Here is a 72089-nt window from a genome sequence, read left to right as displayed (position 1 = left end):
AGGGCTCTGTAGTCCTTCTTAATGTTCTCCAGGCTACTGCTATCTATATCTCTAGCACCCACATGGACCACTAGAAGGGGGTAATAGTCAGCAGGACTTACTAGAGCAGGCAGCCTCTCAGCAACATCCCTGACTTGAGCCCCTGGCAGGCAACACACCTCCATCGAGACTGGATCAGGCCGGCAGATGGGTGCCTCTGTGCCTTTCAAAGTAGAGTCCCCTACTACTATGACCCACCGCTTTTTCCTGGAGGCACCAGTAGTGATCCTCTTTACTGGTGCATCAGCAGGATGCTCATTAGGTGTGGTGGGTGCTTTCTCATTAGCCCCCTGCAGAACTGTGAAGCGGTTCTGGGTGGGGACATCAGATTTAGGAGGAAGTCCCTTGTCATTAATTGTCCTCTTCCTCCTTTTTTTGTTAGTTTTTCTAATTTTTTGTTAGTTTAACTAATTCCCAGCTTCCTGGGTTGCTGCCCTCCTTTCCTATCTGAGCAATGCCAGACGTTTGCGGCCCCTGTACAGTTTGGGCCTGGAGCAAGCAGCCCAGCTTCCTCTCGGCTTCCCTGGCATCTTTTAGCTCACCAAAAGCCTCCCGCAGCTCAGCCACCTGCTGCAGGAGGACCTCCACTAGGGCGCACCGAGTGCAGCCCTGTCCATTGTGCACCCTCGCCTCAAAGAGACCAGTCGAGGCACTTTCTACACTCCGAGGTCTGCGCCGCAGCCTTCCCTCTCATCGGCTCTTTCTGGGTGCCTACGCTGGCCACCGCCGGGGCAGAGCTCCCAGAGCGGGCCCTGGTCCTGAGGCGAGTGCTCACCATCCCGTTCGCTGCCTGCGCGAACTGCCGCGCCGCGCCACGCCCTGCTCGCCGCGCTCCCTGGGGTGGGTTTTTACCCACTGAGGGCTGGTGCCGTCACCCGTGGCGCCGCTCCCTGTGAGTCAGCTGCTCGCGTCAGCTGAGCTGCCGGCTCCTGGGCAAGTCCTCTCGAGGACTTGAGGCTCCCTCGGTGGCTATTGCCGCTCCGAACTGAGGCTCCTGGACGCTGTGCTTCCCCCCGCTCCGGTGTTAAAGGCGTCCTCTCTGGAGATAATCACCTCGGCAATCGACCGTTAGTGGGCGATGATGACCCTTTTGAATCTGCTTGAAATATAGTGACCCACTGCACTGAAAAGTTTTCTAGAAATAGCATATAAACTGTTGCTGCTTGCAGGAACACTTCCATAGACATTAGTTTTTCCTGAGAATATTTCTGTAGATACCCAAAAGCAGGTTTTCCTCTTAGCATAAGTGGAAGTACAAGACAGAAAATATTTCCCCTTTTTTTTTCTAGTTTCTTTTTAGGCAGAATATTCCATGATTGGCTGAAATTATATCAAAACCTTAGTCAGATTGCAGGAGACATCTCTACCAAAGATAATATTTCCCTCAGAGTATAATATCAGAGTGCCTCAGGCAATGCTGTGTAATCCCCTGAAGCTTCTTACCAGGCTGTATATTATGCAGGCTTACATTTTCATAGTTCAGTTAACAAGTCAGAGACACTGATACCTTGCATCTAGTTTTGCGCTTCATTAGGGTAGCTTTAAGTGTTTCATTTTAGACCTTAAGCTCTCTGAATCCAATAGTATTTGCAAGTATTTGGCCCCTAGATTTCTCCTTGAATCTGTCCTCCACCGTCTTTTTCTGCTCTTGTTCCCAGTGACATTTTCTACACCATAGCTCCCAGCTATCCCTCAACCGCAAAGGTAGTTGAAGCAGCTTCCGAAAATACCAGCTCCCAGGAGCAGCCCTTCTGTGCTTAGAGTATAAAATGGGTCTCCACTCTGCGTAATAAATGAATTCATGATTCTCAGTTCCCAGCTGACATTAACAGCAGCAAGGAGCAAGAAGCGAGTTAATGTTAATTTCTGCAGGTAATGCGTGAAAGCAGATAGGGAAAGCTTGAAAGGTCAACATCTGCTGTCATGCAGGAAAGTTGCAAAATTTGATTGGCCAGTAAATGTCAACACCATGTTCTAAAATCTACATGCTATCTTTTCAATTTAATCTTAGCTTGCAGCCCAGCTAGAGATCATGCAGGATGTTTCAAAAACCATCGAGTTTGAAAACGGGGTTGTATGATTGCCTTCCCATGGCAATAAGGCACTTGTGTAAATTACAAACTTGTCATTTAATCAGCATAGTAGGTAGTACAACTCCTGTGACTTTTTATATCAATTTTCAGGGAAAGCTGAAGAATCCATAATGATTATATACCATAAAGAAGTGCAGCTCCAACTGTTGCCATGGTATTATGTGCTCCTCTTTTTTAAAAGCAGTGACTAGAATGTAAAACAGATAATGAATCTAATTGATTGTCCCCTGTACCTCACAGAGATGTTTTATTTTTGTCTCTTTTGTTCTCTATTTTGTCTCACAATAAATGAGATGCAGAACTACATTGTTTAGTGCATTGATGGCATTAATTTAGAAGAGAGCGGATGCACTTTCTAAAGTAGAAATATGATGACCAGCTCTAAGCAAATGAGAATGAAAATTGTATCTTCTTTGTCTAAATGGCAAGTAGCAGTGGCTGTTGGAAAACATATCCTCAGTTTATGTTTATGTAAAATTTTCTGTAAAGCTTACGGCAATATTGAACCAGAGAAAGCTAGAGTGTAGAGCGTGTGTGTCGACGTCCAGATAGCATAGATTATTATATATATTTTCAGCAGTAAAATGTGACTGAAAGCTTGTGGTTCTAAATGCACCTTAAATCAGCATGCTAGGTGTCATACTGCATTAATTGTAAAGCTGGACAATAATGATTCTGAATTTTTGGGTGCAGGAAGTTTCACGTCATCTGAAAAATGTTGTGCCTTCTTACACCCAGCCTTTCTGCGCTTTGCTCTGTATCACCTAGCCCTGATGTGAGCCAGTGAGGAGGAGGGAGTAGAAAAGAGAGAGGACTGGCAAATCTCACATGCACTCACATGAGAGTTTGGTGGTGCCATTTCTGCCAAATGGTGGAAACGTCTTCATGGGGGGACCTACACATTTGCAGATTTACCAGCAAGTTTCAATAAGCTAGGGAACAGAATGTACTGAAGTAAGAGAATCACAAACCAGCTTCCAGAAATTTCAGAGAACTCTCATTAATTTTGTCAAAATAGCCTCCATAATTGGCTATTGAAGTACTTGGTGTGACACTGCAAAGCCCTTTTAGTTTTTTGTATCATCAGTTTTGGGACAGATCACCAGTAGATGCTGGGCAAGAGTCATTCTAGATTGTGTATTTACAGCATATAGCACTGTTCTGGGTTCAGCTGTAACAGTTATTTTTCTCCTTCTACTATGTTTTCGACTTTAGTCTGAGAACAATGCTGATAACACACCAATGTTTTCAGTTGTGGTTAAGTATTCTTTACTCCAATCAAGGACTTTCTCAGTCTCATGCTCTGCCAGTGAGGAGGGGCACAGGAAGCTGGGAGGAAGCAGAGACAGGACACCTGACCCAAACTAGCCAAAGGGGTATTCAATACCACAGCACATCATGCCCAGTATATAAACTGGGGGGAGTCACCCAGAAGGCCTAGATCACTGCTCAGGTCAGGCTGGGTATCGGTCAGCAGGTGGTGTGCAATTGTATTGTGCATCACATGTGTTTATTGTTTTCTTTTCCACTTTTAGTTTCATATTCTTTCCCCTTGTTATTTCCATTATCATACCACCAAAATAAGTGCACTTTCTGCTAGGGGATCAATAACTAAGAAAGGAACTGTGTCCTGGTTTTCTGTATATATTCATAGTGACTTTCAGACTGTGTGGCAAAAAACAGAGATGCAGTTGAGGATGAAACCATGGTACTAGTATTATCAGTGCAAAGGCTTGTATAGAATAAAGTGAAAATATTTTCAGAGCTGGAGATAATATCAGTGGTTTAAAGTGATTTTTAAAGGAAACCTATTAAAAATTGTATTTTTCTGACCAACAGCATAGGCAAACTTGAAAAGAAAATCACAGAAATAACATTTGGGAGTTCCAGAAAGCAGGAGTATCACTCAACTGGTTGTACATTTTTTTTACTCATTTATTGCCCACTGCTACTCCATGTGGGATGTGATAATCTGTAAAAAGACATGAAAAGTCAAACAAGTTATCAAGGTCTTTAGAATTTTAGTGCTAATACAGATGATTCCCCAAGTTTCCTACTCCGTTTTAAATAAAAGCTTAACAAATGACAACTATTCCAACATTAGACAGTATTATCTATTGTGAAAGTAAATCATGAAGGTAAAGTGGAAATTACATCTACATTTTTGTGGTCACATTCTTGGGAGAAAAAAGTAGTTTTCCACCCACCCCTGGTACCCTTTTCTGAGGTCATCTTGAGGCAAAATATTCCCCTTTAGTCATAGCTCTTTGCATATCTTGTCATCAATATGACATCATGGCTGAAAAAAACATCTAGCTCCCATAAGATCGTTCTTCACAGAGAGTGCCCACCTATGGCAACACCAGTAATATTCTTGAAAAGATTACAGAAGTTACCCTGCTCCTGTCACTGAATACATTACTTAATAGGTAAAAAGGATTTCCTGCTGTCTTTTAGACCCATCTATTTATTTTATTTCTTCCTGTACTTTATTGACACTGCATTTCATGTGCCTCTAGTGAAATGAAAAAGAGCAGGACTGAGGCTTTGGCACAAGCTCCTCTTTTATACTGCCACTTACTTTGTCTCTCATTGATCTAGTAATACGTGCCAAGTCAATTGTGCATGGTTACTCTAATAGCTCTTCTCGTCACTTGTCCACCTTATCTCAACCACAATCACTGAAGCAAAGAACCTTAATCTACCTTTTACATATAATTAGATGAGTAATTCCTGTACAGATCTGCTCATTATTGATTTTCTTTAAAACTACCTCTCCCCCAAAGTTATGTGTAGTAGAAATGGTACATCTGCTCACTCATACATTTAGATTGTTAATGATTCTTTTGAACATTTGTTATACTGCTACTGAACAGTTGTGGTTTCTTTAAGAAGGCACAAGGGACTGGACCTGCGTCACCTCAATATCTTGGCTATTTTGGGGGGAAAACCACCTCTGGGAGCCATTTGTATATGTGGTGCCATATTGAAATAAACTTATGGCTCACCATTTCATCACTTCTTTACCCATGATGTTATTGATCAGTCTGTGAAGTTAGTCACTACTGGAACACTAACAACCAATCAGATGTGCTGACTATCAAAATGCCACAACTATAAAGCCCCTTAGTCAAATAGGGTATGTATGTGGCTGAAGAGCAGCTAGGATGAGAACCTCACATCAGAAAATTCATCTGGGCTAGGAGGCACTGGTAATAATTTACATGACAATGTATCAGAAACAACAAAAAATAAACAACCATATTTCTGTGTGGGAGGAGAAAAATGCTAACATCATGCATTTGCAAGCAAAAGGATTTGTGAAAATACTAATGAAACAAAAGAGTTTAAACTGAATTTAATCAGGCCAGCAGCTACTGTACTGTAAGAAATATGGGGTCTGTTAATCCAAACTGGAAAGTGTGACAAGGCAAAACACTCCAGAATTTAATTTCTTAATTCTCAAATTAATTCTCTGTAAGATATTTTGAGCAATAGTGAATAGCTCCTAAACTGATTGTGTATTTGTTTTCCTGCTGGTTGTACCATGTAAGCAAACAATGCAGTGATTTATATACAAGAATCAACATAGGCAGAATTGCTGTTGATATCTAGGATAGATTTCTATAGGCAATAGTTGACCATTAGCATAATTTTCACCACGTGTGCCACTGAAGCTACTGTTCAACATTGGTAAAAATAGAAAGAATATACATAAGGGACAATAACCCTTGTTGTGTGTTATACCCAGCCTAACAGCACTCTGATGTGATAAAAGAGTTAAACAAAACCTAGCCAACTGCAAATTCATCTGTCAGATACAGATATTTTAGATTCGGAAGCCTCTATTCTTATGCTTGAACAGGGGAAGGAAAGAGCTTTAGTAGCCTTGATAAATGATGATAGGCAAACATGCATTCTTATCTTTCATAGACTTTCTACAACATTTACTCTCTCAACACTAAAATCACTTTTTTTTTTCCACATGACAGAAATGCCAGGAGTCAAGGGAATCACTTAATATGGTTCAGGGCTTTCCCAAGGAATGTACCCAAAAAGTATGCCCAGAAACTTGCAGCTCCAGATCTTTCATTTTACAGAATTCCATGGGGATTGGTTCTCTCTGCTACTTGACATTTCTCTAAAACTTTTAAAAGAACTGTTGAGGTAAAATACTGAAAGATATAAATGCTGGTAAAATGCAGATAAAACACAACTCCATATACTTTTCATTATGCATGACTGTATGACTACTACCAGTATGACTTCATGCACAACTAAAATGAGTTATAGTTGATTAAAGCTTATCTCTCAAAAGGCAAAAGCGATACAGGTTAAAAAGTTAGTAGAGCTGAATTTTCTTGCTAATTTACTGATAGTGATCATTAAAGAAGATGCATCCTATTATGATAGAATATTTCTTGACCCAAAACATCTCTTTCTACTTTAGTACAGTGTTGCAGGTTTTAATAAATTTAAAAGCAGACTTAAAGAAAACTGTTCCTAAAGCAATAAAGCTACCAAAGCTGTACAGCCAATCTTCTCTCTGCTGTCTGTTGCAGCTTTGGATCAATGGACATTGGTATAAGACCAGCAGTAGGTAGATTATTATGAGGGACAATGCTATGGAGCTTTCAGATCCATCAGATTCATATTTGAGTCTTGCCAAGTCTGAACTTCACAGATGATTACTAACACGGAGCAAACAGGGAAAATTTTAATAGCTTGGAAAGCTGTTCAAATTAAGCAGATTTTAAAGGGACAATATAATTGCACAGCATATGTGTAACTTTATTCATTCTCTTGAGTATTCTTTGTATGTGTAGTTTTACTCGTATTTGATTCTGTTGTCAGTTCTTAACAGAAATATATAAAGACTACTGAAATAAGTCTATAGCTGAGGTGAAATGGTTAAAGCTAGCCACAGCTAAAGCTTCATGCAACTCCTGTTTCATGACCTCATATAAATTACCACTCACAGAGGACTTAACTGTACATTTCTACTTCACATTACTACATGCGGTCCTTCAAAACTAACAGTATGCAGTGAAATATCATGGAACAAAATCATAAAAACAGCATAAAAATCTCAAGCCAAAATCAAAAGAAACGCAAAGAATAATGCTAAGTGATACAATAATCTTACTAAATCTCAGTTAATGTAAGGAAACAGAAACTGCTAAAACGAGATAGGTTTGGACGTATGACACTCAGGTGCCTCGATTTACTGAAAGTCACTGAGAATTTTTATCCTAACCCTGGGATTCTTTGATTATGTCACTTTGGGCTTTTTAAAATATCGTAAGCAGATAGGCAAGAAGAGATGATTGTGATGATTTAACCAAAGTCTTGAACACAAATGACAGGATTACATCTAATTATTCAAGACCACATGTATGGTTTATAATTGAACTGAAGCAAAACTTTTATTTACAGACTTCAAATACCAGGAAATTTACCACATTATAAATTGCCTTTTTTATACCATAAAAATCAAAATGTGTTTCTAGTTTAAAACTACCTAGCTTCAGTTTCCAAGCAATGGACCTTTTAGTTTTGTCCACTAACTTAGAGATATTTGGACTACATGGACATTAATAAACTCATAGTTGTGCATTAGTGGACTAATGTAGATACACTTTATATGTCTCTTTCCTGTCTTTCATCAGTATTTATTGGAAAGGCAAGAATCTCACACTTTAGTTATATATCTGAAGCTGTCTGTTGGTATCTCTCTGACCTAAACTCCAAGTTAATTATCAGGAGTTGAGGAACATTGCAATATCCAACCACCATTGCATTTATGAGAATGATTCCTGTTGTGAGACATTTAATGGCATTATAACACTTGTGAGGATTTCTACAAGTGGAACTAGATGATAGACTTTGCTTCATGTGAGAAAAGAAATAACATTGTAGCTATTTTCTCTTGCAAATGAATTGGAGAAAAGCCTGATCAGAGAGAAACAGTGACTAAGCAGCTGCTATGTATTTGTTTCCCATTCTACCAGCATGTTTTCAGCTTTCAGAAAACTGTTTCGGTCCATGTTTAACAACAATCTTAGTGGCCAAGCCATCTTCTGTTCCAAAAGGAATTACATAAATCCTGCCTGAATACAGTAATTTCTTCAAGAGAAAGAATATAGCAAGAAATTGATTAAATTTGCCCGTATCCTCCCTACAGAATTTTAAATTAGAATCCGTCTGAAGCAGTTTCTGTATCAAATTTCTTTCTGTACCCGGTAGTTTTTACCATGTGTCCATATGAAACAGCAGTATGCCTCAAGCCATTGTATGCATGTAAATAGCTTATATTTGCATGACACCTTTCAGCTGCGAAAGCAGAACTGCAGCCTCTGGTGGATGAATGAGTTATGAAACTGACAGTATGCTATATAGAATTATAAATGAAAGCATGCATTATGTCTCTGTAAAAATAATAAGTACATTAAAAATTCTTAATTAATCATTATGAATTGCCATGGATATCACTCCTGGTGGGAAAAAGGAATCTAAGTTATGGGGGGGTTTTATTATTTCCATAAGCATCTAGTTATTTTTCCAATTTGTGAAGAAAACGTTGGCCAATATTTTTATTACAAAACCAACTAAGTTCCTATTTTGCAATGTCCTCAATAGATGTTGGCTAATTTAGTCATAGAAAAAGCATCTTAGAAAGTCTCATCATATAAGGAACTTTTCTGTGGTTTGTTAACTAAATTAAATGGCAGACATCCTAGTTACTGCCTTTTCCAGCTGTACATAATGTAATTATAAGAATTGGCATAATTAAATAGTTTACTTCCAATAAGTTGCTAAGTAAACACAGTATTCAATTATTAGCTGAATAGGGAGATTGTGTGAATACAGATGTGTTTTAAGGTGAAAGACAAGAGAGAAAACTTAGCTCCCTTCTCCACTACTTTACTTTTTTTTTTTTTGCTAACCATTCTCACTATCTAGAAGGTGGTTGGGTTGTCTTGAGGGTGTGAGGGGTTGCTTTTATTAAGCTTAAAACAAAGCCATTATTACAATTCCAAAATAAAACATGCTTTCTCTTTTATTGTGCTACAGTAGTTACAACTCAGACACTGTACTACAAATGTTTAAAATCAAATCTGACCTTAACTAAAATGGGACTGACTTATTAAATTTTCATTGCTTGAAATAAGAGGAGACCTACATAAAAAGGAACAAGGAAATTGTGTTTTCATACTTCTGTTATTTTGAATAGATGAATTAGCTATTAGTGGCAAAGTAAGAAAGAAATGTGCTTTTTTACAATGCAAAATTGATTTAACAGTGTCTCTTACAGCAACAGTTAAACTTGACACTATTCTTGAAATTAGCTATGGAGGCCAAATGATAAGTCTTCTAGCTGCATAGCATAAAATAGAACAAAACTTGGAATGTTTACAACTGATGTGATAATATTTTTTTATATTTATAAAGGACTCATAAGTTCATTGAAAAGTTCAGTGATGAATAAGAGAAACAAAAGTACTTTCTTAAAATCATAAAATGTTTGTATGTACCAGATTTCAGCAAAATTTTCTCCTCATGCAGACTGATCTAGTGCTATGATATCCCATACCATCTGTGAAGCTGCACTGAATTCAGCCTGGTGTTTAAAGCTAAAGTAGAACAAATCTCCTTTCTCAACCCTGCATTTTGTAGATAATAATGATCCAAATATTTTATATGTTGACCTGGGTTCAGCTGTAGCAGCCATTTTTCTCCTTCTTAGTAGCTGGTGCAGTGCTGTGTTTTCGACTTTAGCCTGAGAACAATGCTGATAACACAGCAATGTTTTTAGTTGTTGCTAAGTAATGTTTACTCCGATCAAGAACTTTTCAGTCTCATGCTCTGCCAGTGAGGAGGGGCACAGGAAGCTGGGAGGAAGCAGAGACAGGACACCTGACCCAAACTAGCCAAAGAGGTATTCCATACCACAGCACGTCATGCCCAGTATATAAACTGGGGGGAGTTACCCAGAAGGCCCAGATCACTGCTCAGGTCAGGATGGGTATCAGTCAGCAGGTGGTGAGTAATTGTATTGTGCATCACTTGCGTTTATTGGGTTGTTTTTTTTTTTCACTTTTAGTTTTATATTCTCTCCCCTTGTTATTTCTCTTATCATTATTACTGTTGGTGGTAGTAGTAGTAGTTTTGTATTATACCTTATTTACTGGACTGTTCTTATCTCAACCTGTGGGATTTACATTCTTTCCATTCTCCAAAAAAAGCCTACAGCACCCAGGATTCCCAGGCAGTCTCCCACAGCACTGCACCAGCTACTAAGAAGGAGAAAAATGACTGCTACACCTGAACCCAGGACAGATGTTCATGTTTATTCAGTCAAAGTCTTGGTTTCAGGGAGAAAGACCTACAAAAACTGCAAACACCTTTTATTTTGAGTTTTTTTTTTTCTTATATACTTAGAACTGCATAAATATTTCTATTCAACATAATACTTCACTAACAGGTAAAAGGAAATTAAGGTTTCTATTTTTGGTGAAACAGAACAGATTGTATAAATCCGCTTAGGTAATCCTACAATATCATTAGGAGGCTACAATGGCTTCCATTATTCTCTCACATTGTTGCTGTGTAGAATTTAGTTAAAATATAATAGAAATTGGTAAGAAAAAAAGAAAAAAAAAAGCCTTTATTAGTGAACAACCTACTTCACACAAAGAATGCTATTTAAATGAAATAACAAGGAAAAAATAGTAACAGAGAAGGATAAAAGGCAAAATCTTACCCATTAATAAAGCACCAGAGGCTGTCAGTGATTACAAGCAATCAGGACTGTATAAAATAAGAAACAAGGCAGTGTAATCATCTGCTTGATACACTTGGCAAAGCAGATTGGTGAAAGGTCTCTCACCTTTGTGTACTGTCTTGCCATGGAGCAGTAGGAGGAGAAATACAACTATCTCTGCAGTAGCATCCTTATCTTCTTGTTCTCCTGTGGTCTTCAAAACCAATTAACAGAAGTCTTTGTAATATATTTCTAAGTTGAGGGACAAACTCAGAACATATTATACCTTGCATGAAAGAAGCAGTTCTTTTCCATTGGAAAAGCAGTATCCTTCTTCTCCATTGAGTTTTTCCATGAGAATAACTGTAGGGAAATTTTATATCTGCTCCCAGTCACTGTCAGTAGAAATGTGGTAGCTCTGCAACAGTACAATAACTTATTTTTTGTAGTACTGTTTTAAAAGAAAATATGCTGAGAACATTCTGATTTTCTTTAAGATGGTTTCCCATCATGGAAAAATATGGTTTGGGGTTTTGTTTTTTTTTTTTTTTTTTAAGAAAAATTCTGAAAATAATTATGCCAATTTTTAAGTTAGTCTCATATTCTTCTAACTTTTTTCCAAGGCAATAAGGTGGTCTACCTGTAATTATTTTACTACATATATTTTTTAAGAGATTTGTGTTATTAGAGAAGGGGTTTTTCAAAATATAGACTACAATTTTTTATCTTTTTTTAATAAATAGAATAATTATATTATTTGTGTTATATCTTCTATTAACACAATGCTATAGAAAAAATGGAAATGGGCATAAATCTACACAGACGCAAAATATTTCAGGTTATATAGCCTTCTATATACTTCTGGATCCCTGAGCAGAGATCCTTCTGAAAGTATACCCTGTTTACCGCATTACCATTGAAATAATGGATCATATTGGTTGTAAAATGCATTTCCATGTAGTATATTTGGAAACGGTACCTTAAAGAAAATTGTGCTGCATTCTGAAGAGAGCTTTGAAAGCCACATTCTGGCTGCTAAACTGTTGCCTTAGACATATTTTATGTTTCATGGAAGTGACGGGTCTGAATTCCTGCCTCTACTAAGTAGCTGTAATTTCATCTAATGTCGATGCATACTGACTGTGCTCACTATCTCTTAAAATCAGACTACTTACCAAGTTATTTATCATTCATTTAAGTAACTCCAAAAACTTTTAGAACACAACAGTGCAGAATATTTCCTGTTCACAATAAATACTTTTGAAGACACAATGAGTAATAATTATTCAGATAGGCCATCCAGTTTGGGGAAATTCTGGAAAATCTTGACTACTGTAATGATCCTGCAGGAATAAGAACTGTTGACACATACTTCTACAAAACTCTATAAGCAAACTAAAACAAAGAATTTACAAAAGCATCATTTGGCCTAATTAAAGGAACACTCATTAAGTTTTACTGTATTAATTAAGATTGACATCAAGAATCTTTTCAATATTGCAGTTCATTTCAAAAGCTTGGATGTATAGGAAATAGGCAAAATGCCATAGGTAATAAAACACCTTTGTGGTGGGTTGACAGTGGCTGGACACCATGTGCCCACCAAACCCAGCTGGACAGGGGAGAGTAAATATAGTGAAAGGCTCATGGGTCCGAATGAGGACAGGAAGAGATCACTCACCAACTACCATCACAGGCAAAATAGACTTGACTTATGGAAATTAGTTTAATTTATTACCAATCAAATCAGAGGAGGGTGTCCTGGTTTCAGCTGTAACAGTTATTTTTCTTCCTAGTAACTGGTGCAGTGCTGTGTTTTGGCCTTAGTCTGGGAATAATGCTGATAACACAGGGATGTTTTAGTTGTTGATAAGAGGGCTTTTCAGTCTCTCATGCTCTGCCAGTGAGGAGGGGCACAAGAAGCCGGGAGGGAGCAGAGACAGGACACCTGACCGAGACTAGCCAAGGGGTATTCCATACCACAGTACATCATGCTCTGTGTATAAACTGGGGGGAGTTACCTGGAAGGGACCAATTGCTGCTTGTGTTGGGCTGGGTATCGGACAGCAGATGGTGAGAAATTGTATTGCGCATCACTTGTGTTTTCTGAGCTTTCATTTCTTCTCTTGTTGTTTCTTATTATCATTATTGCTGTTGTTGGGCTTTTTTCCTATTATCTATATATTTTACTTTATTTTAGTTATTAAACTGCTCTTATCTCAACCCGTGGGTTTTACATTCTTTCAATTCTCCTCCCCGTCTGGCCAGAGAGGAGGAAAGGCAGTGGGAAGGGGAGGTGAGCAAGCGGCTGTGTGGTTCTGTGTTACCTGCTGGGTTTAAACCATGACATAGAGTAACGAGAAATAAAACCAGCTCTTAAAAACACCTTCCCCCCACCCTTCCCCTCTTCTTGGGCTTAACTTTACTCCTGAGTTCTATACCTCTTCCTCCCCAGCAGCACAGGGGGACAGGAAATGGGGGTTGTGGTAAGTTCATCACACGTTGTCTCTGCTGCTCCTTCCTCCTCAGGGGAGGACTCCTCACACTCTTCCCCTGCTCCAGCATGGGTCCCTTCCACAGGGTGCAGTCCTTCACGAACAGACTGCTCCAGTGTGGGTCCTGATGGGGTCACGGGTCCTGATGGGTTCACAAGTCCTGCCAGAAAACCTGCTCCAGTGTGGGCTTTAATGTTCATGGGGCCACAGGTCCTGCCATGAGCCTGCTCCATCATAGCTTTCCCATGCAGTCACAGCCTCCTTCTGGTATCAGCCTGCTCCAGCACAGGGTCCTCCATGGGCTGCAGGTAGATATCTGCTCCACCATGGACCTCCATGGGTTGCAGGGGCACAGCCTGCCTCACCATGGGCTACACTACAGGCTGCAGGAGAATCTCTGCTGGGATGCCTGAAGCACCTTCTCCCCTCCTCCTTCACTGACTGGTGTCTGCAGAGCTGTTTTCCTCACATAGACACTACCACCGTTGCTGAGACTGTTTAAACCAGAAATAATTGAGAAAGCACCAGCTTTCTCACTCTCTCCCTACTGGACTACATGCCACTGCTTTATATTGACAAAGAAGTAATAGTACTGGGTGAATAGGAAAAACACCCATTAAATAGAAATAATTTACTTGGACTTTCAAGATGTCTTTGATAAAACCCTTCACAGGAGATTATTAAGGAAGCAGAAGCCACAGAATGAATTAAGAAAGTTCTGTTTTATATTGAAAGTTGTTATGAGATAGGAAAACAAAAGGTAGATATAAGTGTTCATTTTCAACATGGGCAAAGGTTAATAATGATTCTTACTAACACTGGTGGTACTTAACACATTTATTAAACATATTAATGTCCTGAAGGAAAGGATAAATAGAAAGATGGACTAAAGACTTTTACTGAAAATTATGTAAGTCAAGAATGAAGAGGCAGCAAAGAATTCCATGTATAAACAAACCAGACAATTAGCTAGTGTAACACCAAAGGAAATTCCTAAGGCATAAGGTGTATATTACGGCTGGCCACTTTACATTAATTCATGCATAGTAATACCTCCCAAGCCAACATCAATCAGTAAGAAAAAGAATAGTTGCATGACGGACAATTTATTTAATTCTTCAATGTATCTAGGAAAACAAAAATACTGCAAAGAAAATAAAAATTACTTTCTATTGAAGAAAAATAGAGAATTGAAAATGTATTATTACATATTTTGTGAATTTTTGGTGTGCCGTTAGAAAAGTTCTAAAGAAGACGCAAAAGAACATGGAGTAAAATAAGATATGGGGGAAGATTTAAAATATTACAATCATACTTTTACGATTTAAATGATACAGAAATTATACTGTAAAGTTATTGTAAATAATGGAAAACATGAATGACTCAGTAGTTCATATTACTAGGACAAATTTCATACAAACAGAGAATCATAAAACAGGGTTGGGAAGGACCTTAAGATCACCAAGTTCCAACCCCCCCTGCCATGGGTAGGGACTCCTCACATTAGGCCATGTCGCCCAAAACCCTGTCCAACAAAGATGGAAGACAATACATTTAAAAGTCATACCAAAAAATTCCTTGTTTCTTTATATGGTATCTAAATGGCCTGCTGTCACATTGCAATTGTTATCAGGATTAGACCATAAGAACAATTAAAAACTCTCTCAACTACAGCTAGAAAAATTTTCACAAAACACTAAAACATCTTTCTAATGGAATAATGATTGCATAGAACATGTTGCTGAAGAAGACTTTGGAATCTCCATCACCACGTTTTGTACAAACATCTGCCAACAATAACACGTTTTCTACAGGTGTAAGAAAATTAAATGACATTCTGAGTTTTTCTCCAGCTGTATCATCCCATGAATTTGGGCTGCTATTCTGGCACCATATTCAAAACAAACTATTAAAACAGAAAAAATCTTGGAGTCAACAACCACAGACTTTTAGCCGAGTAGAGCCTAAGCACCCAGAAGCACTCAATCATAGAGTATGCTTTATGAAAACTCAGCAGATAGGATTAAAATCCCAGGGGATAGGGGAGTGACTGTATTTAACAGGAAAATTTGGGAAACAGAAAACTGTTTCAGGAGAAAAGTCACTTCATATATTTATTGAGGAATTATTACAAGAGAATTTAGTGAGGCGTTTTTCACTGTCTCAGCAGGCTTCCTAGTATTATACCCACTAAAGAGCCAGAAATTGGTTTTATAAAGAGGAAAAACTCCAATGAAATTCAATAATAATTTGTTTTGCATAGAGAATGCAGTTTCTGTCCCTGCAATGCAGCAGTATTTCTATTTTATACCACTGGGCAAAGTTTGCCTTTTAATACTGCAAACCTTTGAACATTCCACAGGTACAGTCAATACTGTTCCATTTTAAACACATTTCTATGAGAAATTTCATATTTGTTCCTTACAGGTACTCAGGAAATTCCATATTTTAATTAAGAGTAAAACTTGTTACCATTTCCATCAGTGAACACATTGTAGTAGATTTTTTTAGATCTGAAATTTCAAGTAATTTTCAATTTTTTATTATTTCAGATACCTATGGCCAATGTTATCTGTGTTAACATGAAAGGTCCAAGTGAAGGTGAGTAGTTTGAACAGTTGCATTTCAGAAGGGCTAGCTGAAAGTGCAATTCTGGGAGAACAAAATAAACCTGCAATATAAAGATATGTTGAATAAATGTGTAGCAAATAGCTGAACAGATTGCTATGAATTTTGCCATCCTATTTTTAAAGAACTTTTCAGAAAGTATAAGGAAACTTTGCTGGAAGAATGAATAAACCTTTTCTCAATTTTGGAATAGTTCATTAAAGAAATGTTTGGTTACTAAAAAAATGAAATCTTACTTGGTTTTAATATATTTGTTCTGCAGTAAACCTGTATTTTCTAAGGCAGTGTTTAATTTCTCCCCCCCCCCCCCCCCCCCGAGTAAACACATACCACAAGACAATTAGGAGCAAAGGCTAAAATCTTTAATCTAGCGTACCTAAAACAAAGGCATATGAGTCCATAATTCACCAACTGAATAAAAGACTAAATGTGCTGAAGGAAAAAAGACCTAAAGTCTCCACTGATTTCCTTGTTGGCAATGAGTTTTTTATTGCCGTTATTTTGCGCACCAATTCTGACATCTCCTCTAACTCTCCCAGCATTTCAGTATTGCTTATTACTACTACTCTTACGTAGTACTATGTTCCTTAGTGGTACTTTAATGGCTTCTTCTTTTCCTAGTAATTTATAAATTCTGCCACTATTGTGGGATAATGCTATTTTCAGTCAGTTTGTCTTTACCCTGGAAACAGGGGAAACAGCAGTATTTGACAGTACTGCATCAGGGATGGAAATCTAGGCCTAAGTCTCGTGTCTTGCTCCCAGTAATACTATACTAGAAGTGTTGTATCTGGTGTAGGTTCAAACTCTTGGTTTAAAAAGTGTTAGGACTGGAGCAATCAGAAGAGTTCCCAGGTTTTCCGATGTTTAGCCTAGACAGTTTCGGCTGTAAAAATCTAGATTCCTGACTCAGTGAGTGGACCTATTCAGACCACTGCAAAGATGAGGATGGTTCCCTGTGACCAGACTAAGGTACACCTTCATGGATTTGTTCTGAGGTCTGAACTCTAAATGGAGCAGTATATTCCTTAGGCCACTTCATATCTTCCACTAAAATCAGCAGGAGGAACAGACTTACAACATTTGTTGTTAGGTGCTAAGCAACTTGCAGGATGTGGCCTTCCATGTACAAAGAAAGTACTTGGCTCTAATCTTTCATACATGCTACTAACCAAGAATGGAACAGGAAGTGTAATGCAAGATGTTATGAATAAGAATATCAAAATTGTCTTTGAGATTTTTCAGCGATGTTAGTGCATAGCTGAGGGCAGAATTTGGGCTTAAAGTTTATCTTGTTGCTTTCTGACTGACACATCATGCAACAACAGGAAAAAAAAAGTGTTTTATCATACAGATAGTTGTCTATTATCATTTGACTCTCCTTAAAAATAATGGATCAAATTCTTCTCTAGAGCACTACCACTGAAGTCAGTGTCTTATGCCAAGGATGAATTCAACCCAATATTATTTTCAAACTGAGATTAGCGAGCAAGTGAACCAGTAAAAGACAATTAAGTCAGTGATGCACTAACTATCTTTAGTATGCAAGCAATCTGAAAGCCAACTTAATGCAGTTCTTATTCACCAGGCATGCAAATAAATCAACTTTAATGTCAATAAAGTCAGTAATGACAGATTTTATCACTAAGTTATAACTAAGCAATAATGACTGGGAGAAAAGCAAGTAGCTCACAGCAGCCGAAGTGATTTTTTATTTTGTCCTGGGTGAAGCCAAGGGTAACTGAAAAGACTGGCCTTTACTCCCTCTATTATTAACTGCAAATCATTCTTGTCATGTTAGGAAGCAGACCATTTTTTTCCCAGGTATTGCTCACTGTTATGGTTTGCCTCACATCATGACCTCCTTCAGAGGTGCTGCAGTCCGTTTCCAATTAGGCTCTGCATATTAGGAAGATGCAGTTTTATTTTAAGGGAATTGGGACCAAAAGTATATTTCTATTTTTTCTGTAAATGTAATTACTGATTTAATTAATCCATCAGCTGTGATCAAAGAAATCAAGGAACAAATAAAAACATGACTTGAGTATGAACTAACACTTTACAAGGGGCAGTCCCACACTGATATTGTTAGACAGCTGCAGCATTACACTTGCAATAGCTGCATTTCAGTGAAGAGTAAAATAAATTTTAGAGGTGATAACTGCCTTTTTTAAAATGCTTCTAAAATATTTGATTCAGGGGCATAAGAAAAAAATAAGCTATTATTTTTCTTGATGTGTAGAAGCAGGAGGAACTAAGGATATTAGCGTTTGTAAAGCTGTAATACATTTAATAGGTAGATGATCTACTGATAATTTAAACTCACACAGCCACTTTAAAAGCAAACAAACTTTTTCAACTGTTTATAAAATTTGATTTACATCAGTTTGTACATCATTTTTCTGTCTTTGCATCTTATAACCAAAAAGAGTATATATTTTTTGTTGTGTATGAAGTTGTTCTCCCTATGGGATATGTTTAACAATGGTCGATTGCTATGTTTCAGTAGTTTTGGCTGACATTCAACAAATGTCTGAGCAGCTAATAATGCATTTAGTTCTGTTAGTCCACCCATCTGTCCATCACATCTGCCTGTCCTCATAAAGGCTGTCATTAAACAACATAGCATTTCTCTAAAACAAACAACCTCATTTTTCTAACATTCACCCTCTTTCTGAATGCCTAGAAGGTAAAAAATGTGGGCTCACAATTATTTTAAATCTTTTCATAAGTTAAAGATAAATAAACACATTTTAAAAAAATAAGCAACAAACCATTTCTTTTACTATTTTGTTAATGGCACTTTAATCCATCAAATTTATACAACTGTTAGTCAGCACTCTATTGATCGAAAACACAAGGAGAGACCTTTCTCTTGTCCTTAAAAATCACACAATTAGTCACTAGACACATAACTTCTAAAAACACTGTTTCAAGAAAAATAACCTTAATTAAGCTTAGAATTTAGTATACATTTGGGACCATACATTATGGCTGTCTGTTGCAGTCCTAAGTTGGGACTGGTTGTTTCTACAAACTCTTCTAGAACCTGAGTAGCTTTTTGACATGGAGAGATGCAAGAACATGGCTCATAAAAGCAGAGATGCTACTGTACTAGGGTGTGTCCTTGTTCATGTTATATTTTAAATTGATTACACTAACAAAAGAAACATTAAATATTTGATTGAAAATATTTTCTGCATTAGCACAATAAGAAGGAATAAAAAATAGTGAAAGGAAGAACCATGATGTCAAATTTAGTCAATGGATATTTTTTAGGAAGGATATAATTCCATAAAATTAGCAACTAAAGTGTTGTAACACTTTTATTTAACATTATAAAGCACTTTCTTCTGCTTCTTGTCTGCAACCCCATCTTCTGGAGAATGTGTAATATTGAGAGTAAACCAAAAATCTTTAGATGAACCTATGGAATGCCTATCCCACAATGACAAGGTACATATTATCCAAAAAGCTAGTTAGGAACTATTAATACTGTTTTCCATTTCCTTTGAGCTGGTTTGCTACAGAACCTATCCTAAGATTATTTCCTATCCTAAGGAGTATTTTCAAAGCATTAAATCAAGTATCTAGGATTCTAAGCTTTACAGTCAAAATTTGAAATTGTCTAGGTGCCAGAAGGGTAGCCATACATTTTGGAAATAAAGCCACACACTTCAAAATGAAGCCCTGTGTAAAGCAAAATCAATAGATGTTTGCTAATGTCAAGAAAACAAAATATTCGTGAGATCTAATTATGCTTCTCCTGCGTGATTGTCCTAAGAAAAGACACTCTTCACCAAGAGTGAACAGCTACCGGTTCAAAGACAATGCTGAGTTAGGCAGTGTCTATGCTACAAGTGTAATATACCATACAGAAGCATCCTGAAAGAACCTTTTTTGCCATGTGCCCAGCAGGACTTGTACCAAAGACACACAGTAAAACATATGTCATGCTATAAAATATGATCCCATATGGCCATTTGTGAAAGTGTCCTGAACATTTGCTATTGATATTGCATTTGAACAGCCATTCAATACTCTCTCACAATTTGTGTAATCTGTACAAACGTCTCTACCACTTGCTGACTTCCCTTAAGAAATGTCTTGCGCCCTACTCTGCGTATGTGCCTACATGAGCCCACACATGCACTCATTAATGAGAGAACTTGTCGGACACAGGAGGACAGTATTTGTGTCTTGGTATAGTTACAACTAAGCAAAGCTCACTAAAAAGTACTGTTCTGCCGGCTGCGTGATAAACACATGCAGATGTGTTTGCACTTGCACACAAACACAAACACACATTTACTTGAGAAAAAACCTGACATGTTTGACATGTTTTCTTGTAAATTTATAAAAGCATACCATTGTAATAGAAAGTTAAGCAACAGCTGATAAATGTAATCCAAAGCATAGGCTAGCTGTCTCTACCAATAGTGACAATAGCATCAGAAAAGGCATTATTTCTGACCTAGAGTAAGTTGAAAACTGTTATAGGTTACAATTACTACAGCTGGGAACTCTTTATGTAGGTTACCACTATTCTAGTGGGTAGCTAATGTGAATTCTGATACCGATCAGACGTAGGACAGCTGGTTGCCAAATGAGTTCCGCAGTTAATGCTTCCGATTCACCACAGCTATATTTTCCTTTCCACTTTCCCCTTCAGTTGATATATTTATAACTAACTTCTAAGACAAAGACAGTTGTTATTGTTATATTGCATGCCACCATAAGATGTAAGTTGAAGTGCTTTCTACCAAGCTGACAACACTAACCTTTACAAGTATCTTTTTAATTCACCACTTATGGAGAAAATGGGTATATCAAAAGAGTCACTCCATTATCTAACATTATGCAGGGAATAGTATAAAATAAGCATTCAGCTCTGTTACTATTTGTTATTTGTTTTGGCTAAAGCCATTATCCACAAAGTACTAGGTGCTAATCATACACAATGGGCTGTGTTCTTGATCATTTCCTGGTCACGTTTACCTGAGATGCTTACTTAAAGGTCTTACTTTGAAAAAATGTATAATAACATTGTGATAAGTATGTCATGAGAACATCAACCTAGTATGCCACCCAGGCTCATTACTGCTGGTCAGGACACAAACAAGAATGAGAATGCTATAGCACATAGAAAACCTAAGAATGTAAGTGTGTATTTTCCTGGCAAGGTCTTATAATTGTAGGAAAGACTGAAGAGAAGACACTTGACAGCAATTCATACATCTATATTAAGCCTTACTTTTCATTATCTCTGTACTGTATTTCAAGGTTGAAATTTTGGGCAATGTGCTTCAGAAAAACCTAGCTATAGAAATCTCAGTACCAAGGAAATATCAGGCAGTTTTGTGGCACATGACGTTCTACGGGAATTCTGGTATTAGACATCATGCTAACATGTATACATGGTTTTAACAGCTCTACTTTCTTGTTTGTTTGTTCACTTCTAATTATTTCACTGGTACTCTCATGAAGGCTCTTTAGAAAAATAGAAGACTTACCCTTTTTTTTTCCTTCCCAAGACACTGACTAGGCAGAGATAAAAGAATTATACTATAAAAGTATTTTTCACATTTCTCTTGATAATTTCAGCTTGCAGTTGTTCTAAATGCGGGATTTTCTCATATTCTTAATAGAAAATAATAATTTATGCATTATGCCACATTAGCTAATTGTATCATGAATGTGTATAATTTGCCATGGAGAAGCCAAGAAACTGGGACGTAAAGAAAGGAGCCACACTCACTCAAAGGTCTCACAAAAAATTTTAGTATCATTATTTCAAGGAAGTTATTCCCAATTTATTTATATTAAATTAATCACAACCTTTTGCAATGAGTTTGATACTAGGAGAAAAAAACCCCCAACATTTAGGCCTTTAACAAGGCCAGTAGGATCAGAGGAGAGGATGACAAGTACAAACCCCTGTTTTAAAGGAGTAGACATTTAATTATCTCAACTGTCTTAATGTTTTACAGGAAGATAAATCATAATGGCTGTACCTACAGGTTCGAGTTCGTCTCCAACTGCTCAACAGTAGGAAAATTCTGAGTACTGCTAGTAATTCAACAGATTTTCAGTGTTTGTGTCTGGTTTTTTAGGAGGATTGAGAAGGCAAGAACATTGCAAGATTCCTTTATGCTTAGGGTTTTTTGTCTCATTCTTTCTTTTTTCTTTTGTACTTTAGACTAGCCAGCTTGATCAAAACTACGTTCAAGTTCAAGGACTTTTTATCTTGATTTGTATCCAGTTCTAAAGTAAAATATGTGTTACCATTAAATGTAAGATCTGGATTATGGAATTTGTAGAATAGAAAGCACAGAACTGTCAGTGTCTTCAGTGTCTGATGAGAAAAGTGTTAAAAGAGCTGAAGAAATTAAGAGAATATAACCCATACTTGAGTAGACCTTGTTACATTTACTTCTTCAAAGTGCAAAGGTTTGCACAAGCTTAGTTATGGTGCTTGACTTAATTAGACAGACCTCCTCAGCCTGTAAAATTAGGAAAAAAAAACAAAAACACACCTTTCCCATAAAGGAAGGTATTTGTATCTCTGAGGTCGAACAACACCACTATCTATTTCAGGCACAGTTAGAAGGAGAAACATTGGAAAGAGGCAGGCACCTCCAAAGATTGGTCAACACTACCAAGGTAGAAGCCGTCACTTAACAGTACTAATAATTCCTTAGTAACCACTGTGTTCTCTTCTATCTTCTTTGCTCTTTTAAAATTTGTTTTTGTTTCCCTTTTGCTGCAATGTTATTTAGCAGTTCTGCTGAAGAAATACAGAAAACCTTGACTGCTTCTTTATTTCCAAACATATTCACAATAGCTGCAGCAAAGTCGAGCTATGACAAGCATGAATTTCCTGTTGGTATTTTCCCATCCTAGCATGAAGCATCTTTTACAATATATCATTGCTAGAACATAGACTTAGCATCTTGAAAAAGCCTTCAAGGAAGCCAAATTTTATTACTTGCACTATTCCAAGGGTAATTTGTCTTTTTCCCCTCCTTTACAGATGAAACCCGCTAAAAGAGAAAGAGGAGCTGCTTTAGAAGTGACATGAGCTAATGAACTAGCATCATGTATTATGCGTGATAGCAGCAGCTGTCCTGGTGAAACTCCAGATGTTGAATCCTCCTAACACAACTCTGGTATTCAATGTCAGATTGAGTAAATTGGTACTGAAGATGAAAGCTGATGAACTCAACTCTTTTGCAATGACATGACCCAGTCATGTTGGTCACCATAGAGAAGGCTGATGAATGGCTACAGACCATTTTACATTGGTCCTACAAATATACCAGGTATTGTAAAACTAGTAATAACCACCTGAATGTAAGGAGTAGTAACGCCAGTTTAATCAGTTTAAAAAAATAAAAATCTAAACATTTAGAAAGTTTTCTCTGTCACTTTCAGTCACCAGACAGAAAGAAGAAATACATCATGCAAATATTGATATCTAAAGATAGAATGGTTTGGGTTGGAAGGGACCTTAAAGATCATCTGGTTCCAACTCCTGTGCCATGGGCAGGAACACCTTCCACTAGACCAGGTTGCTCCAGGCCCCATCCAACCTGGCCTTGAACACCGCCAGGGCAACCTGTTCCAGTGCCTCACCACCCTCACAGTGAAGAATTTCTTCCTAATATCTAATCTAAATCTACCCTCTTTCAGTTTAAGGCCATTCCCTCTTGTCCCATCACCACATGCACTTGTAAAAAGTCCCTCTCCAGGTTTCTTGTAGACCCCTTTAGGTACTGGAAGGCTGTTAGAAGGTCTCCCCAAAACTGAACAAGTCCAGCTCTCTCAGACTGTCTTTATAGGAGAGGTGATCCAGCCCTCTAATATGCTTTTTTTTTTTTCAATTCTGCTTCTCTTACACTCAAACTTTTTAGGATGATCTGGCAGGATTCTGAGTGTTTTCAGATTCAGAAGGAAAGCTCTACTGTTTGCAGGAGCAGGTCACATGAAAAAATAACCTTTTCATTACTATTTGAGCATTGTCACTTCTGACTAATATCAGATTAGAGGTTGTTGTTTGTTTTTATATAAAGAGAGAAGTAAATACAAATGCAAAGACAAAAATATGTGTATATGTATATAAATAAAATAATATAACGATGAACATGTAAAATCATACATCCACACATTAAAAAATAAAAACATGCAAGATATTGAAAATATTAAAATATAAGAAAAATAACCACCCCCAAAGAAATTCCAGAACCACAGAAGTGTCTGGATGCCTTGGCTCTTCTTTCAGTTAAAAACTAGCCAGTTACTTTAAAATTCTAGACCTCTGTTTCAGAGCAGTGGAAGGCTTCGCTGAGCTTTTTGTAGTACACATCACACACAGACTATTTTTCTGAGCACAGGCTCAGATGTATGTGATCTGCTGGAACCAAAGTGCAAAGCACAAATAAGAAAACATGCTTTTGCTTCAGTTACTTTCTCTTCCCTTTTTGTCCTTCTTTATTCAGATGAAGCTATTTGTTCAGTCTTCCAGGTTCAGTCACGCTGTTTGATTTTCTTTTTAAAGCAGAAAAAGACTCTGGGGCCAGAATCACCGGTATTTTTTGTGTTGATGCAAATGAGGTTAGAAGTCAGCTTGAATGTCCTGCCAGGGCATTTCCCTGAACAGGAGAAACATAGGGTGACATAGAGCTGCCAAAACTTAACAGTTCCCTGCCCCTCATCTCTGACATGAAGAATAGGCACACCAAAGAGGGCACGATCAACGCATTCAGCCCTCATTGATTGCCCAATAGAAATCTATGTTTAAAGCAAAAGGGTTTTAAGCCACAGCATTTCATTTTAAGGATTAAGCTGAAGCTGAAGCAGCCATTTCACTGGTGATGTTGCTATTTGACATGCAGATTTTACTTCTTTCTTATTTAATAAAATAAAAAAGAGAAGTAGAAAGCTGAACAGCCACCCATAGGATGATTAATTGGTTAGAATCTTATATGGCTTTAGATGGCTTACAGTTACAGGAGTCCTCAGTTTCTGTAGAGCAGTTCCACTTCTGTTCTGTGATACAGTGTTAATTATTTCAGAACTGGACATGAAAGAAGCTTCTATCACCATAAAGCTTTCTGTGTTTATAACAGTAACTTCACCAGAATAAAACTGTCAGTTTTTCCTAGGAAACAATAGTCCACCTTCTTACCCCATGCTATGTAGAAGAGATGGTTACCTCATGGTTAGGTTTTGCATGAGACTAATCATAAGTTCCAGATCTCAAACCCACTTACAGACCTCTAACCAGATATATACTAGATGTATATTACTGATCATTGGTTCCCTCATCTCTTCTGTGCTCCATGACTGGAAGAGCATGAACAACACAAAGAAAAGTGACTGTATTTTTTTCCATACCAGCCGAATATAATTCTATTTTCTCAAAAATCTCCTGTTGAAACCTATTTCTAGTAAAAAATTAATCAAGATTGCTAAATGCCTTCAAAATTTGGTTTTGAAGGATCTGGATTTTCTGGTGTAAATATTGTATTAGAAACTATCCAACAAGCTTGCCTAGTTACTGGCAATTACTGAGTCCTTCAAGGCAATACAATATTTTCTTCTGTTTCATCTCTTGATCATGTATCATCAGCTTTACATTACAGCAGTTGAATGCTTTCAAAGAACATATTGAATAGTCAATTATTTACACTTTTCAACTCTTTCAACATTGTTTTTTTTTTTCTTGTTTGTGGCTTCATTCAAGAGGCTTTGAGTTACTTAATAGTAATCTTAGAGAGTTCTTCTTTCATAGCTGTAGAGGTGAACATTTACCAAATTCTCAGATAGGTAACCCACATACTTTCTGAAATTCTGAATGAGCAACAATTTTGAAAATATGAATTTCCTTGGTAATGAAAATTCTATTTGTAGAACTTATAGAATTTTTTCTATAAGTAGAATTTTTTCTATTTGTAGAATTTATAGAAAGTTCTATATGTGTAGAACTGAACAACACATAAATGGGCTTGCATTTAAAAATAGTTATTCCTTTCAGTGACAAATAAAAAAAAAGCTTGAAACAAACCAGTTGGCATTTCAGATTCGTTATTTTATTTCCATAATGCTTGTTGATTATGATAATTGATCACTCCAACAATTTCAAAGATATAATTAATTGGTAAAAGTAATTTAGTTGCCTTTTATGTGAAATATTCTTAATTAACAAGGAACATTTAAATGAATTATCATAATACTGAAGGTCACACAAATATTAGCTGCAGTTGTGCTCATTGTTGCAGATACATATTTCTATGAAGAGAAAGAAGGGATAAAATTAATTTTAATAAAATGCAAATAATATGTTTCTTTCATTGAAATTTCACTACAAGCATTTTATTCTACTTGCTCTGTTAGCTAACATCAAATCTAATGTCAGTTTAATATTAGATGTGGCAATGTAATTTAATCTACTTTCTACTTTGGCAAAGCTGGAGCAACAACTTGATTTGGTCTTTCTTTCCATCAAACACTGTAATTATTTTTTGCTGTAAAATCAAGCAAATATGATGGGACAAATATGATGAGAAAGTGACATACCAAAGGTTAACTGACACAGTGACTTAATGAACTGTATTGTACAAAGTGACACTGCCACAGATCTTTTCCTGCCTCCATTTCCTCATCAAACTTTGTGAGAATAAGGCTGCTTTCTTGAGTGACTGGTAATAAAGCTTCCTCAGGCAAAGGAAAGAGAGAACTTTATAGTTGCTACTTTCCAAGTGATAGCTGAGTCATTACAGTTGAAAGCAGAAAAGATGTAGGAGGAATTACCTTCTTCTTCACTGTGTATTGAAATAAAGTCATAGTTGTTACAGCAGTTAGCATGGAGCTGAACCAACTACCATGTTAAATACTCTCTTAGAAAAACTTCAAGAAATTTAGGAGAAGCATTAGTTTCAGGATTCCAAAGTCAAAATTTAAAATGGTGTAAAGTAAAAAAAAAAAACAACCCCAAAAAATAGATATCTTTTTGTCTAACATCTTTTTTATACACATTAAATATTAAAATTTTAAATCAAAATTACATTCAATTTCAACTAAAGTTGTGACCTTCTGTAGCTGAAGTAAAAAGTGTTGTTGACAAGATTAATGATATTTACATGCCAAATGACAGAACTAAAGCTGGAGTACTGATTAAAGATAATTAGTATAATGCCATTTTGAACCTATGTAAAATTTTATAAAATCAACAAATAGTCAGAGTTTGGATATGTTTTGAATCCATAAGCAGTAAGGATGTATTTGCAAAGGTGTCATCATGTTTACTTATTTGTTTGCTTATGAAGACCATTTTCTTCTTCTGCTCTTTGAGTAGTTCCTGAGTGCCACTATGACTTCTGCTACAGTTGTGAAGGAAATTTATGAAAATCACCCTTGTATGATATATCCTCTTGAAAAAGCAAATAAAACTGTTACCTCAGCTGTTGAAGTAATATTTCATGTGTCAGTATCTTGACCTTGACTGAATTTGGTATTCAAGGAACCAGGTCTGACTGAAGGTTTTTAGTTTGTACCTGTGCTACTTTTTCCAAGGCCTCTCAAAACTTTTCTTCAGACAGGGAACTCACATGGTCTGCCTTATCTGCTTGACCACATATCACCAAAAATTATTAAGAACATAATTACCTTTGACTCTGTAATCACCCTGCTGAAAATTGAAGGAAATCCATCAATAAATTCAAAAGGAAAGGATTCATCCATGGAAAAAGTTAGTTTGTCAAAGCACAGTTTCCACAGGAAGTCAGATTACAAGATAATGAAGAATTTTTGAAAGTACTTTATGCTCTAATTTAATGATTTTCCAACAGAAATCAAAGGGAATTAACACATACCTAAAGACACAAAGGCTTTGTAGCTCTGAAAATCTAAGTACATAAAAGTAGCAAAATATGTAGGGAGAAATAAAGTATTTTAATAGGCAAACTGTTAGTATTGGAAACAGACACATTTTCAGTCCTGCTAGATCTTCTGCAAAACACCTCCCCAACTGCTTTTGCCAACAGATAGATGAAGAATAAAGAGAAGGTGCCAGTAGCTATTTATGCTTTCTGATCTGTTTCTGTGTCACCTAAATATGTGCAAAACTTGTTCTCAGTATGAAAGCGGTTTATGGAAATCCTAGCTCTAATTAGTCTTTCAGTCAAAGATTTGCTCAGTTATTTTAAAGGTTTTGTACAAATACACTTCAAAAACATCAGTGGAAGCTTTGCATGTTTTCAAGTAGAAATTCTGAGCCCAAGGAATGAACACTGCTTCGGAGGTAAACTGTATTTTTACATGGCTCGTTGCATACATCACCTCATGTTTTAAACTTCCTTATAGTGCCATAAATGACATATTTAACTGTGTATGCGTAACTTAATCAACCACAAAAACCGCCAAATGGGCTCAGAGGAGCCTCTCTGTTGTTTTTCTGTTAATGCTCTTTTGTGTCTAACTAACTGCTTTGGGTTTTGATCAAAACTAAAAATATTAAACTACAAAAAGGGATTTTTTTCAAAATGGTTCTTATCTGTGGAATCACTCACAGAATCCTTAGAAGGCATCTAATAGAGGAATGTGAGCCATTTATCCTACCTCTTCAGAGGTTTATCAAACATTACTTTTCATGAAATAATTACATTAAGAATAACACTGATCAAGAAAACAATGTATTGGAATGCTTCTAGACATTTCCAGGCTATAACAATGAAAAATGGAGGCAGAGTATTAAAGCTATTGTATTAAATTTCATTAATCTACAAATCAGAAAGGGTTAACAGCAACAACAACAACAACAACAAAAAAAAAAAAGTGGTCCTTAAAGACAAAACAGTAAGGCTGTTCTGTAGAGATGCCAAATAGAATTTACTCAGAATACAGAAACTCCAACACAAATATTTAATAGAAAAAAACTTAATACATTCTTAGCTTACTAGTCTCACAGGAAATTAATTGTACTGGTAACTGAATAATTAGAAATGGGCATTTGTGAAATCTTTATTAACCTTATATTAATTTGCAAAGTGAGAAAAGAAAGAGAAAATTTTTCTCCCAAAAATTACTGTATATAATATACAGAATAAATTGCAGACGTAATAAAAAACAATCTGTTTCTCTCATTCATAAAAGACTTGTAAATAAAAAACTGTTATAAACCATGAAGTCAAAAATATTAAATCAAGTAAATTATTACCTTCATGTGAAACATTTCACTTTCAGTAATGCGGGGTTAAACCAATAAAAACATACCTTTGGAGGCTGAGGAGAAAATGCGTATTTTATTTTTAATTTTTACAGTAATAAGAGATTAGGTAGGAAAACATATCTTCATATCAGGAGATATGTCATTGCAGCTCCACTTTTCAAAGTCTCTTTAAAGTGAGCTTCCTTGATCTCTCTGAGGAACAGAGACCTGAGGAGAATCTTACAGCTGTGTGAGCTTGATCTTGCAAACTGATCTTGCAAATTTAAAGCATTGCTGTAAGAAGTGCAAGTCAAATAAGCACCATTGAACACTTAGGACAGATTGTGAACCATTTATTCATACTAGTAAGCAATTAGATGTCATGTTAGAGCCAATGCTGGCTCCTGTTCGAGAAAACATTTGAGTATGTGCTGAGTTTGAAGTCAGTGGGTCTTCAGCATTCCCAGTGGGATTTCCCTGAACTGAGACCCATAATAGAAATTGATTCTTAGTAAAAGTAGATTCACAATCTGGTCTCCATTGCTTACTAATTTTGTAGAGTGAAAAGCTTCCATAAACTGGAGAAACTAAGACACTGTTAGCCACACAAATAAACCTCTATAATTCTCCCAAATATGCATGACTGAGGAGAAAGAAAAATCTTTATTGTAGAGGGATAGAGAGAATCTAGAGTACATACACTTAAAAAACTTACAGTGACCATATACATACAGGAACCATTTTTAGGGGTTTTAGCCATTTCTACTGTCAACAAAGTAAGAGGTGTTCTTGATTATGCTGAGGAAAATAAGAGTAAGGGCAGCAGTGCAGAGCAGCCTCTGAAAAAAATGTTTTCAAAGTTTCTGTTGAAAAGGCTGTTTCTCAGAGGCAGCTGCTTGATGCCTCATAATGTATTCAAGACACAGCCTCCTTTCTTGGGCGATCACCCTGCTGCACCCGCTCCTCTCAGCTCACTTCACCTGAGTCGATCGTGACAAGAGTAACAAAGCGCTGTTCTCCGGCATCCCACAGAAAGCTCAGCGATGCTCTCCCTGCCTCTTCAGCTGTACTATTGCAAAGCCAAGTTCCTGGTTATACACTGTATTTGCTCAGAGCATCAGGTACTAGCTACCCACTTACCTTCCTTTCATTCCTCCCTGCTGCAATTTCTCTTTATGACTAAGCGGCTCCTGTATGAGAAGTGCCTTGCTACTCCTCAGAATTTTAGTATGGTGCCTGAGATTTTTCTTCCATTACAAGTCGCAGAGGATGGTATTAATATCCAACTAATTGAAGATATCTTTACTTTTGGTAAAGGTACTACCAGGCAAATTACAAGTAAATCTATTGGCAAATGACAACATTTATCTTCAAGATCTATTCAAAGATGTCCATGACAGCAATTTACTGCAGTAATACAGCTTAAGGCCCTGTGCTGCTTCCATCAGTTACCTGAGATTAGGTCTAGCCTCTACTTTTGAAACCCCTGCTTTCAGTCAGGCCACACAGTATTCTCTTTGCATGGGTACCAGAGGCTAGAAGATGTGCCCTGAGATTTCCAAAATACCAGTAGTCATTATCCTGGTCACCTGACAAGTCCTTTTGCACTTTTCATAGATTCCAGAATGCTACTACATCAACAAATAATTCTTACATTTTTTTAAACACACTAATTCCAAATGTTTTAAAATAAAAAAAGTATCACAGTAAATTAGAACAGCAAAAACTATAAATCTGCAAGTCATTATAAATAAAGTTTGAACTATGTACTTCTGCTGCAAATGTTCTTTATGACTTTCAAAGCTTGTAGTACCCTTTTATAAATATTCTTCAAGATCTGATCTAAGGAAGATATTTTAGTTTTTCAGTAGAGTGGAGTCCTTTAGACTGGGTTTCCTTTGTTTTTTAACACTAATGGGAGAGCTTCCTCGGTTGTGTTATTAGTACATCTCAAGCAATTAGAATGAAAAAAGTTCCAAAAGCTCAAAAAAGATAGCTTGCTTGGACTTAGAACATTTATTATTATAATAGGGACTGAAAGGTTATAAAGGAACTTTTAATAAGATATAAAATTTATCCTGCAAATATCTGACAACATAATTAACTGCATTTCCATAGGATTTGCTATACTGAGCACATAAAACATACAGATAGGCTATAGTTTGTATCATTTCTTGCACAGGTTTATGTATTAATTTTGCTGTGGTTGAATAAACTTAAACAAAACTTGGAGCAGCAAAATTTGACTTATAGGAAAAGATCCATGCAACTCGTATCATAGAGCTCCATCAGACTTGTTTGGAGAAGGGCTGAGTATCATGGCTGAGTATCATTAAGAATGATTTGGGCAGTAAGCAAATTGCAGACACGGATAGAAACAGCAGAGTTTCAGATGTTAAACAAATCTTACATTTAGCAAATTTGCACTCTGCTAAAGAGTAATTATTGTCCAAGATGCAGTTCAGAGCCTCTCTGATGAAAAAAAAAAATGTTGTAACATTCAGAAAATGATCACACTGTGCCTTTAAAATTTGCTATTTCAGGCTTGTACAGAGGACATTCTGGCGATTCTGGTTTTGTTTTCTCAACAAGGGACCATAAAGGTTCTCCTAGATCCTTTCTGCATCAAGAAACAACACTGGAGTATTTGCTGGTACTTTGAATCACAAGATAAAAGTGCCTGAGCTTTCCAGAAACTGAAACAAAAAAACACTCTATCTGGCTATTTTTCTGCAGCACTTCACCATTTCTTTAGAATGCTGTGGCAAATCTACATGTTTACTATGGTATATTATTTCACCTCTCAAAGCAAAACTGGAACTTGGGCATTTACAAGAGGAAAATATAATTAGCAGGGAGTATTCTACCTGGGACTACACAGTGGACACATAAAAAGAATGAGATTATTTTCTCCCACAAATCAAATATTTTAGAGCAATCTATTCTACATCCTGTCCTGTTCATTGTCTGTCATTTTTCATCTTCACTCTTGCTCAGATATATTGTTGCCACTCTCCAGATACAGAGCTTATATTTATGGGGATTCTGCAGTGCCAAAAGAAAAATATACAAAAATAATGGAACTCATCCCTCTAGGAAGAAAAACAATCAGCCTGAAGAGTATTCTTCACAGATGTTGCAGGAACAGTTCCCCCCACAGTGAAGACACAATTTCTGCTGAACATATATGAAACATAACTCTTGACACTAAAAACATTATTTTTTCTGGAAAAGAGAATTAAAAATCACTGAAAAAAAAATCAGATAGTAGCAGGAATCAGTTATAAAGATAATCTCCCTCTACAGAGTCCTAGGGAGTCAGAAGAGCAGTTGTAGTGTCTCAGAGCAAATAAGATTTTCAGGCTTCTAAAATGGGTGTTTTATTTTTTATTATCAAGAATTTCCTCTTACAAACTACAATAGGCTGGCCATTGATTTCAAAATGACTTTATTGTGTAATTTGAGAGGACTCATTGAATCAGACTCAACAGTTTGATTCAGAGGCACCGGTTTGCACAGGTGTTGCAGAAAATTGTATTCCTACTTTGATTAATCCTGTGCTGGTTTTTTTTACAACTACCCTCCAGTTATGCATGACAGGTATCCAAATAATCAGACTTATAAAGTCAGTAGCAACAACCTGAGCTATTGTCAGAAGAAACATCAGGAATGATTGCAGGCATGTGAGCCAAAAGAATTTGCTTTTCAGGGAGAAAAATTTTCATAAAGTCCTCCTCTACTCACGCATTTGTTGTAAAATGCAGGTTTGTTTCTAACAGCTTAAGGTTTCTCTGCTCATTTTCAAAACAGCTTTCACATGAAGAAAATTGGAATTAAAAAAATATATTAATCAATACTAGACATGTTGTAACACTCGAGTAAGGGAGTTTAAAAGCTAGTTTAACGCATTCTAAAGCCCTTATTCTTCTATCAGTGATAGAAGTAATAAAACCACTAGGATCAAATAGGTAGCTAAAGCTTGAATGTTCTACTTTTCAGCTATTCCCAGAGTCTTAAGGTGACTAGATATGCTGCTTACCTCACCTGGCATCAGTCTGGATCAATTTAAGACTTTATAAAGGAACCTGATTTTCAAAAAATTCAGAAGTCCCACTCAGTGAAATCAGATACCTTTCAAAAACCTCACTGTATTGTCACAAAGCAAAGTTTGATCTGTGGGCTACCTGCCACTGAAGAAGTAGGGGCAGCAATTTGTATGACAACTGATAAGTATTATCTAACACGTAGTCTTAAAATTTTTAAATCTCGGATGTTTTTTCTTAGATTAAGAGGGGCAGAGAAAAGTGTGATGCACAAAACTGGACTCTGCTTCAGTCCCTACTCTCTAGCACTACAACTAAAATCAGATATAACAGCTGTAGACACCCACAGCAAGGCCTGCAAGCAGAAACTGTACCAGCAGCACACAGTGGTACTGTAAAAAGAAACAAGGAGTGCTCATAGTGTGTAACTGTCGGTTAAGGGGCACTGAGGCACCCATCTGCCAGCCTGACAGGGAGTTATGAGAGGTTTGCTGCCTTCTGGGAGCTAAGGTCCAAGATATTGCTGAGAGGGTGACACAACTTGTCAAGAGCACAGACTACTATCCACTGCTACTCTTTCATGTAGGCGTGAATGACACCACAAGTCTGAACCTGGACAGAATCAAGTAGGGCTACAAAGTTCTGCGGGTGCAAGTAAAAAATATTGGTGTCCAAGTTATCTTTTCTTCCATTTTACTAGTTAGAGGAAAAGGTGAAACCAGAAATAGATGTATAATGCAAATCAACATCTGGCTTCAGGGCGGGTACTGTCATGTTTTGGCTTTTATGACAAAAACAATAAACAAAAAAAACAAACTTTGATGACTATTGCCTGTTAGAGAGGGATGGGATCTATCTGTCGACATGTTCCAGTGTTTAAAGAGTGGCCACAAAGAACATAAAGACTCCTTTCTACAAGAAGTCACATGGAAAAGGCAAGGGGTAATGGTTACAATGCGTACAATGGGGATATTCCGATTGGACACAAGAGGAAAATTTTTCACAATGAGAGCAAACAGACATTAGAATAATCTCCCCACGGAAGTGGTGGATTCCCCAGCATTGGACACTTCTAAGATTTGGCTCGACAGGGTGCTGAGCCATCTCGTCTAGACTGTGTCTCTGCCTAGAAAGGTTGGACCAGATGATATTTGAGGTTTCTTTCAAACCTGGTATTCTATGATTCTGTGGTTATCACATAGTGAAAGTAAAATAAAGATTCATTTGTTTAATATATGATCTATATTTATTTTTAAAGAGTTCTCTATTAAAAAATCAGAAAGCAACTAGACGTTTTTACTGAAAAGCTGCATTTTCCAGCTCAGTGGTAAAAAACACAAGAAAAACTGTGTTCAAAGAAGAAAGCAAATGCTATTTCCATTCACAGCAAAGTGTGAACAGGAAGAACTGGATACTACAAATAAAATTACTAAAGCCAGCAAAAAGAATGCACTTCAATACATTTTATAGTTTTACAGCACTTTACCCAGGGTGCTCAGAAGCTTTATAAAGCTGCAGCTTGTCCATTTATTTTACCTTAGAGTATTCCTTCAGGTAAGCAGACAAGGATCAGAGGAATTACAGCCTGTTCTTCAATGGTTTCAGGCACTTGCAATTGCTACTGAATCATGAGAATTGAACTGAGTTGATGAGCAAAGTGAGAACAGAAGTTGAATTACTGTTTAAATCATCTGCCTATAAAAGTAACATTGACAGAAATGGTACTCACATACCCCACCCCCTCAATCAGGCAAAAGTTAGATAAAACTGAGTGCAAAGTGTTTATGTAAGGAACAATAAACAGTGGGGGTGTTCTCCCTCCTAGTATATGACACTTAGGCAAGATAAACTTCTTGACAATCAATATTTGACCTGAATCTGTAGATTTGACTCTGAGACCTGTGATTACACACTCTTGGCAGCTTTTCATTTTAATTACATTTATTTATTTATTTTAGTGGTTAATGGCTTTTTTGGCACCATGCACAGCAGTTATCCAGATGGTCATCTGTTGTAAGGTCAAGCAAAATAAACAAAAGGACTTTTATGCATTCCTTCCCTGAAAGCTAAATGGTGTCTGTACTATTGTCTCTCTTATGATATATTTAAAAAATTGTATATTTTTAGAACTGGAATTGTAAAATAAGACCAGAAGACTGAGTTACTCCTGGGGAAGATCCATTTATTCTGAAGTGGGCACTTGTATCCCTTTTTGCTCCTTGAAAAGCTCTGATCTAATTATACATTATATTTGGGTACTGTATGATACTACGAAACAGCAAAACAAGGGCTTACACACTTTATTCTACTGAAATAATTTTCTCATATTCTTAGCATTACAAAATAAATTGATGTTGTACTGATAACATACTGGTCATTCACTCTAATAGAAAGAAGAAATTTTAAAATTATATTACCTACTTTAACTGTCCAAAATTAAAGTTATTAGAATTATGTTCTATCAATACACAGGTTATTTCTTTAATCATGAGGAAGCAGACAGTACAGAGGAACTTTTTAATTAATCTTTATAAAGCTATATTAAGATCTTACAATAATTATCTTCCATAATTGGCCCCATATCCAACAAACCACTGAAGTCACTCTTTTTGAAGAAATTATTATATAATTATTTTGCATCAGAGAAGTAATTTATGAGATGTGAAGTATTCAGTTCACCAGGACTTTCAGCATTTCACTGAGGCTGAGTCTTTTCTACTCAAAAATGTGCACTCTCATAAGAGGTAAAGGAAAATAAACAAATAGTTTCCTCTTCAGATTTTTCTTGCTAACAGATGTACTGTGCTGAAAAATGTTTTACTGTAGTAAATATTTATCTTCCTAACATGAGGGAAAAGAACTGTATAGCAGAATAACTAATATAAGTCATTGTCATGTTTAATCTACACTTTGCAAACTGCAGGCTGCCATCATATGCTGGGTGTTGACCTAGAATCAGAGGTGAGTTCTATCAAGTATAAGTAATAAGACGTGTAATTCCATCTCAGCTTAATGTCATCTATATCGAACACACTGTGATACCAATCCCCTCCACTACTCTCAGTCTCCTTAGTTTCGTCCCCTCCCCTCTGCCAATATTCACACTTTAGAGACTAGAGGCTGAACTCCTTTAGGAAGCTGATTCAGCTCAAATCTAACTGCCAAAACCAAACAAATAGTACCAAGGGAAAGGAACCTTATTATGTTTTAATAGTGAATTACCACAATGCAATGCAGTATGCATTACCACATAATGCAGTCAATATTTCAATTAGGCAGTTTTTGCCTCAAGAGTCATAAATGACAAACCAAAATGTACATGTCCTTCATGTAATTAGCAGTGGAATGACCACTTAAGTTCAGCATTTATGTAAACACACAAATATACTTTGACTGTGCATTTTGACTGTATTTAAATATGCTACATATTAAGCATAGAAATTGTGAAATATGTTCAGAGCTGTTCCATTAAACTATTAAGATAACATAAAGATTACTGACAGTATTATGGTGAATTTTAAGGTTCTAATGCAGATTTTAAATGTGTCTTCTAAACAATATTTCTTAGAACTCAGACTAAAATCCATTGATACATCATGCATTTTATCAAGCAACAGTCTTCATGGAACTGTTTCGTATCAAAATCCTATTGTAATATGATTTTCAAAATGCAGCAAAAAAATCTGTTCTAAAACCATGTGAAACAACCTGCTTATCTTAAAGATTTATTTCTTGTCATATTTTAGGACTACGTTTCCCTGAATACACTTTTTAACTTTATTCTGGGGATCAAGTAGAACTTCTATTGCTGTTCTTGTTTGGTTTTCAATATTTTTTTCAGTGTTACACCTTTCAATCTAGTTTTCCTGTTTTTCTGAGGTAAGACTTTGAACTGAGATAGAAAATATCTTTTCAAAACACTTCCTTGCATGTATTAAGTGAATGTAATTTTCTAAAAAATCTGAATTTATGATGGTATGTAGGTTAAATTTCATGTAAGGGCTCTACGCAGCTTCGAGTTGAGTATGATTCTAAAATGGAAGCACAAAGGAGTAACTAAAAAACCTGAGCACTTCCTCTTTTAAGATGAACTGTAAATTGCTTTGAAGCCTTGACAGCATGAAAAAATATTTAATTTGTTTGCCCTTAATCTGTGTTTGAGAAGCACTGTAAAGAGCAATTAGTATTGGCATTTGCTTTCCCAGAAAAAATATGCACTTTTGGATTTATTTAAGAAGTCCTTTTATGGAATATTTTTTCAATTTAGTAACTAATATTTCTTCAGAACCAAGATAAGGAGACCTCAGGAGCTCTGGTAAAATATTTATGCACACTAAATTTTTAAACATCATTTAGTGACAGCTTCAAATAAAAATATGCCAACCACTTTGTCAAATAAGGAACAGAGTCACATATAAATGGACTTAGATGTTTTCTGCTAATGGTACTGGTGTACCCAGCAGATGTTATTCACACTTTTTTTTTTTATACAATTCTCTGCTATTTGTATATAGCGTCCTATTAAAATTATGTTAATTTCTCTTGAAGAATGGCAAAAAATATGTACTGAAATGTTCTTTGTGCATATTTATATGTATTTATTATATATATGCAACTAGACATACATAACTAAACGAAACAATTCTATGCTGCTAACTCTAAGGGTTCCTCAAAGCCATTCTCTCTGGAACTGGAATTACTTTTTCAGTTAAAGATAGTATGCTATTATATGCCAAGTATAAACATAATGGTCATCATATCATTTTTATATGCGTTATAGCAAGGACTGCAGCCTTATTTCAAGACAAATTAAACAGCCACACAGCAAGCACAGCAGATAAATATAGAAAAGTATCATTCTCTGTTCTCTCCTGTGATGTCGTCTGAACTAACCCCTATCATCAACAAACTGCATTGTTTTCCTTTTATTCCAAGTGGAACACCGATACCTGAGCCAGTTCCACAAAAAAAAAATAATAAAATGCAGAGCATGTACGATTTGTACTAGAGACTGGACTTTGAGCCTGGAAAGAAAGAGTCACACAAGATACCAAATGCACCACAGCAAACTCAGTCATTTCATTCCATCTTTTGAACTGTTTCTATCAAATTTCACTGTGGGAAGTCTCCTTGCCAAGCATTTAGTTTCAAAACTGGAGACATTTCAAGCTCTGAAAATGTATAAGCCTTCTGTAATACACAGTCTCCTTGTTCATTATGCTCTCCCAGACTTCCCATTTGCTCTGAATATGAGTGTTCAATTTGCTCTACTGACATCTAGATACACCTGAACTGTTTCACTACCATTTTAAACCATAATGTGAAACTAGATAACAGGGCTTTAGCTGGTAGTTGTAAAATTTGCAGAGAAAAGTTTTAGGTGATGGGCATTCTTACTAGTGGAATCTTCCCTAGGCCTTAAACATTCTCTTGCTCAGTCTCCAAAAGATGGGACTGTTGCATTCGGTATCAGGAGCAACTTTTTTGGTGAGATCTTTTTTTTTATGACACAATGCCACAGTCGCAAGCCATGAAGTTCCCTGTGAGTTTTAGAAGATGTCATTCTCCATTTGCAAGGGTCTCCAGTCCCTTACACAACTCTAAAGGCTGCTTGTTGTCTCAGCCTTTGTGACAAATTAGGTTACTTGTGAGACAAAGCATGTGAAAGGAATCTTGTCACAAGTGTAGGATTTTAAACATGGGCTTCTCAGGAGCACATAGCTCTTTTTTGGTTTTTGTTTGTTTGTTGATTGGTTTGGGGTTTTTTCTAGATAAGAGTATCAGTAGCCAACACCTTATAGTGTTACATACAATGATAGTGATTCAAAATATTCAGATAATTCTTTCATACCACGAAAAAAGTGAGGTTGATTTGATATTAGACTAACATATTCGAACAGAACTAGATAAAACATTTTATTGTAGAAGTGTACTTAGGGGATGCTAAAATAGATTCACAACAAAAAAGATAGTGTGCAAAACATATATCAAAAGTTTCATAAAAGATTTAGAACTATACCTGAAAGAGGTCTTAGGTGTAAAGCACAAATGAATTAAAAAGACTGCAATGAAAAATACCAGCTTGCTTACATGACAACCCATGAGATCACAGAGGGGCCCAATGTTACTTGACTTTAATGTCATTGACTCCCTACAGTTCAACTTTGGCACATGCTTAGTACTGCATCAGTATGAGCAGCTGAGCATTTCTTATAGTTAAGCCTCCATGAGATCTAGAAATGAGCATGGATTAATCTCACCAGACTTCAGATGTCTACTGTATAGGTGTTTTTATTCAAGCTAGGCAGCCTCTGCTTCAAGAGCAAAATAAGAAAGTTTAGAAAACAGTTTATCTAATCTAACCTACTTCAAAAGTCTACTCTAGGATGAGATATTCTTTTTTTTCTGTTCAATAATGAAGAGTCTGGGTGATTCAGTCATAGATAGGTGTCTACATTGGGTTATAAGGGATCATTCATTAGTTGCTACACTGCCTAAAATCCTTTAGAGCTGTCATGCAATACCCATATTCTAAGTATGTTAACCACAAGGTGATGAAAATATTTATTTAAACAAGATCATGTTCTCGTGTCTACATTTTATACTAGCCTATGATCTAAAGGATTACACCCACAGAAGCAGACAATGTTGTTTCAGTCACATCCTTAGCCCGACAGAGGGCTGAGAAAGTCGGGGTTGTTCAGCCTGGACAAGCGAAGACTTCAGGGAGACCTTATTGTGACCTTTCGGTTCTTAAAAGGGGCCTATAAGAAATATGGGGATAGATTTTTTAGCAGACCCTGTTGCAATAGGACAAGGGGTAGTGGTTTTAAACTAAAAGAGGGGAGATTCAGGCTAGATGTGAGGAAGAAATATTTTACAGTGAGAGTGGTAAAATATTGGAAGAGGTGTCCCAGAGAGGTGGTAGATGCACCATCCCCCATCCCTGGAGACATTCAAGGCCAGGCTGGATGTAGTTCTGGCCAACCTGATATAGTTGAAGATGTCCCTGCTCATTGCAGGGGTGTTGGACTAGATGATGTTTGAAGGCTCCTTCCAACCCAAACTATTCTATGATTCTATGATAGCTCTCATTATCTAAAAATTTTCCCTCGAAATGTGTAAGCTGGGAAATGCAATTTCTTCCAGACGTAGATTTCTTGGACATTATTTTGGATTTTGATAAGCTCATTTACTTCCTCTCTGTTCCCTAGTCCTTGACAGCCAAGCAACTGGACATATGGATATATCTTCATGTGATATAGGACGGCAACGATATATGATGACTAGTAATTGTAAATCTCCAACTTGAAAGTAACCCAAAAAAGTAATCAGAGCTAAACAAACGAAAAATTTTGTCAATCAAACAGATAAAAATACACACACAGTCTAATTCTCTATAGTTCCAAATTTAATTGTGGAAACTGTTAAAACACTTGCAAAATATTGGTAAACTAAACTCCATTTCACTTTTTATAGCCTCTGCTTTGCTTTGTACACGCTTCTTAGTTCATTTACATAATAATGAGTCTCAGAGACATAAAGCTTTTCATTTTCACTGAATACAACTTACAAGCATTATGCATGCTATATTGGAAAGAGAAAGACTTCTGAAAAGAAGAAAATAGAAAAAAGTTTTATAGTTCTGTGATATATTGAAACAGAATTTCAATTAAATCTGAAATTTTCTGGGTATTTGTAGAAAGAAGAGGACTGTGTGATTCTGCTGTAGCCAAAAAGCCCTTTACTGAAATGGTAGTGTTTCTATATTGTGATTTGCAGAGTCCAGAAAGTTGCTGCATTATTGAAATCTAGAAACATAAGCCTAGCTTCTGTTTAAGGCATGAGTTCTACAGAGAAAATATGCTTGTGTATGTTGTCCTAGAGAAAACATCCCAAAACATTTTAATCTCCTTTAGGAAGACTTCAGAGATTCCTCTGTGAGAAGGAAGACAGCCAGTAAAGGCTCTCATGTCCTTCACTAGTGAGGCTGTCCTGACTAGGTAGGGGAGGAAAACTTCCTTTTGCCATCCTGTTGGAAGTTCCAGGGCTTTTCTCTTTTATTTTAGGTCTAGTGAGGCAGTTTATGGCACAGTTCAACAACTAATTTTACAGATGCCAGAAAGAGAGCAATGCAAGAGCAGAAACACAAATGGGAGTTTAATCATCCGGTAATGCAGCTACAAACTCAACACTGGATTTACACCATTATGCAAGTAAACCAAAGGAAACACAAACAAGAAGGTAAAGTCAGTGAAATTTTAAGTTCTAATATTAGCACTGTTTTTGCAATGGTTATCTCTAAAATATTTCTTCTGGTGGAGGATGGTAACTATGTGATTGATAAATTATAAAAAATAGATTATAAACCAATAAATGTCTATGGATGAAGAAAGGAAATGTTCAATCCTGTATATATTTGTTAGGCCAAGTTTACAGTTGTGCTGATTGAACATGACTTTAAAGAATTTTAAAGTATTATATATATTATATTCATATATTTCTAATTTTAGTATCTTTTAGTGATTAAATGAATACATAAGTATGTATTTTATAGATATTTTAATATATTTGCTTATGGGGTTAAAACATTTATTTTTCTTTGCAGTGAATTTGCATTTCAAATCAGTTTAAAATAATTTCTGGAATTCTTAACATACACATCTACTGTTACAATAGAAATGTAGGTTGTGTTTCTACATAGAACAGGTACATTAAACGTACCTTATTCTTGCATTGTGCATCTATTTAGTATAACTTTAGGTATGACTTTGCATACTTCTATATCAAGGCATTGGAATTTATATTTTTTCATTGCCCTACACATGTATGAATGCTGCTTCTTATCAGAATGAGGATTCAAGCAAGGAAGTTTTAGAAGCTTACCAGGTATATGGTTTTATGTGTAAGGATAGATAAAGTTGTTGATAAGAACCCTTCCTACTTAAAGACTTTTAATGAGTTAGAATCACAATGTGGCTGTGCTGACATGTTACATTATAGTATGGTCATATTTCTAAAACTATCCCAAAATTCACATCTAATAAAACACTAAAACCAGTCAAACAGAGTGCTGCAAAGGATAACATGATGACTTGCATAAGTGAATAAAATAATGAAGGAACATAATATACTCTAAACATGCATCATGATTAACTGATCATTCTATGCATGGCTATGTTTACCTTTCGTACCAGTTTGGACATTTTCATCTAACTTGACATGCAATTGGTAGTATTTAATATAAAATTACGCTGGCTATTAAATTGAAATAATAGCTTACAAGATTGTGATGGTTTAGACCATGATAATAACACATATTTCATAACATGAGCAAGCATCTTTGTGTGTATAATACATATTTGACTCATCATTATTAGCCTTGTTAGCATAGAAGTTATGATATCATCCATTTAAGTACTCAGAGCAACCATGGTAAACTTTTATAATAACGCACATACATTCTGCCATCACATAGGTTACTTTTATTTTCAAAATGCACCATTGAGCCCAAAAGTAATTTATGTCAACAAACATCTTTTAATAAATCTGCTCTTTTTAACCTTTGGGAAGTCACAAATGAGGTCCTCAGGTAGACATCAACATTAATGTTAGTTTGACTCACCACAATAACAGAATTTTTCCAATTCGATATTTTTCTAGAGGAAAAACCACTGTTATACAGAAAACATTCTATTCAAGCATTTGCTCATGTTGCCATTCTTTCTATCAATGCTATATATGCATTCAAACTCAAACGGAAGAAGTTCAGGTTAGATATAAGGAAGAAGTTCTTTACTGTGAGGGTGGTGAGGCTCTGGAACAGGTTGCCCAAAGAACTGGTAAATGCTCCAGCCCTGGCAGTGTTCGAGGCCAGGTTGGATGGGGCTTGGAGCACCTGGTCTAGTGTGAGGCATCCCTGCCCATGGCAGAGGGATTGGAACTGGGTGATCTTAAGGTCCTTTCCAACCAGAACTATTCTATGATTCTATGATTCTATATTGAAATGGATGTTATATTTCACCACAAACAGTAATTATCTTGCTAATTTAATATGAAGTCTAAACTTAAGCAGAGAAAATTTGTATGGAACAAATTCTAAATGAATTAAGTAAGTGTAAAAAGAACTTTAATTGCTGATAGAAATGGTACTATTGGCATTACCATGTAGGAAGATAACAATGGATAAATAGTATTAAAAAACTCTATATGACCATAAAATTTGATACATTTCAGTCCAGAAACCATTTAGCTTTGTAATTCTAACTACTGCAAACAACATTGGTGCTGACTCTTGTTAATGGAATGAGAAACGATATAAATACTTAAACACTTGTCATTTTCATACCCAAGTGAATCATAATTTATTACAGCCAAATAAATGTATATACATTTCTATTAGCAGTCTAAGTTCCCTAGTAGCTTAGGTCATGATGTTAGCCCTTACATGAGCATTTATACACTGTTTTATTAAAGCTAAAGAAATTCATCCTTTGGGGAACTGTTTATTTCAACACTTACACAACAAGTTTAGTCAGACGCTGGCTTCTTTTGCAGATTCCAAAATACAATAAGCATTTAGTTTTTGCTTTTCTTTCTTCCTTTCTTTTTCACCTTTTTCAGGAAAACCATTTAAGACTCCCAATTCCTTTCAGCAGTAAATACATTGACAGGAGTCCTCCAAAGTAAAAACAATGTTAAATTTATTTTATTGAATGTTCAAATACTCAAATGTCTCCAGCAGTTCTTATGAGAGATGTACGCCGGAATAACAATTGCCTTAATAGTTTTGGGTCACCAGGTAGGTTCAAATCTCTGGCTTGAGGCTATGAGACAGCTTAAGCTTATCTCAGTTCAGTGCCTAAACCTGTAATTGTTCAGTTCAGCTACTGAGTTACTTGTAATGGGCACAGTGATAAAGGTCTCAAATTTTGCCCAAAAATGTATTCTTATTGAAACTAATGTTTACATTGAAAATTGGTTTTAACAAACCGGCATATTCCTAACAAAAGTGGGGGGGGATGGAGAGGGAGGAAGGAGAGGTGGTGAAGTAAAAAGAAAATTGGCAAATAGATGTGCCCACCATCTGGGCCCCAAACAATTATACAGTTTGTCCACCATATATAATATTAATCTAGCAGAATTTACAGTACTACTAATAGCAAAGGACCAATTTCCATATGAACTCCGTCTCAGGCTGACTTCTTCAATTCCAACCAAAAAACAGTATTTCCTCTTATTTACAGCTGGACTCAATGATTTGAAGAGTTTTTCCCAACGTGAATGGTTCTATGAATCTATGATTTGTCAATACCTCAGGTTATGTTAATTAATCAGAAACTTGGCTAAAGTAGAAAAATTGGTAAAATATTAAAAACACCATGCAATGACAGAGGGAGTGGAAGGGAAGTATCAAAAAAAATATAGGAATGGCAGAAATTTCAGTATTTAATGAAGTAAATAACAGTATTAACACGACACAGATTTCCTACACATGCCATATCAGAACTAATTAGGAACTAGTACTAACATCCTATTGTTAACTCCTCTGCTGTAGGCTAGAAAGAATCAAATATATTTAAGTAAACAAGTTGCATAGCCACCAGTAACCTTGACATAATTGGATAGATGTAAAGTTAATAACAAGTAGTTAGAAAGTATTATGTATGTGTATTAGAAGGGTGTTGTATATGTGTATATTTGTATATGTTGGTATGTTATACACATGGATGTGTACACATGCACATACACTCACAAATATATGTGTGTATACAGTTTCAATTTTATTATTGCTATGTGTCTTGGGTTTGTAAGGCAACATTTTGGTAGCAGGGGAGGCTACCAGGGTGGTTTCTGTGAGAAGCTGCTAGAAGCCTGCCCTGCGTCTGGCAGAGCCAAAGCCAGCCAGCTCCAAGACAGACGCTTTTGCAGATTCCAGAATACAATAAACATTTATTTTTCACCTTTGTTTTTTCCTTTCTTTTTTTTTTTTGCCCTTTTCAGGAAAACAGTTTAGGACTCCTAATCTCCTTCAGCAGCAAATACATGGACAGGAGTCCCCCAAAGTAGGCTGCTGCTCGCCAAGGCGCAGCCCATCTGCAGTGGCAGTAGCACCTCCAGGATAACGTTTTTAAGAAGGGAAAAATAAAAAGCTGCATAACATCAGCCAGAGGAGAGGAATGACAATATGTGAGAGCAACAGTTCTGCAGACACCAAGGTCAGCGAAGAAGGAGAGGGAAGAGGTGCTCCAGGCACCAGTAAGGAACTGGTATAGTTTATAATTGCCTTAAATATTGCTTAGTGCACAAATTCAAGAGGAACAAAACCAAACTGGTGCTGCAAAGTGAGCCACTGTTGCCTAACTTCGTAACCACAATCAACCACAACCACCAGGATACAATGGCTTTAGGTCTTGCAAAGGTCAGATCTAAATAATGCCTCCTGGAAGAAACTTCTGTGGTAACATAGGGCAATGGCTCATGGGCACAGTAGGGGCCAGGGAAGAGGTGGAATCGGCATCCCTGGAAGTGTCCAAAGATCACGTAAATGAGGCCCTCAGTGACATGGTTTAATGGTGGACTTGGCAGTCCTGGAGTAGAGGTTGGACTTGATGATCTGAAAGTTCTTTTCCAAACTAGATGGTTCTATGATTCTAAAAGGAAAACTTAAAAGGGTAAACCATTAGAAGAAATACAGGGCCATAGCTTTTTTTAAAATCTCTCTTACGCTTGTGTCAATAGTACCTTGGGAAAAAATTGCAAGAAACCACGAGCAGTTAAACAACAGCATAAAGGAACATGTTAGAAATAAAAATTCCTTTTTAAAAAAGACAGAAGTTGCAACCAGGTGAAAAAAATAGAATAAACTATAAACCATGGCTAAGTTCAGCTGCTATTCGCATGAGACTGCTAAAGAAAGTACTGAAATTTCCAATCAGTTAATTTGCTGTATAGTCTCTTGATTAAATTGCTCTCAGGAACAAGGTAAGGAATGTAACAACAATTTTTAAATAGTGCTCTGAATGGTATCTGTGTAACAACAGAAACATGGTCAAATTAGTAAAAATTGCAATACAGACTAAAGTTAGATGAAGCAAGGACGAATCCCATAACTTTTGTAAAAAAGGATTTGCTGAAGTACTAAACAAGAATGTTTATAAAAAGACTAGATTTGCGTTGCTTATTTATACAACCAAAAGACTTATCAAAAAGACCTCATATAGACACTAGCCTGTTGTGAAATTAATGAAATTTAGAGGGAAAGTAATTTCATGGCTTCACAATTGATTTAAAAATAGAATACAAAGATAGAATTTTGACATGAATGGTTTATCAGCTTTGGAATTAGTTCCACAGAAATCAGTGTTCAAACCTGTACAGCTCAAAATATGCATAAGCAAATCTAGACTATGAAGACTTGGAGAAGGTTCTGACAATACTGAATAACCAGGTAACAAAATAACATTTGCGGGATTAGAGAATATTAACAGAGTATCTTTTGTGCCCTTATAACTTCCTGTCTTCTCCTTCATTCATTTTTTGTTGGTTTGGAGCTGTAATTTTCTTTCAGGAAAAAGATGTTTTTTATCAGACTAAAAGGTTTGAATTAAATTTTCAAGGAAAGTATTATAGTGTTCTGCAACAAGCTTAACTGATTCTCAGTTATTCTTTTTATTTTGCAGTGGGTTTGGGTTTTTTGTTGGGTTGTTTTTTTTTTTTTCTTTTTATCTTTAAGACACTAGTTTTACTTTGTTATGGGTTTTTTTTAATTTTGTTTGTTATACAAATAGAGCCTGTGTAAAGTTCAACTTGCTTCATTTCCATTTACTGGACTAAATTGTCTTTTTAGAATGAAAAGATGGTATTTCATTTGTGGTTTTTTTCTTCCCAACTGCAGGAGAGCATGCTAGGAAACTGGTTTAGCCAATATGGGGAAGCTATGTCTCAGTGCCAGAAGCAAACAATACATATGATTCTAAAGCCTATTGACTATGACATGGAATTAGAGTTGGGTCCTTATTTGTACTTCCAGGTATTAACGTTTCTTTTCATTAACTGTGTGATTACACTCTCTCTCTCTCTCTGACTTCTACATCTATTTCTGTAAAAGAGCAGAAATCCAGTGAGGGTGAAAGACCATGCCATCACCTTTGGTTTCTTGATCTGCTCATCCATCACAGCTCCCAAAAGGAGCGAGATGGTTGAATCTCCTTCGGTTGAGGAGGACACAATCCTGCGCTCTCCTTTTTGTGTGCCTAAGGCATTCCCTGAAAGCCTATGGAGATTTCTAGCGAAGCATAGATACATATTTCCTATGTTCGGTAATATTTAGTGATGATAATACCTGGACAGAAGAGTACCAAGTTCCTAAACTGCCTTTATTTATCACTTTAGGCCTCCAGTAGATCTGACTCAGCTGAATAAGGGCTGCTATTCTTGTCACCACCTAAAGAAGAAATTTGAAACAGTATTTGATTGCTATTTGCTCTCCTCTAGTATGTTGTTTTGTAAACAAAGCCCTCTGCTGTGCTTTGATTCCTGTCACCAGTACAGCAGCAGTTATTAGTAATTCTGGAGCCAGATGTGTATTCGTCATAAATCGGTACATTGTTTTATAGAAACATGGGTGAACTACATACCTGGTGTGTTTACCTTCCTTGGGGTATCTCTGAGTTATACTAGAAATAAGGAGAAGAAAACAACAAAGAAACAAAAACCTTAGTGCAAGAGAAAAAGAGTGAAAAATTTTTTGCTGAGATGACTCACTAAGAACTTGCATCAGTGCATTGATTCAGTCTTTTTACATTCTGGAGATATAATCAGTGACTATAAAGGATCTGTTTTCTTTTAATTTACACAATATATTTATTATCCTTAAGCCATTCAGACAGAGATGCCTTACAGGCTCAACTGGGGACTGAGAAGAGAAAATACAAATGTCATTTTCAGAATATTTTTTTAATTAAGATTTTCCATAAATGGCATGTAAACCATTAATGCTTTTCAGCACACAAGACATGAACTGGGTCCTGAACCTGCTGTAACACTTGGAAAGCATTTTAGAAAAGCAGAAAATTTTAATTATTAAAAGGTTACATGGGTGGTTCTGCTCTGTTTGTCCATAACACTCTCAATATGGCATGATTGCCTCTGCATTCTAACACCCAGCAGCAGCAGCAAACTGTACTGCTAACACACTAACCAGGGTGTTTTCCAGCAGTTAGCTAATTGGAAAATTGCAATAAAGCGTAAAACATGTATTATGGCCCCATATGATTCCAGCTTATGCTAGCACCTCCCTTGCTGCTTCCTGATTTGTGATATTTCTGCTTCCACAGCTATTGGTATTCATAAACCGATCTCATGCATATTACCATTTTAGTCACTTTGAACATTCTTTTACATGAAACAAACACAGTATTTCATGGCTAACCATTTTTAGGTTTATATGCTTTACTGTTAATGTATGTTCCAGTGATTATAGAATGCCCAATCATAATGATAAAGGGTTGAATCACATAGCTTATCATTTATAGAAGCTACATTACCATGTGGAAAAAAACATTTAGTACTTTGTGCAGTATTATCTGTTACCATGACTGCCCTCACAATAGCTGCTTGGTTGCAATTCTTTAACTCCAGAAGCTTAAGGTTAAGCATTATCATTCCAACATTCCCTGTTGAAGTATATTAGTATCCAAATGAAGAATTGTCAAGTCAATTCTAAAGAAGTAGTTATAGTTTCAGGATAAAATACAGTAACAATTTTACAGCACTCTGCTGGAATTTATGTAGGCAAAATGCAGCATAGAGGATCAAAATAATGAGCCAGAGATTAAATTTATCCTTAACTGAATTTAACACCTTCCTCTGACAGAGAGAGATGAGGCTGTACCTGACCACAAATTACATACTTTTTTTATTGTATGATCCTTAACTGACTCAGGGGAAGCTGCTACTTAGCATGTTACCAAATCTATTTCCAACTACAACTACACTGCAGCTAGCATTACTCGGATATGTAAAGTTGAAGTACTGACCTATACGTGGCCTTCCTAGCTGATAAAAGCTGAAGAGACTGCAGTATATGGTTGTACTGCAGCATTAGCTTGCCGACTCTACTACTCAACAACTCAGTAATTTTTTTCTATATCTTTCCTTTTCATTCAAACTAATCCATTTTACTTAGATTCAGTAAATGGTCTGTGCTCCATCCAGCCTTTTCCACACTAGTCCAGAGATTACTACTTGTAAATATCAGGTGAAACATTTTTTAACTGCTTACATATTATCTTCAAGAACAGCTTTCCCACCTTTGTCCACATTCTTGTCTAATTTAACTGAATTTGAGAGCTAAGGTATGTCAATCTGCTTAATCAAGAATTGGCAAATATTACAATGCCAATATGAATTAAATCTATCCTAAACGTACTAAATCTATCCCATTGACATGTTATTCACTTTCCTATACTGAAAAGCACTGGAGCTTGAAAATAGCACTAAAGAAATTGTGCAAGTGGCAGGAAGCTGTTGTTACTACATTCATTTGGTATATTGTATAGAACAATAACACTGATTTGTGTATTGCAATTATGAAAAAAGGCTGCCTTGGAATTTGTGACAACAGAAGAAAAGATTTTTCTTCACTCCTGCTAAGGATATGGCACTGCAACTTTATTGCAAACTTAACATCTTTATGTCATGATCATTTTGATATATTTTGCACTTCCAAATTATGAGGAGGTTTCACCAGTGTTTGCTAAGGCAAGAATTACCATTATTTCCTAAGAACTTAGTATGAAAACTTATAAGGCACATGAAAACTGGATAGGACCAAGTCTCTTTTAAGTGGCCATTTCACTCAATCATCTTCCCTGGCCTTGCAGTCCTGAAGTACTCTGGATCTACTAAAATCTAAGTTTAGTGCAGTGGATAGTATTATTAAGGAATCTCTAGGATAGAGTAATAAAGAAATATATAGTGCAATGCAACTGTCACTGTAATGTAGAAATGTGAGTGCCATTTAACTTATGGTTTATGTTTTTCCATGTGCACACTTCTGTTGGAAGGCAGTCGGAAGAGTCGTATTCACTTACTGCTAACTTCTGTGGAAGCTGAATATGTTCATGCCAGTTTTGAATCAAGTTCTCCATCTCCATTTTAAAGTAATTAGCATGCTTTTGTGCTATTCTATTAGTTGCAAAATCAATCAAAGAAGCTTTTCATTCTTTTCCCTTTTCTTAAGCCAGAGACATTTTCCACGAGGAAAACAAAGCAAGGTTCAGTCTCTTTTGTTTTGCCTTCTCTCTTTCATAGGCTGTTCATTGTCCACTCTAAATTTCTTTTGTGGGTTTTGTTGGGTTTTTTTTTTCCTGTGGAAGATGGACATGATTTTATTCTGAGGAATCTGAAATGAATTCTAAACTACTTCCTCAGTGAAAGACAGTCAATAATTCTTTTCTATAAAAAAGAAGAGTAATACCTCCATCACTATTTACAGACAAAATTAGAAATAATAGATATGTTTTCGCTTAGTTATTTTGATTATGGTGATTTACGACATATAGCCAGATAAGCTCACTAACTATGTAGAAAGAACTGTTCAACATAGACATTTCACAGTAAGCTTTATCTGATGAATGTCAAAACCAGTACCTGACCAGTTAGGTTGGACTAAAGTGGAAGCAGGCACCCAAAAACACAAGCTTATATTTTAACTGATGTGCCATCAGTACCTCAGATTTGCTCTTACCACTTTCAATATTCCTTACAGTACATGAGCAAAACAGGTCAGTTTTGGTCAACACAAATTCTTATCTAAGCATCTACAGTCCAGAGTTTCCTCTGCTTATGGTCCTGTGAGTCTTAACCTGGTAGCTGCTCTCAGAGAAAAGCTAATCAGTGAAGTCCCAAACAGTACGAAGTTGGTGCTGCTGCTTTCTTTTTAAACTTGGTGATTGGCATATATAATAATTTAATGATTATAAACACACTATAGTGAAACTAAATCCCCTCACACTTTCCATTGCCTAAAGGTATCCTCCTATACTTCCTATATCCCTCCTGGCTGACAAAGACTCTGTTGCTTTACAGGAACAGAATAGTGACTGCTGTCTCAGATTAAAAGACTGAAAAGTTCTTAAAACAAAGGCTATAAGTCAGAATTCTCCTCCTGGGCTTCACATAATCATTATAGTAGAGAATCGTGTGTATCTTGCCCATTATTTCAAGAACAACAGATCTTGCATACATGCCTGAAAAATTAACAGCTCCAAGTTCCTGTGAGGAAGAGGGGAAAGAACATTTTGTGACCAAGAACATAAGAGCAACCTTAAGAGCAACCTTCTCTGGAAAAGTCATTTTCTTCCCAGAATGGAGTGAATTTTAAGGCACTCCCTATCATCAAGTCTATCCTTATGTGCATGGCTACCACTGGGAAACTTACTGAATATTTTGGTCATCTGGTCAGTTCTGAAACACCTAATTCTACCCCTCTACCCTGAAGGAGAATTTCTAGAATTTTTTTATAGCTATTTCTATTTTTTTTTTTACCTCGGAGACTAAACCGCTAGAATTATAAACCCTTTAGCATCATGAGAAATGCAATCGTTTTAGTCCATGAGGTTTGCAAACCCAGGAGACTATATATATTCTTGAGCACCATCTAGTGGTGCTTTCATGGTTTACAGAGACACAAATTTAGAACTCCACTGTCACAGATCTTTGTAACATTAAGTATTTAAATAAGCTCATCGCATACATTGACTAAGCTCTTTCCATTTCTGTTGATGCTAGAGAGCCACGGGCTTTGGTTTTTGCTGATTGTTCAAGGGAGTAAAGAATCCCGAGCTATTATGATATTCTGCTGGTCTGTTTCCAGGATACTTATTTAGCTAGAGACTTTTTGCTTTGTTTTTAGGAAAAATTAAAAATGGTTTAAAGTTTCCTCTAAGCAAAAAAAGGGGCATAAAAAAAAGAAGAAGAAGAAACAAAAGACAGTATAAGAAGAAGAAACAAAAGACAGTATAAATGTGAAACTTTGTACCTAGAAGGGGAAATTAAGAGAGGGAAAACCTTGCCCTGAGAAATCATCACTTGAAGTCTATAAACTGAATTTACAACTGGGATATACAAAAACTTCTGAACCCATTACTAAAAGCAGCATTTTAAACTGATCTATAACTTAATTTATACACATTTCCAGCTATGGTCCCATGTCCAGGTACTTTTCCAGAGGGAAAAAAAAAAAAAAAAAAAAAAGGCAATATTTTTAACAAGTTAATACCTTAACTAAAGTCTTACAGAAGCAATGAAGTACCTGCTCTAGTTTATGGTGGTTCTACAGAGATGTTTCTGTGCACAATACTCTTCACTGTATCTGGGGCAGCCTGGTTTTAGTCAGAAAATATTTGTAACTGACATGCCAAGTAAGGGAATCAGAGTAAATATCCGTTCTATCTTTTTTTTTTTTTTAAGTGAATTTTAAATCAGAATATTTTAATGGTTTGTGTATGGGGAAAGCTTAGCCTGTGCAATTTTGTCCCTCTGTTTAAAATTGTTTCTGGTGTCCAAGACAGATAGATAACAAATTTGGCATTTGTTCTAATAGTAAATCAGAAAAAAATGTTGGTAAAAAATAATATTTCTGTTTTTATTTTCCTTGCACTTTCTAATATTCAAGTAACTGTAGGCTTACATTTTTTTATAATTAAAAAAAAAAAAAAGAAAAAGAAACCAAGCCACACCTGGAAAAATAGTGACAAGATAAACTATGCAACTGCTTCCTTGAATGAAACTGAGCAATTGATTTATATTCTTCCTTTTATTTTCTATAAGTTTTCTCCTACCCTTGAATAGTAAATTTTGCATACCAATATAATCAAGCTCCGATTATTTTTTTTTCTTGTAAAATTTAAATTTAAAAAAGAAAGTTAAAAATACTAGCCAAATTATAAAGGGAAAGAGCTTTAAAAAATCAAATTATTTTATTATAAAAGACACCAGCTGTCAAGAAACAACACATTATAAACTCAACTGCATATTATGTTTAGTGTTTGCTGTAGGATCTTCCTAAAATGGTCTCTAAGAGAAACAGCAGATAAAACCTCCAAAGCCTCTTGATTTTTGCCTTTATTTCAGCTTTCTTTCTAGGAAGGGAAGAATATAGCTGGGAGTTCATCAGAACTTGTCATCATGACATTATGCTAGACAATGATTTGCAGCAAGAATAATATTTTAATTTTAGTATTTTAATAGTGTACCTAGATACAGTAATTTGTCAACATAAATGAATGGGAGTCCTTTCATGATCCTAAAACATACCTTTATATCTTTATTTTCCCAAGCAGAAAAAGGAGAACCATTATTTCTCTCTGGAATACCATATAAAGCTCTCTTATAGGAGAAAACATCTATACAGAAAGAGGACACCATGCACTAGATTTTGGCGTGAAAGGCAAAAGTTGGAAGAAAAATATGCCTACCAAATATATATGGGGTCTTTTTTTAATATTTTCTGCTGCAAAGTTCTGCTTTATTGGAGAATTATTTCCTTAGTAGAGCCTGCTAATATGAGGGAAATAGAACAGAAGAGGGGTGTTTCCTAGTAATCTATAGTACAATGATAACTGATGTGTCGAAGTTCATAATTCCCCTGGATCCCTTCTGGATTTTTGCATGCCTTTGAACTTGATAGAAATGGAGAACACACAAGTTTTATTCCAATACTCTTCTTAAAAATTGTTTACATTTAACCAATTTTAGCTCTTTTGAGGGGTAATTCAATACCTGAGAATATATGTGTAATTCAATACCTGAGAATATATGTGTTTTCCTTGTGTTAATGCTTTGCTCTTTGATGGAAAATATGAAGTTTCACATCATCTAACATGGCCTTTTATTTTGGCATACCCCAGTTTCAAGAGGTCAGATAGATACAAAACTCTTAAGCTGCTTAAGTAGTTAGCAGCTTCTCCAGAGCTCACTTTCCTGAGTACTTAACCTTAGCTAGTGGTCTCAGTCTACAACTTTAGCTTTATCTTGTTAGGTTTTCTACCCCCTCAAGCCTGTGAGGAAGTTGGAATGGTCCATTGTTTGTCATGAAATGAGAACTAAGGGGTGCCCTGTTAAATGCTATAGGCAACACATATAAAATGAAACAAAAAGCCTCACATTTAATCTATGAAACATCAAGCTACAGGACATCATGAAATCAAAAGCATACAGACATTCAAAAAGTTATTTGAAAAAATCCAGCACGTTTTCAAAGATTGGTAGTTATTAAGCCTGATAAGATGAAGAGACTGTGTATCAGTTTATACTTTTCTTGAATGGATCACATATTCTAAAGGAAAAAAAAAAAAACCCAAACAAAAGCAAAAACTTCTAAAAAGTCTTTTCATTTGCCTCATACTTATTCTAACAAGAACCGTTATTAGTGGAAGAAATATTTAGCCATATGTCTGGTATACTATCCACATGGAAGCATTGTTCTTTTTTATTAATGGTTTTGATGTTTGAGTACAGCAACATCAGAGCAATAGCGATCTGAGTAATTTCTATTGCATAGCAATGGCATCTGTTATTATACACATCCACTTTGGAAAGGAGATTATTTCAGTTAGCCACATTTTAATCCACATAACAGATGTTAAAAGTAAACATTGAATAGCTTATTTAGTTATAGATTGATCCTTTATTAATAATCTCACTACACGATCCATCCCCATTGCTAGAGAAATTAATCATTCCTTCCTGTTTTTCATATTTCAGAATAATCTGCCTCAAGAGTTCCTGACAATACATCTTTAGGGCAATTTACTCTACTGAGATTCCATGTTACTGTATTTCAATTTCAGCTAAGCACGAAGACTGAAATCCTAGATGTTTCACTTCTTTGAATAGTTGCTACTGACAATTTTGTTCCTTTGTGGGCCCAAATGTTTCTTAGAAGCCTGGGGTACACCAATCAACTAATGGAAAGAAATGGTGGCACCTTCAGTAAACACCTATAAACAGTCTCTTTGTGGAAAAAGTGGTTGATCTCTGATTATTTCCTGCAGAAAATAGGAATTTATATTTGTTATAAAAGAAATAGGGCTTTTTAAAGCTGTGTCCTTACAGTCGAATTCTTTTTAACTAGAAGATTTCATTTTTTTTTGGAAAGCAGGCTGGTCAAAATTGAACTCTACAGCGCTGAACAACTGGTTTCAGTATCTTCAGACGAGCCGTACTACATAACAGGTTTCAGGTGCTTCAAGCTTCCTGCCATAGAAGCAGGAGCCTAAGCTCTGTGCTCTGCATCTTGAACCAGAACACCCAGCAGTTCCAGTACAGTAACCTTAAAGTTAGAAAGTCCTCTGGCTTCTTTAGGAAAACAAGAATAACAATCTCACGCAAACACAACCGCAGGAAACATCATTTCAGTGCAAAAATACTCGTTTCAATGATAGTTCAACAGTGTTTCTTAGCCTGTGTTGCTTGTGATCTTTTTTTTTTTTTTTTTTTGGTCACTTGTTTTTGATTTAGAATGAATCCAGATGTGTTGACTTATCAAAGTTTTTAAAAATCAGAATTCTCAAGTTCAGGTCAACTCCATTATCATTTCTAAAATTACTAACCTCAACATCTTCAGAAAGTGGAAGAGCAGAAGAGAGAAAAGTCACTTCAGGAAAACCTAGGAAAAGCTAACATACATTGCAAAAAAATACGCAAAGTGAAGCAAAAAAGATTTTTTGCTTCATTATTTATTTCCAGAAAAATGAAATCTCAGAAAGGGTAAATTGTAGTCCATAATTCTCAATAGCTAAAAACTGGTAAGGGGAATGTCAGTATTGTCGAAATCTGGGGCTAATCCAAGATTTATTACTAGAAGTTAGAATAGATTTATACAAAATGGACTACTGTATGAAACAGCATCAGTATTCTCTGTTGAATACTTCACAGTCTAGACCGTGAGCACAAAATATTTTAGTCCTGATCACAGATTCTCATCTGAAGATGGAAGATCTTGTAGCATTGGTGAATGATATCTCAAAGACTACCCATTTTAGCTACCAATATGGCACTAGAAACATGAATTTCTGATTCCTACAATTATGAATACGGACACAAACCTATATGTTGACCCATATCTGTTGACATGAACGTTCCTTTCTTACCATAAGTAGTTCCACTGGCTTTAGTAAGACTCATGTGAGAAGCCTAACTCAATGCATTAAAGCTTAGAAGTCCAAAATATCTATAGATACGAAAAATTAACCAATAAAACACCTCTGTCTTTCACTTCTTTTATAACATCTACAAAATCTGAGCTTATTAAACTTAGATGAACCTAAAGGTTTTAGCAGCACTGTTCATTGTTTTTACTCTGTGTGCCTTCATGCCACAGCAGGAGAGCTGCATGCCTTTGCAATATTAATATTTCTAAACATCTGGCATCCCCTGTATGAGTTCATAGACTATTTGCAGTGAAAGCCTAAGGAAAAAAAAAGTGAAACTATAGTTTGAAACAAGTTTCCAGAAATAAATCTCAACTATCAGCATTCTCTAGAGCATACTCTAGCAATGTAACTCTTTTAATAATGTATCTACTTCTGTTGGAGGTGTTTTAAAAAGGTGAGTTACATTAATTGAACAGGCAAACTCCAGCAGTGTGAGCGGAGTTTACCATATGTCCAGCAGAGAACATACGACCCTGTATAATCTTTACTTTCACTCTCACAAAAAGATTACCATGTTTACAAATTTTAAACCAGTCTCTAAGGAGAGATTTGGAAATTACACACACAGAGACACATACATACACAGCCCTTCATATTTACCCTTGGGGAATTACACAGAAAAATATAAATAGATGTCATCTAATAGCATACTGCAACCATGTCAGTTGTTACTTATTGGAAGTTACAAATCAATAAACCCAAAGTCCTGGTAGTTCCATCATTGACAAAAACAAAGAAACCAATTCTTATTTCAAATAAGAAAAAGGATGTAATTCTCTTCTCATTAAAAGTCTGTGGAGAGGGAGAAATGAGAAAAGCCTATTTCAGAAATTATTTTGTGTGTAATATTTTAAATGACATGTTGAGATTCAAAATGGACTTTTTTATTGTTCTCTGAATATTTGATTCCAGCATAGCAAACCGATGCACCCTAAAAGTAATTATAGATGTACCTGCAAATGTTTTCCTCCATTCTGTATTTTAATTATAGTGCTTTGTTTTTACTGTTTTTCATAAAAAGTCGTCAGTGACGCATCAACAGAAAATATTATTCAATTCCCAGTGTCTGTTACTTTCAGGATGATTATATTTAGAAACCTCCTTCTTCCACCCTATGGGATTATACCGTTTGAACTCATTTAATTTCCTAAGAAAGCATGTAATTTTAAAAATACTATGGAAATTAACAACCATGGGTACTACCAGATATAAACTTAGGCATTTTAATGTTCATCTTAATTGAGATAAAACTTGTAAACTATAAGCCTATCTTGCAGATGTGTCTTTTCCAAACAGAGTGATATGTATTCTTGGTGCTGTATGTTTATTGTTTTGACTTTCCGTGGTTTTGTCTGTTTGTTCTATGTACTTTCAGCCTGCTTATCTGTCTGTAGTATATTCTTTTTTATGTAAACTTTAAGCTTCTCTATACAAGGTCAAATCCTAACTCGCAAACAGCTACAGCTGTGCATGTTAGCAGAATTAAAATGTCATAAATCTTTATATTTCTATTTTCAATCAAAATTAAGATGAAGACAATTTGTTTACCAAGGGAGTTGGCCAGTTAATATTTCTTGCAGGAAGTGAAAGGTTTTAAAAAATAAACCCCCAAATTCAGTGGTTTTAAGTAGCTCACTCTCACATAATTAAGCAGGAATTAAAAAATCTCACATTCTTAAACAAGAACACTGGATTGTAAACTTAAATGGGCTCTACATCTGTCATACAGTTCCTTCAAATAAATAATACAGTTTGAAGTTTCATTATCTCCCTCATTGTCTCCCATCCACAGTCCCTTTGATGAGTCATGCTCAGACTACTTATCACCAGAATGCACTTTTAAAACACAGCACATTTCAGGCTTCATTTACTTGATTGTGGAGTACAGGAGAAAACCAGAGGAAAATAGGGAAAGTGGTAGTTCATAGTTCTCAAACTTCAGTTTTATGGAACCAAAACTGACATCACAAAAGCTATGTTATTCCTCTCAACAGAAGAACATTTCTTTACAGCAGAAATTATGCAGTGGTTTATGGACAAAAACAGCAGTTGCTTTCCAAGACCTTGCAAACGTGTGCTTTGTCAACAACAAACACCAAAAAACACATCACAATAAATTTTTCAGATCTCCATCAAGCAATTGAATTTTTTCTCCCATACGCATTCTGAATGTAAATCATCAGCTATCATTATTCCTTTTCTCTTTGAATGCTCTGATTAGCAGAAAAATGTCTAATGTGTCATTTGAATAATCATAAGGCTTTAAAGTTACTACCCTAATTGAACTGAGGCAGGGAAACTTACTCTTCCCAAAGCTGTTGTTGCAACCAGTGCTTGCAGTTGGTGTGCTCTGCTTCAGGTAAAACAGGTAAACCTCAGCTGCATCTCTGCTACCTCCATTCATCACCTCTTTATGTAGCTGCAGCTGGTTGAAAAAGTCATCTTTCTTTTCACAGGCAATTTCCAAAGCATACATGGGCTGGAAGAAGATTGGTCTTAAATGAAGGGCCAGATGTGGAGCAGCATTCCAGAAGAGAGCATGACCTGGCAGATTGACCGTAGCTGAGATAACATCCTAAAGATATCTCCCTGTGCCAGAGGATTTCTTCTATAGCTAGCCTGGGAAGTGATTAAAAAAACCACTAACTAGTAGAACCTGCTTTTCAAGAAGAAGAGGGAAGCAATATAACCTAATGAATCCAGTAGAGATGTCTTTTATCTCTGTCTCACATGTGCGCACAGAAAGTGAGGTGTAGGGCAGATGCATTGATTGAATCATTTTAATTCCGTATTTCTCATGAATATATTGAATTTTACATTATTTAGCTAAAGTAGAGACATTATAAATTTGTTACTTTTATCAATCAAGTAGAATTATGGACATACATATCCCTTGCAGTTAACTATCAGTTTTGCAGTTAAAGCACAGACTCAATAGATTCAACCTTACACAGATGTGTGTGAGAAAAACAGCAATCCTTCCCAAATTACAGCATTTATTTTTCATAAATATAATTGAATTTGATGAGGCTTTACAAGTAAATTGGTAGCTAACTTAACATCCCAGTAATGATAAAATTGGCCTCCTTGCAGAAGTTCAGCAGGGTTTTGGTTTTTCTATATTTTGAACCAGATATCATTATTGAAGTTGCTTTGGATAAAAAAGATATAGATACATATACACTTTGATTCTTATTTGTCTCAAATATATGTATCAAATGAAGGAGAAGATAACCAGGATTTCATTGTTTCTTAGATCACAACAGATAGTATTTGTGATTAGCTCAGAGGCAGGACAATAAAACCAGAAAGTGATACTTCTTTATAAAAGCTGCAACTATAATACAGAACTCTTTACCATAGGACATTTTAGCTGCCCTAAGTAGTAAAAGTCCTCATAAAGGTTGTAAACAAATTAATGGGAGGACTTTCCGTCAAATATCCACCAAAGACCACCTATCGAACAGGTCCATCAAGACCCATGCAAATACTATAACTGGCATTACAAGTCCTGGATTGCCAGAAGCTGGAGGGGAAATTTCAGTCTGTTCTCATCCTATACTCTTAAACTCTGTAGTGACTTTTGCTAGATATGGAAAGATGGAGTAATGTGAACAGCTCAGGTTAGCTCTTACTGTTTTCTTAGATTTAATTATTAAAACATAGCTGAAATGTCAAACTTCTTTTGAGAAGGTGATAAGGGAAAGACTCTGTTAAATAATCAAATAAATAATTGTACCAGAACATTTAATTTTGATGGGGTTTATAACAAGAATTTCCTTTTAAATAAGGCTGAAGAGTAGCAGTTTCCTCATACAATTCCACACTATTCTGTCACACATGCTTTCCATATTCTCTTATTTTAGTGAAGTTGAACTGTATGCTATATGCTGTCTTCTGTTTGACTTTTCTTTCTTCAGACCAATATTTTTCCTTTCATTACGCTCAATAGGACTAAAATGCAGATTAGCTTTCTCTAATGTAGTCATTGTCAGTTCCTCCCAATTGTCTTCATCTGTTGAAAATACAGGAAAAAAAAACCCAACATCTTGTCCCTTTTACACCTGTTGAGAAAATGGGGAAACTGACTACTTTTGAAAGAGGTGGTTCTTTGCTAATGGTTTAACTGTCAAACCTTTTCAGATGGAAGTCACTTCCAAAAGAAAAAAGGCAAGAAGAAAGGAAAAACTGAAAAAGACTATCCAAAAAGAAAATTCTTTAAGCGTGGGGAAGAGTTACAACTCTTTTTAAATACTAGGTATTAAAATGAGTTACAACAGAGGTATGCAGCAGAGCAGGGCTCTTCTGTAAGCCCTACCTACATCCTACCAACCAAACAGCTGTAAGTCTGATAGTTCACATCCTTTACCACATTCGTTGAATACTCTTGGGACACTTTAATATTCCATGGTCTTTAATTTTGTAAATTATTTGCTAGGTGTTTTATTTGAAGACAAGTGAAAAAGAGCTACTTCTTCAAAACAATAGCACATGTTAAAAATTGGCTATTAGCAACTGAACTTAGGACCACATATGGCATCCTGTTTGGCGCTCAAAGCAAGAGAGAGGGGCAGGTGACAAACACGGCATTCACAAGGTGTGAACCGCAGCCAGAGCCAGAAGCAAGAACTCGCCTGTGGATTAGAAAATGTCACTGGGAGAACAGCAAAATTGCACCCAGTTTCCTATTCAGTTCATATCAGGGAAGTGCTGGCAAGCAGGAGCGCTACAAGCAGGTTGTGCAGGCAGAAATCGAACAGCTAAGGCTGCACTTGACACAGGTATTGGGCACTTGGTGTTGCAGAGGCTTTGCTCAGGACTGCATCTTACTGCAGAGCTGGCACAACAAAGGTGGTACCACAGGTGTCCTGCCCTGTATAGAGTGACTTCAAGGTCAGAGCCCTCAATACACACCCTATGGCAGGATGTGGCCATTCAGCAGTCAGGTCACAGGGCCCACCTGTAACCCATGCTCTTCCTGAGGCTCATGAGGAGGGCAGCAGCAGCATGGCTTGCAGGGAGTCGAGTTTCTGTGTCAGCAGGTGGAGGAAGGACCAGGGGTGATAAACTGGAGATAACTGGCTCTTTATGGCCATTCTGCAGTGCAGAGCCAAAGTCATACATGGCACAGGAAGAGGAACAAGCATGTGTGCTTAAGCAGGCAGAGGGACTCTCACAATGGTGGAGCCTCAAGGCATGTGACTTGGAGACGAGGGTGGCTCTTTCTCCTCTGAAAAACATTCAGCTGAAAAACAGTGTAGGGCAACAAGTTCTGACAGGGGAAGCATCTGGACTGGCTCCGACATATTCATAGATCAGATCAGGGCAACAAAGAGTGGTGCATGACAGTGGTCAAACAGTTGCTGATGCAGGGGAAACCATGTGCCACAGAGACCTGCTGTCTCAGAGGACTGCCACTTGCTGGGGCCCAGATGTGACCCATTGCAGAGAGATTGCCAGGCTCCAGTCTTCTTCTTGGTTTTGAAATTAGGACACGTTCCAGTATGTGGACATTCAATTTTTGTTTATAAAATTTTCAGAAGAAAAGAAATTCAGTAAGTTCTAATGGTGTAAGGCTAGCAGCCTCTACACTAAGTTGTATGTGATGAGGAGAAGGGCAATTTGACTATATCCTCTGACAGTATTTAAGTGAAATTACCCTCCCTCTCCTTCCTGATAGTTTGGTGGACTCAATTTCACCAGAGGGTTATAGGTGTAGCTCAGAAAGGATGAAGAGTGTTATTACCACTGTAAAAATCTAACACCATAGGATTAACCTGTGTTAATCAATGCACTTGAATTTTAACTAATCAATGTGTTTTGTTTATTCAAATTAAAACTCATGCAATATAGTTTCACTTAAGACATCCTAAATCAGCTTTAAGACTGTTAAAGAATGCTTGTAACTTTTGTAAGTAGAAACTCTGCAGAAAACAAAAACTCAATTACAGATCAAGCCAGATTTATCAAGAGCACCCAACAACATCATAAATAAGTTACATTCAAAAATGGAATAAACAAGTTTCCACTTTTAGCTTTGAGCAAGGATCTTTAAACTTTCTCGAGTATTATCATTTACCATTTTATCACAAAGCAGAAACTTAACAGTAAGTGTCTATGCTGATTTCAAATACTTGCAACTAAAGTGTTCTTAGGGGTTGTCAGATAATTTGAAAATAAACACACAAGAAACTTAAATAGCTAAACTCATTATTAATGATCTTGATATAAGTTTATAGTTTTGATTCACAAGATTTATTTCTAAATATACAAAAGATGTTTGAAGTAACGCGAACATGTAGATTCATTTTTCTCTGACCAGAAACAACAAACATGTTCTTTTCTTCCCAGAGCAATCTATAGATGAGGCAACTATACGAGGTGCTCTTTTCAACTCTGCAGGTGCAGATTCTCATTATACAAACTAGTAACTGAGAAATGATCAAAAGAAGAGGCTTGGGGAAGCATGTGGTTGAGGAAAACTTGGAATATCGACAAACTAGGATTTAGAAGTGGGTATCCTCTCTGAAGATTTTAGTACCCAAACATTCACTACTCAACTAAATTGCTAAAGGCTTGCTCCCAGCTACTTGAAGAGTTTTCCTTAATAGGCTCCATGTTCAGCTATTCACAAATAGACAATGTTTGTTACATAAAATGTTTTGTGAATGTACTATCTAAATTTAAAATAACATGATTTAGACCAACCAACTTGATGAAGAGTCCTCAGAGGTCACTAAAGCTTTGATTTTCTAGTTAGCTTATTTTATAGCTAGTACTTTAGAAGCCATCAAAACCATAACAAGATAGATCAATCAGATTGCTTTTATTGGTCTACTGCGTGCAATTCAATATAGAAAACAAGAGTATCCACTGAATCAGACTTTAGAGGAATTTGCATTATACCATGAAATAGCTTTAACCTTGAGACTACTAGAGAAATCAACAGTTAGATAATTAATCATGTGAATGTGTATTTTCCTGTGAATAGTATACCTAATTAGAATCTTTTTTTTTAAGAACTTAATATAATGCTGATAGTAGATTTCTCTGTAGTTCTTCATATCTGCTGCAGTATTTTTATCAAGAGAGTTCTGAAAGTTTGTCATTTGCAGTTAAGTCAGAATAAAAACTGCATTTTTTTCTGGTGTAATTCATTTTGTATTTTAATTTTTTGAAAATAAATAAAAATATATTTGAAAAATTTAAGTAACAATATATCCCCATGATTGATGCATTGTTTTCATACGTTATTAAAAAGATACCATTTTTTCTTAGAAAGTCTGTGTGAGTAAAATCTCCAAGTGACAGACATGTCAGTTACGGAGACGAAAAACTACAGCATTTCAGAAACTTATAGCCGGAGAATTATTTAAGGTTCTCCGTGAATCTGACACTTACTGCACATAATAAAGGTCATCTTGATTTTTGTGGAAATTTTTGATCATCAGGCGATGTAGAGCAGCAGAGACAAAGACTCATGTAAAGCAGTATGGAATTAGTGTATTTTTTGCTATTATAGTATCAAATTTTCCAGCTTCAAGAATAATAGTCTTACCACCAAAATTTAATGTTTCCTTAAAAAAAAGTCTGTTAATAATATTTTATCTTACATTCTAATGGTTTAGTTTCCTATGTTTACCTGTAAAAGTTGTCCAAAACAGTCAATGCCCCAAAACATACTCTAAGAATCAGTGCCATTAATTTTAACTACACTATAAATACTAGTAAATATTGGTAATATGTGCCTGTATCTTTAAGTTGTAGTCCTACTTAGATGCCATGTTTGTGTCAGGACAGATTATATATGCGTCCTACAGGAGGGAAAGGAAGACCAGGGTACCAGTTTGTGTTGTATTTAAGGGTGACAGCTCCAGCCAGTCATTTGACTTCTGTAAATGGAAATTATGTAAGTGACAAAGGTTTCAAGAGAGAAAAAATACTCTCCACTCTCTGAAAAAATGCAAGTGATACTGGACTTACTGTCCCATAAGGTTTGGTACTTGAGTTACTGGCAGGAATGGCAACTCACACATTTTTGTTTACCAGGGATATTGTTTATAAATTACCAGGTCATGCAAGAACAGACCTCTGACTAGTAACAGGTTATGAGGGAATTCAGCAAGATATGTTCTTCTGGAAGTGGATTAACATGGAAAACTTAACAGCCAGGTGGAAAAAGATGATAACACACTGTGTAAGCCTAGAGGGCACAGTAATCTTAGCTACAGATGTAAAAGCAGAAATCAGAGTTTCTTTAAAGGTATTAGCCTTAAAGGTAAATTTACAACCTCAAGGTTATTCCTTTACTCCAAATGAAATACTCCAAGAAGCTGAGCCTAGTAAAGTAGCTTAAATAAATAAATAAAACTCCACCTGTCTGTGATACAAATAAGCTTCCAGAGTTACATGGGCAAGATGAGCTGCTTTCTGTGCAGGCCCCATGCCAGATGATAGTCATAAACAAAGCTGAAGAAAGACCAATAGAAGAGTTACCCAAGCAAAACACCAAAGACAAGTTAGGAGTGAATAATACAATGTGGCCACCACTAGTGATTACATGAATGATGGATATGGAGAGCTACTGAGAGGTTTGTCATAAACTGACACTGACAGCTAGAAAACCACAGAGGGCTTGAAAGTAGTCTTTCACACTGCCAAAAAGAAGTACTGAAAAAGAGAGTAAGATTTTGTAGTGCAAAATGTAAAACAGATTACTTATATCTACTATTTTAGTTTGAAAATATTCAAAATCCAACTATCACAGTATGTGGTCCTTCTGCTTATGAAGTTAATTTTGTTACTGCAACCAGTGCCTTTAGAAATGCACTAATTCGGGGGCATCACTAAAGTACTAATATTGCAGAGAAAGAGGCTTATTCTGCTAGGGTTTTCTACTAAATATATATCTTCAGGGAAATTTTAGAAGACTGATCTCTGCATGAGTTATTTACTATGGTAGCTTCAGATGTTACGGTCTCATAGATCATCATGCAATCACGCTTCTAAGGATAAAGGGATATGTATGATAGCATAAATATGCCAGGAACAATCTGTTTATCAGAATCCTGTTTCAGCCAGAACCAAAGGCTGAGGAGTAGGTAAGATCAATTAAAGCCATTTAGTAGGAAAAGAAGCTGGTGGAAAAGTCAGATTAGCTGTGCTGGCAACTGCCTCCATGTTGCCTCAGAGCCTCAGGAGGACAGACGTTAAAAGCTGCGAATCACACGCTCACTTGACTTAACAGAAACAGCCCTCTAGGGCAAAGAGAAGAAGTAATATCTGCTCTTATGCTATACTAACATGCTCTCCAAGGATGAGGAGTACTTTGACAGATATGATCAAGTGAGACACTAGATTGTGCTAAAATCAGAGTATTTCTGTGAGACAACCCTACACCAGATTTCCCCCAGTGAGTCAGGTAGCTGTGCAATTCATGGTGAATTTTAATGTGCTAGAGAACAGACTGATTAAGAAATCACCTTGGGCATCTTCAATTACAGTTATAAAAAATGTCCAGTGGAGAGTTGGTGCTGTGAGAGCTTTAATTTGTAAAGAGCTTAGAAATGCTCCCCACTTCCACATACTAGATGTCAGGCACAAATATTTTCATAGTTTGTATTTAATCCCTGGCTATCTTTTCATTAAAGTAGCATCTCCGGATCAAAGTAAAGCTTCTTTCCTGACAGAGTATTGATAGTTTCAGGGTGTTAGAATGCCCTCTCTATTCACTAATACAACAGCATCATCTGCTAAGATAATAAAGTTAACTAAAAAAAGGATCTAATTTATGTCTTTTTGTTGAAGAAAGAGGAAAATAAAAAGAGAAAAAGAAAGAAAAAAGTAAAAAAAATAGTGTCTTTGGGGATTTTTTAAGGGTTTAGGTAGGCTTACAGGAAGCCTTCATCACCTTCCAGTGAATACAATAGCTGCAAGGAGATGAAACTTCAAGTCTAAAAACTGGTTATTACAAGATGCTGAAAAATCCCTTCTAAGCTGGAGAAAATGTAACTGTTTGTAGGCGTGGTGATTTGAGGTATCTGTAACAGCTTGCAGTTTCTGGTTGATTTGTCAGACTTCAAAAGTGTTTCTTGCATTCACTTGGCTTTCAGATTTTTAAAACATATCTGTTCATCTAAGGATAATAGTCTACTATGGAAGCTAAACATACAACTAAGGAGGTAAACAGTTAAATCAGATCTTGGCAAACCAGCTTAAGCAAGTTTCTTTTTAGAAAGCTGTTTGGAATTTAAATAGGAGAAAATTGACAGCAATATTACACCATGAGAAAGAGGCCGAAAGAGGTCTGAGAAGAGCATGAAATAAGTTACAACAGGGTTCCTCTGGGAAAAGTTTTAACAGACACCAAAACAGTTTGTGAAAGGATATGGCTGAGCTTCCTTTTGTAGAGGAGAGGATAATGTAAATATAAGGCCAACCGAGGTGAGTGAAGACAAGCAATACCTTGTCTATCGTCTTCAAAATGAGTAAATATCCATGATCTTCTAAAAAATATGAGCTAAATAAAAATGCATTCCTCTTAAAAAATATGTGGTTTTCCAATGGCTGTGGTATTTTCTGTTTATCCTTGTAAGTACAAGGAACGATATGTTCCAAAACTTTGTGCAAAGGTTATCTGTATAAGCACATTTGCTTACAGCTACTAGCTGTCATCTGAATAGTTTAAACTGTAAATCAGAATACCCATGACTTCAGTGGGAGTCTGAGAAAAGATGCACACATTAGAGCGTGAATCTGGAAAAATGTACTAGAGACAAGCACTTGAACAATTGTCTTCAGCTATCAGTGAAAAACATCAGATGAAGCACCAGCAGCTTTAATCCTGAAGTGTATTGTGAATAGAAACATCCTATCTATATTTTTTCTATAGAACTATGTCAAAACTTTTAATAAAAGGCTAGGGATATCTCATGATATCTCTTCAAAAGCTGTACTTTTTCCTAAAATGTTAGTTTTTTGTACTTTCTCTGCATTAAGGAGGTTTTTTTAATTCTTATTTTTTACTTTTACAGACTAGTGACAAAAACTACAAAGATATTAAATGCCACTGTTGTGGTTTAATCGCAGACTGCAACCAAAGTACCAGGCAACTGCTCACTCACTCACTCACTCTCCTGTTCTCCCCCCTCCCCAGTGGGATGGGGAGGAGAATTGGAAAAAGATAAAGCCTGTCGGTTGAGATAACAACAGTTTAATAATTGAAATAAATTAAATGATATCATTATCATTATTAACAGAGAAAGAGGAATAAACCCTCCCCAAAAAAGACAAGTAATCCACAATACAATTGCTCACCACCTGCTGACTAATACCTAGTCCATTCCTGACCAGCAATTGGTCCCTTCCATGTAACTGCCCCCAGTATATATACTGGGCATGACATAGAATCCTAGAATTATAGCATAGTTAGGTTTGGAAAGGACCTTAAGATCATCTAGTTCCAACCCCCTGTGGTATGGAACACCCGTTTGGCTAGTTTGGGTCAGGTGTTCTGTCTCTCCTCTCTCCTGGCTTCTAGTGCTCCTCCTCACTGGCAGAGCATGAGAGACTGAAAAGTCCTTGATCAGGGTAAATGCTACTAAGCAACAACTAAACCATCGGTGTGTAATCAGCGTTGTTCTCAGACTAAAGCCAAAACACAGCACTGTACCAGCTTCTAGGAAGAAAATTAACTATAACTGAAGCTAGGACAGTCACCAGTTCACCGTCTCACATCTCAGAATTATTAAATGGTTGGGTTTAGTTGTTTGTTTGGGGGTTTTATTTGCTGGGTTTTTTTTAAATTGAAGTAATAAACTAATATGCCTTAGTACTAAAAAGAAAAATTAAGAGGACACATGGAAGCAGCTGATAAGGAACTCAGAATGCTGACTGTATGTATAAAAGAGACTGTATTTGTCATGTGCTTTGCAAAGTAAATACATATATTGATTCCTCAGTGAAAGATTTCCATTACAAGTGGAATTTTTCCAATAGTATAGCTCAAATCTTACTAAACTTACTTCAAAATAGACTTGAGTAGGGATCATAGGCACAGCTGATGACTTTCTTATTACCATTGCTAGCAAGAACATCGGAGATAAAACTTAACATTCTGAAAAAGTTCAGAAATTTAGTGACTTAACCAAACATAAATTACAAGCTGTCCAGAAGTATGGCAGAAAGAAATAATCACTATCATGAACCATTCAGAAAAAGAAATGTAAAAATTAGTAACTGTTTGTTCAGTTCATTAACTGAACAGGATTAACCGAAGTAAAAACAACTGTTGGTGAAGTTATTCACGACGGATAAGTCAAATGTGAAAAAATGCAGAGGACCCTACAACTTCGGCTGACTGGATGCTAAATAGCACATGAAATTCAACACAGGCAAATTTAAAATTGTAAGTATAATAAAACAATCCTAATTCTACATATAAAGAGCTATCATTACTTAGCAATGAGATTTCAGAGTAGTAATCGACAGCACTACCAAAGTGCCAATTCATTGTTCAACAGCGATCCAAAAATTAATTGGATGTATAAAAAAACAGGAAAGATTGCAATAAAATGAAACATGGTAAGGTTACTGAATCAACCCATAGCTCACCCAGATTTTAAGCATGATGTTTCAGTCTAGTCCCATCTAGTCCCAAGAGGTTATAGTCAGAATCACAGAATGACATCATAGAACCATAGAATGGTTTGGGTTGGAAGGGACCTTAAAGATCATCTAGTTCCAACTCCCCTGCCATGGGCAGGAACACCTTCCACTAGACCAGGTTGCTCAAAGCCCCGTCCAATCTGGCCTTGAACACTGCCAGGGATGGGGCATCCACAGTTTCTCTGGGCACCCTATGCCAGTGTCTCACCATCCTCACAGTAAAGAATATGTTCCTTACATCTGGTCTAAATCTACCCTCTTTCAGCTTGAAGCCATTTCCCCATGCCCTTGTAAAAGGTCCCTCTCCAGATTTCTCTGTAGGTCCCTTTAGGTACTGGAAGGCTGCTGTAAGGTCTCCTTGGAGTCTTTCCTTGACCAGGCTGAATAAGCCCAACTCTTTCAGCCTGTCTTCATAGCAGAGGTGCTCCACCCCTCTGATCATCTTTGTGGCCCTCCTCTGGACTCACTCCAACAGGTCCATGTCTTTCTTGTGATGGGGGCCCCAGAGCTGAACACAGTACTGCAGGTGGGGTCTCATGAGAGTAGAGTAGAGGAGAATCACCTCCCTCAATCTGCTGGCCATGCTCTTTTTGATGCAGTCCAGCATAGAGTTGGCTTTCTGGGCTGCAAGCATACACTGCCGGCTCATGTTAAGCTTCTCATCAACCAGCACCCCCAAGTCCTAATCCTCGGGACTGCTCTCAATCCATTCTCCACTCAGCCTGCAGTTATGTTTGAGATCTGCAAATTCAGTCCACATTTAATTTATCATGACACTCATACACAGCTCTGTAAAAAGAACCAGAAAGACAGGGATAAGTCATTTCTGTTGAGATTCACATCCTTCAGCTGATAAGTTTAACTGCTCAAAAGGCATGAAGAGCAACATTAAGTGAGAAATAGAAACAGACTATGGATTAATTGCATTTTTCTCTGTACAAGCATGTGAGCAAATATAAAAATAATGTAAAGCTCATAGCATTTGAAGAACTTTGGTTATTCTATTAAAATTGGTCCCATTGGATTGAAAAAACATAACTAACCATTTGCAATTGGGGTGTTACAAGCAGATCCACATGAAGAAATACGTTAAGGTAAGCAGGTACTATTGTTTACTTACTAACTCAGTAAATCTATTAGCTAATAGATGCTGCCATTAAAAAAATACTGTTTATTTAAAAAAAAAAAAAGACAACAGCAGAAAACAAGTTGCCTACCAATCTTTCAAATTCTTGCAATACATATGTGCTAGCAATATATTTGTTTCATGATGAAAATTCCTTTCAACTTCTTTTAAATAGGGATGAAGGACTGTTAGTTCAGTCTAGTAACATTAAAGTGACATCGAAGTCCACATCTGTGGCAGAAAAACTCTAAAATTCATACCAAGCAACTAGAAGACTCCACATTCAGCAAGTGCATGAAAAAGAGAAAAAAATTATTTTAGAAATGTTGTGTCTGGCACAGGTCTCTCTGACAGGCCTAGGCATATAGCATGTAAAATCTAAAAGCTGCTGGAGTATAGCTAAACACTGTTATCCAAGCTGTCATAACTGTATTGCAGTTTAAAGATATTTCCTGACAAGAAAATTGAGAAAGCTGTCTGGCTAGTAAATCAAAACCTTCCTACTCTTTTAGTGGCCAACCAACAGATGCAGTTTAGGTCACAGATGGTGTTTTTTACGTTTCGGTCTCCATGCACATCTTCAGCACAAGTACTTGCTTTACCACTAAGAGTGAAAAGTTCTTTTAAAAATCTTTGCCAATGCACCAAGCTATCCACAAACCACTATTCATTTCAGAAGGCAAAAAGCTGCTGAGCAGGTAAGGTTGAGAAGTGCAGCCTGTTTTTTAATGACCTCATAATTTAAGATGATAGTACATTTCACTGTGGAATATGTTATTATGTGATTACATTCCTTCGGGAAGATTTAAGAGAAGCAGAAATACTATCAAAACTAAAAGGTATGTAAGGAGTTGAAGGTCAAAGAAAAATACCCAGTATACGTAAGTATTTAATTGGCTTAAGAGTCTAAGTTAAAGCTTCAATGTGGGTTGAACATTTCACTTACAGGTGACACATTTCTCTCATTTTCCTTGCAACCCACAAGATTGTTTCTCTTGTGTTCTGTGCTCTCTACAAGGGGACTTTCTGCTCAGCACAGATGGCTGTCAGGAGTGTCAGCAAATGCTGCTCAGTCCAGCATGCTCCCCTGGATGTGTGCCTTGCTGTGCCTTTCAAGGGTCCCTTCAATCAGGGCAGCATCGAACCAGCACCGAACTCTAAAGGTAGTATCTGATCTCCTGAATGCGCATTTCAAAGATTTAAAATTCTGGACCTAGTATCAAGAAGTGTTCATCACTGTGACACATTTCAGAACAGCACGACTCCAGAATGCTTAACTTAATGGGAATTACAAACCCCCAAGCTCTCTCCTGCCTGCCCCCCCCAACCCGATGTGTACTGGTGAAGTTGAACAAAATAATTTTTATTCTTATTGCAAAAAGTAACTGGTTGGCAGCATGTTATTTAAACCAAACGATTGGGTGAACTCTGTATCAGCTATCCATGAGAAAATATATAAAGCAACCTTGAGAATATCCAAAGCTGATATCTACGCATGAGACCAGTGGGGTTCTGTTACAATCTGTGGAAGCAAATGTTTGTTTTTTCCAAGAGTGAGCTCAATGTCAGGGAGCTCAACATGTTTATGAAATATTCTTTGTCAACAGACGACTGAATTCAGTGACTTGAGAAGGATTTTCCGATTCCGTATTCCTGTAAGAGAAATAAAGCTTGCTAACGAAAATACCAATCTAAATTTGAGCAAACCTAGAACAAATTTCATTAATTAAACATTTTGTACTATGCAAGGAATTCATCATAACCATCTTTCTGCAAAGTAATTTCAGTAAGGCACCAGATCTAATG

Source organism: Strigops habroptila, chromosome 4 (genome assembly GCF_004027225.2).
Source record: "Strigops habroptila isolate Jane chromosome 4, bStrHab1.2.pri, whole genome shotgun sequence".
Lineage (NCBI taxonomy): Eukaryota > Metazoa > Chordata > Aves > Psittaciformes > Psittacidae > Strigops > Strigops habroptila.
Note: the sequence above shows the minus strand (reverse complement) of the source record.